Below are 71,547 nucleotides of genomic sequence, written 5' to 3'. Positions count from 1 at the left end.
CAGAAACTTAGGAAATTGTCCGAGGGATAACCTGGGTTGAAGAAAATAATTTCCTTTCGGAGAGCCAAGAAAAAAAATCATGGGCAATCCAGCTTGCCCAAGACAACCAGTGAAAACTTGAGGAGAACTGGGCATTTTAGGACCCAAATTCATAGAGCCCAGAAAGGTTTTCTTTGCAGAGAGAGAGACTTTAAAAAAAAAAATCTGGAGAGAGAAAGAGAGAGAGACACTTGACAAAAAAATCTGGCGTGTCTTAGGACCAGATTGGATTCCAAGATTTTTTTTTGGAAAAGTTTGGAAAGGAAAAATATTTGTAAAATTTCCTAATTTTGTTTTGGGATAATTACATTTACACCCCCTCTAGTTTCTGACATATCCACTTCCACCCCTATAGTTTAAAACGTGACAAATACACCCCTGTAGTTTCAATTTGTTTAAGTGCCCCCTCAGCTGAAGGTTCGTCCATAGATTGAAGGGTTAGGATGATCCGATGGAGCTGATTTTTTGGGCACACCCTGTCTATGTCAGGACCCATCAAATGAACGCTTTGGATCATCCAAATAATGTGGGCCCATACCCGAATCCAAACACTACCAAAAAATCATCCAAATAATGTGGGCCCACATTGTTTGGATGATCCAAAGCGTTCATTTGATGGGTCCGACATAGATAGGGTGTGCCCAAAAAATCAACTCCATCGGATCATCCTAACCCTTCAATCTATGGACGAACCTTCAGCTGAGGGGGCCTACCTTAAACAAATTGAAACTACAGGGGTGTATTTGTCACGTTTTAAACTATAGGGGTCGAAGTGGATGTGTCAGAAACTAGAGGGGGTGCAAATGTAATTTTCCCTTTTGTTTTTAACCCATGAAAAGAAATAACTTGAACTAGTCCTTTTGCAATTTAGACTTGTTGGAGAATGGAGATACATTCAATTTAGACTTGTTGGAGAATGGAGATACATTTAAGGGAAAATTACATTTACACCTCCTCTAGTTTCTGACACATCCACTTCTACCCCTATAGTTTAAAACGTGACAAATAAACCCCTGTAGTTTCAATTTGTATAAGGTAGGCCCCCAAATATTTGATGGGGAGGTTTCCTTCTTCAATATGTAAGATGTTGCAGATGGCTCTTCTCACACTATTATGAACCCCTGCAAAGAACACTTCACTTTTGGTTGGGTTGAATTCCACACCCGAACAGAGTTTGAATGACTCCAGACACTTCAAAATACCTAAGGCAGAGCTAGGATTTGGGTTAGCATATATCATGACATCGTCAGCAAAGAAAGTGTGAGAGATGGTTAACTCTCCCTTAGAGAATGGAGAGGAGATAGAGCCTTGGGCAAGATGGGATTGAATGAGAGAGGAGAGCATATCCATGGCAAAACAGAACAGAAGGGGAGAAAGGGGGTCTCCTTGTCGAAGACCATTAGAGGATCTAAAGAAGCCACGGGGAGAGCCATTTAAGATGACATAAAAAGATGCAGTAGAGATGCACTAATGAACCCATTTACAACATTTACTAGGAAAGCCCATTTTTTCCATGAAGGGGAGAAGAGAGGAATGGTTTACACTATCAAAAGCTTTTTCAGATCCATTTTGATGCACATTGCTTTTAATGGATTCTTCCTATGGAAATTGTGACATGAGTCATGAGCTATGAGAATGTTATCTTGAATGTTCCTACCAGAGATGAAGGCTGATTGGAAAGGGGAAATGAGAGAGTTCATAAGGGGTTTAAGTCTATTAGCGATGATCTTGGTGATGGTTTTATTAAGAAAATTGCAAAGTGCTATGGGCCTGTATTTTTCCGGGGAGCAGGCTTCGGGGCATTTCGGTATTAGAGATATGAAGGTGGTGTTGAGCTCCGGAAGAATTTTACCTTTATGGAAAAAGATTGGATTGCAGAAGTAACATCATTACCAATTAAGTACCAGAAAGCTTTGAAGAAGTCTCCATTAAATCCGTCAGGGCCAGGGGCCTTGTTACCATCAGCTTTATTGATAGTATGCCATATTTCCTCGGGGGAACATTCTCTGGTTAAGGAAGTAGCTTCATCTTGGGAAAGAACTATGAGAGGATCGGGAATCTGGTCAGGATCAGTAATTCTCGAGCAATTCTGATTATTGTGCAGATTATCAAAGAATGCAGTCATGAGACGAGCAACTTCATCCGGATTGGTGGTGGTACTCCCATCAGGATAGGTAGAACATTGGATACTAAGCTTATTGAATCTAGCTTTTACTACAGAATGGAAGTAGGCAGTATTGGAGTCACCCAAATTCAACCAGCTATTTCTGGATTTCTGCCTGTAAAATTGCTCCTCTTTGTTAGCAGTCTTGACATATTCATCTTTCAGGAGATGTTCTTCATTTCTGAGAGATTGATCCATAGGTGAGGCCGCAATAAGGGATTGAATAGAAGCAAGTTTCTGCCTCATCCGAGGGGCTTGAATATCGATTCTCCCAAAGACATTTTGATTCCATATTCTGATACAAGCTTTGACTTCTTTGAGTTTTTGGGTAACTTTGTAGAGGGGTGTACCATCAACCTCCTTTTTCCAGGCATTTTCCACCACTGGATATAAGGATTTATCTTCAAGCCACATTGAAAAGAATTTGAAAGGTTTTTCAGGTTTGGAGATGGTCTAAAGAGTTGGGCAACAATTGGGGTATGATCAGAGAGGCCAGGGAGAAGGTAAGTGACAAAAGAAGCAGGGAAATTGAATAACCATTCTTCATTCACTAAAGCTCTATCCAGCCTCCTAAGTTTTAGATTTCCAGTTAATGATTTATTGTTCCAGGATAGGGAATGGCCAAAGGATCTTAGGTCGGAAAGGAAGTTATCATCAATACAACGGTTGAAGTCTTCAACATCACTTCTGGAGGGCCCAACCCCCCCCCCCCCCCCTTTTTCCTCTTCATATCGAATGATATTGAAATCTCCAAATATGAGTAAGGGATGCGAAATGTTCGAAGCTATTTGGGAGAGATGAGTCCAAAGAGGTCTACGATCAATTCCTTTGTTCAGAGCATATACAGTTGTGACAGAGCAACTAATGTTGGTTTGAAGGCATATGATTTGAGAGTGGACAGATTGCTCGTTTTCCTGAAGAATTGTAACCTGGATCAACTGCGGATTCCAAAGAATCCAAATTCTTCCTCTAATGGAAGAGGCATAGTTGGAGAAATGATTCCAGCCTTCATAGATCTCATTAACATATGACAGCATTTTATTCTCGGGGCATGGGTTTCGATGAGGCCTAAGAAAGGCAAATTTTCTTTTTGCAATTTAGACTTGTTGGAGAATGGAGATACATTCAATTTATGATAATACCGCAAATTAACCATGGTCATATAATTTCCCTCTGGAAAGAAAAAAAATTCTCGGGAAAAAATTCTCCATTAGAAAGGTTTTTCTTGCAATCCAAACATGGATTGGATTGAGTCTTCCTCTTTCAATAAATTTAAAGAGAATCGACAGCAAGATTTTCGGCTGTTTCGGGACTGGTTTTTCTATAAAAGCCCTTTATGAATACGTACGTATCTTTGTATATTATGTTCGGTTTGATGTCCACACACTCTATTTGATAATGACACTCTTTGCTTTATTTCAGATTTTTTATGGGATAAGCCCGTATAATCCAGTATTTTTCAAAAAGGACTGTACAACTTACACCATAGGAGGATCCAAACCATGGGCCACTGCGTAAATAGGTTGTGCCCCAAAAATCATCTCCATAGGATGATCCCAGACCACCCGTCGGCGTCAATAGAGGTTTTTCATAATATGCAATCCCTCTATAGATCTAAGGGCTACGACCATCCTATTGAAATGAATTTTTAGGCACAACCTATTTACCTTGTGGACGGTTTGGATCATCCTGTGATGTAAGCCGAACAATACTTTTTGAAAAATACTGGACTAGATGAGCTTCTGCCATATAAAAAAATCAATTTATTAAGCTCGTTTGTGATTAGAAGTAATGGTTTTTTAGGAAGGGAGATGATATATTCGCTAACCTTTCTTCCCCGAGCAACCCCCTTCTTGTGTAAAAATTGGTCATAAATACACTACAGAGGGCTGGGTGGGGAAGAATAGGGGGCGAATATATCACTTAACCTCCTTAAAATAATATCAGCACAACCATATTTTTATAGTTTTGCTAACCCATCCTGTCTTTTAGTATTTAAAGATCAGTTAAAAGGTTATTACATTTCCCAAACTACAGAAGAATAGGGTTGTGGTGATAACATTTCCCAAAACTACTTATCTATCTTCTATATATAGATTGGGATTTGGTAGGGAGTGTGCCTATGTGGCTGCTCTCTCATTCAACAAACGTTCCGCAAAACGCCTTTCGCATGGAACCCTAGCAAATCCCCTATAGATTTTATACTGCGTGCGACTGAAGTCCAAAGTACAATGGGCCCCACTTCTTAGGATGATCCAAGCTGTTCATTTGATGGGTGCCACATAAATAGGTCGTAGCCCATAAATCATCTTCATAAGATGATCCTAACCCATCGATCCGTATTAAAAATATTCTATATTCTATCTATAGATTTTATATGCTATGTTCGCCCGAAGCCCATTCTTTTCAGAAAGTAAAGTGGGACCCACTTCTTACGATGATCAAACCGTTAATTTGATGGGCTACCACGTAAATAGTTTTCCATCTAGTAAATCATCTCCAAAAGATGATCCTAATGGTCCAATCTGAAAAGGGACTGCACATTATACCCCAATCGAAGGGTTAAAATCACGATATAGCGATGATTTACGGTGTGCTATTGACATGGGGGGGCCATCAAATGAACAGTTCTGATCATCCTAAGAAGTGGGCCTTCAGATCGGAGGGTTACGATCCCCCTAGGGGGGTGATTTAAGGAGTAGTGGAGTGCGCCCTATTTAGGTGCTGGCCCATCAATTGAACTGTTTTGATCATACTAAGTAGTGGGGTGTAAATTCATGGGTCTTTTCCTCTTTATCACATGTAGTGGGGAGCTGAGGATTGATTCCGATTGAACCTTATTCTAACTAACCTGTATCTTTTTCTAAGTCAAAACGTTAAAAATAGGTAAAAAAGAAAAAAAAAAGGGTGATGATATTTTCAGCCCCCGCAGTACTTGCACACCACCCTTTATAACGTGATTTGACATAAAGTTGGTTGCCACACTTTTCACGTCAAATCAGGTTATCAGTGGGGTGTGCACGTAATGCAGGGGGGTGAAAACATCATCTCCCAAAAAAAAAATGATAAACCGTTCTCCGCCGTGAAAGGAAAACCGTCGATATTATGAGTAATTTTAATTAATTAAAGAAACGTTTTTTTTTTAATTTTTTTACTCTCTCTCTTTCCTATTTATAGTCCCCTGCTCGCTTCACTATTTTGTTCAAGGGTTGTGTTTGACCATGGCTAGGGTTAGGGTTTCGATCTTTTTCTTCTTCTTTTTGGTGATTTTGTGCGGAGCTTCTGAATCTGATTCTTCAGATGCCACTACGGGAGTAGAAGGAGAGTTCGTTCTCACTCTAGACGCCTCAAATTTTTCTGATACAGTCACCAAAAATCCCTTCATTGTAGTCGAGTTCTACGCCCCTTGGTATAATTTATTTCTCTCTCTCTCTCTCTCTCTCTCTCTCTCTCTCTCTCTCTATGTTTCTTCCTCATAATTGTTTCTAAATGAATTGATTCTCTCAATTTGTTTTTGTTTTTGTTTTTGTGAATTACTCCCTATTGACAATTGAGAAGTTGTTACTGTCTCCTCCCTGATCTACTTTTGCTTAGTCCAATGATGGGTGCATCTCAAAATATTTGGTTGTTCTGTGAAATGTTTGTTAGATTGTGGGCCACTTTGGGATTTCTCCATACTGTGCTTGTTGTTGGTTTATGGTTCCATTCTTTTTCTGATCCTTGAAATGGTTGGTTACTTAGGGGCTGTTTGGATACGCGGATTTTAGAATCCAGCTTTTTAGTTTGAAAATAGTGTAAAAGAGGGTTCATGATCAAGCTGTTGTATGCTGCCCTGACAGCGTTTTCTGGATTTTTAGTGAGAAATTCATGTTTTAGAAATCTCTCCCGCATCCTGAGATTTCTAAAACCTGGAAATATGAGAGGATCTGCTACTCTCTTGCTGACGGAAAGAAGGGCAAGAAGTCAAAAACGAGTGTTAAGGCTGGTCCGCTTCTTCTCTTGTCTCTTAGCTACAATTTTGAAGAAATCCCGGATTCTAAAATCAGCGTATAGGGGCTGTTTGGATACGAGAAGCTGTTTGGATGCACGGATTTTAGAATCCAGGTTTTAGTTTGAAAATAGTGTAAAAGACGGTCATGATCAAGCTGCCGGGGTATGCTGACAGCGTTTCTAGGATTTTAAGTAAGAAATCCAGGTTTTAGAAATCTCTCCCTCATCCTGAGATTTCTAAAGCCTGGAAACATGGGACAATCGCCTGCTCTCTTGTTGTCGGGAAGAAGGGTGAGAAATCAGAAAACGACGGCTGGTCTCTTTCTTCTCTCGTCTCCCATCTACAATTTTGTGGAAATACAAGATTCTAAAATCTGCGTATCCAAACGGCCCCTTAGTGAATGTATTACTCTTTGAAAAATGAAGTCACTTCCCGTCTTGAAATCTTAGTGTTTTTTTTTTAAACTTGGGAGCTCTCTATTTATTAGTAAGTAATTTTGCTTCCATTTGATGAAGAAAATGGATCCCGGAACTGCAAATTTTGGCCATGAACTATCAGGAAATTCTGACTAATTTGATAAGCAGGTTCAGGTTCATCATTCGAAACTTTGTTAATTGTTTCCATTACGTGAAAAATTTAACATTTGATAATTCTAATGAGTTTAGTGGAGTATCTAGAGGACGCAAAAAAACCTTGCATTTATGCATATATTTACATTGAGGTCTCATTTATAATTTATATGAAATCCTGCATTTGCTAGCTTATACATGTCATGTTCTACTTACATTATCTTTGTGGCTTTTAATTCTAAACTTTATATGGAAGAAACTTCTGCTCGGTCACTTTTGTTGTTGATTGTGTATTTCTTCCCTCTTCCTTGACAGGTGTGGGCATTGTAAGAATCTCGCTCCTGAGGTAGTCCCTTCACACAGAATTAATTCACATTCCTTAAATGGAGATGATTATGTAGTTTATGTAGTCTTTTGTTTCCACATTCAATTTGGTCTTTTACTTGCAGTATGAGAAGGCTGCATCTATACTGAGTAAGCATGAACCTCCGGTCGTGCTTGCTAAGGTTGATGCCAATGATGAAGTGAACAAAGACCTTGCAGCTGAGTTCGAGGTGAAGGGTTTCCCCACACTTAAGATTTTAAGAGATGGAGGAAAAACCATTCAAGAATACAAGGGGCCTCGGAATGCTGACGGTATAGTAGAGTATTTGAAGAAGCAAGTTGGTCCCGCTTCTTTTGAAATTAAATCTGTAGAAGATGCTACTACTCTTATCACTGACAAGATCATCATTGTAAGTGCTTCATTATTATTATTTTTTATTACTATGTTTGGATTTTTTTTTAAATGCCTACAATAATAATTTGGTTGGACCCTTCATATAGGTTGGGGTGTTCTCCAAATTTCATGGGGAGGAGTTTGAAAATTATACGACCTTAGCCGAGAAATTGCGTTCTGACTATAATTTTGGTCATACCTTGGACGCTGGAATTCTTCCACGAGGGGATTCAACAGTAAATCGACCTGTAGTCAGGTTGTTCAAGCCATTTGATGAGCTTGTTGTTGATTTCGAGGTGTGTTGGATACCCAAGTTTATATTTTACCTCTTCCTCTTTTATTTTCTTTTTTAATGAAGATGGGAGTCTTTTCTATTCATTTGTTTACTATAAACTGCTCCACATTTGTGGTTATGATGCCCTCACAGGATTTTCATGTGGATGCTATGGAGAAATTTGTTGAAGAAGCTAGTGTTCCTATTTTGACTGTCTTTGACAAGGATCCCAGCAATCACCCTTTTGTTGTAAAATTCTTCAACAGCCCTAATGCTCAGGTAATGCTTTACTTTTTCTTGTTGGCTGCAATATCTTATGTAGTTTTTTGTTTCTTCTTCCAGTTTGTCTACTTACTGCTAACATTGGAGAGCTCTAGAGACCTATATACTACTTGTGGAGAAAAATTAATAAACATTACCTGGATTTTCTCAACGTAGTATCTAGGTAACATTAGGTGATAAAATGTTGGGGTTATGTTTTGATGGAGTCCTCAAGATCAAAGCCCAGCATAAGGTGGATTTGGAGAGCTCTAGAGACCTATATAAACTACATATAGAGATAAATTAATAAACATTACTTGGATTTTCTCAAAGTAGTATTTGAAACAGTAGGCAACTTAAGGTGATAAAGGTTGGGGTTACGTTTTGATGGAGTCCTCAAGATCAAAGCCCAACATAAGGTGGGTTTTTGGTCAAGAAGAAAGGAAAGAAAAAGGGTCAGGATTGACCTCTTCCTTCTGTGTTGGTATTTCAAATCCCAGCATATAAGGTGTTTTCTGTTTTGGTATTTTATTGCACTTGACACAAAGTTAAACCTGTAGTTCCAGTTTTTTGTTTCCACTATTTGTCTTGCTGTCTTTTCATCAAGGTTACATTCGGATTTATTTGACACTCCATCTTGCTCATAGGACTTCTCTTGTGATATTTAGTTACTGTTCTAGTGGTGAGCATTCATGGTGTGCTCAGTGGCATGATATTGTGCTACACTCCATAGCATATAATGGCTGCATGAGATGGTTGTGAATTTATAATGGCTGCAAGTCAAAGTGTATTAAATGCATAACTGTCCCATGCAGCCATGGGGGCGCCCCTCAGTTTAGCATTCCTCTCTCTCTCTCTCTCTCTCTCTCTCTCTCTCTCTCTCTCTCTCTCTCTCTCTGTATATATATATATATATATATATATAGCAGAAGAGAAAAGAAGAGAATTTTTTGAATTTTTTGAAAATTCTATGAGAATTACACATCACTTTTTTTGACTTTTTTTAACAAATGCAACCCATTCAACCCACATATTTTCAATCCTACCCCCTCCTTTATGCTTTTTAACAAAGGCACCCATTAAAGCCACATAATTTCAATCTTACCCCCCTCCTTTATGCTTTTTTAATAAACAATCTATAGGGTGATCTTAACCATCCGATTTAAGAGGAATTATGGAAACCTCTATAGATTGGAGGGCTAGATCAGCCCACGGAAATGATTTTTGGGGACAACCTATTTATGTTGTGTTCCATCACATGGACGGTTTGGATCAACCTATGACGTGGTCCGTACAGTTCTTTGTCGGCCCGTGCATCACACGGGGTTTTTTACTAGTATATATATACACACGCACACACACTAGACATACAACTCAACTCAACTCAACAAAGCCTTTGTCCCAAACCAGTTGGGGTCGGCTAAAATGAATCCTTTAGATTATATATATATATATATATATATATATATATATAGGATAATGCAGCCACATGTAATGCTGCATTATTATATCTGGTACTTACATGTTTCTGTGTGCATTTCCGAATTGGTAGGCCATGTTCTTCTTGAATTTCAGCGGTGAGCATTTTGAGGCTTTAAAATCGGAATACCATGATGTTGCCAAGCATTACAAAGGAAAGGGCATAAGCTTTTTGTTGGGTGATCTTGAAGCTAGTGAAAATGCCTTCCAGGTTATTTTCTTTGTACTTAGATCAATAATATTTTTTTGTTGGTACCCAGTCTCTTACATGGTTTTTTGATGTCCTATTTTCTACTTTGTTTGTATGAACAGTACTTTGGCCTTAAAGATGACCAGGCGCCCCTCATCATCATACAAAATAAAGATGGCAAGAAATACCTCAAACAAAATTTGGAACCAGATCATATTGCACCTTGGTTGAAAGAATACATGGTAATAGTTCTGCTCCTTTCTTTTCAGACTTTTTGGGGTCATTCTGAATGCATTACAGCATTACTGTGTTGAAGTTCAAATTGCTCATAGGCCCCGGCTCATCCAGTGTCAAATTTAATCTTTCTGCCTGTTTCTTATGGTTGAGGCAGTAACCTGTCACAAATATCTCCGATATAATCAGAATATCGTGTTTTTATCGCCACATTTTGATAAAACGATAAAATCCCGAAATAATAACGAGATTTTAAAAATATAGCAATATTTTCATTTTTATCAGAAATATCGTGATAATATCACAATATTATTATGATATTTTTACGATATTTTTATTTTTAGTGTTCCTGTTATCTACTCCGTCGGCATAAAATACAGTGGGGGGGCCACATTCTTTGGGTGATGCAAACCATTCATTTGGTGGGCCCTCACATAGATAGGGTGTGACAAAAAGTCAGCTCCATAGGATCATCCCAAACTTCCGATTTGTGGAGGTTAAAATGGACGGGTATAAACCTTCACAAATCTGTCCATTTTTTACCTCCACAATTCGAAGAGTTAGGATTATCCTATGGAGCTAATTTTTTGGGCACACCATATCTATGTGAGGACCCATCCAATAAATGGTTTGGATCACCCAAACAATGTGGGCCCACTGTGTTTTAAGGCGACGTAGTAGATAACTTATCTACACGATCGTGTAGGAACACTTCTCTCTCTCTCTCTCTCTCTCACACACACACACACACACACACACATATACGAGTAACTAGGAAGCATTGGTACTCTCCCGGGGCTCCCGCACCCGACACGTCCTGCTCTTTCCTCTCCTGTACTTCTCTCTAAATGTCTTTACTATTTTATTGTCCATTTACTTAAGATTTACATGTAAATAACGGAATACCCCCCTTTTGGATTTATTAAAAATAGTTTCAACACCCAAATCTAAAAGGAAAAAAAGTCAACTCTCCAGTTCTAGTACAAAATTCAAAGAAAAAGGGTCGGGTCAAAATTTTAACTTTCTTAACTTCCAAACGGTGGGGTATTTTTCAAATTTTAAAAATTAATAAAATCTATTTTGTCCAAACATTATTAAATCCCAAAAGTCCGGTAAAAAAAATCTCATAATTTGGTCTCTAAAAATTATTCATCTTGTCAGGCACTGGTCAACACACTGGTGACAGACTTTTTTTTCTAATGAATGATGTATTGATGCCTCATGTTATGAAATATGGAACTTAATCACTTATGAAATGAAGAGTAATATTAGAAATTTCCATTTTGGTGATGTTATTGTTATTTGATTGCTCTACAAATTTTTTTTTTAAAATTTTTATAAATATATAATAAAATATATTATTATATTCGGCGTACCCGAACGTACCCGCACCCGGTTTTTTTGGCAAATCACGTACCCGTGTCGTGTCGTACCCGCACCCCGTACCCATACCCGTGCTTCGTAGACGAGTAAACAGTTCCTGCACTCGAGCCGCTTGAGTGCAGGAAACAAGGGTGGGCCCACATTTTTTTGGGTGATCCTGCATTCATTTGAACCCCCATCATGGATGGGTTGTGTACCAAAACTCAGCTCCATTGGATCATCTTAGGGTGTCCATTTGTGGGAAAGAAAATGAACGGAGATTGTTTGTCCCTAAATCTGCACATTTTTTTCACCCCACAAATGGAATGGTTAGGTTGATCCAATGGAGCTGATTTTTGGTACACACCTCATACATGATGGGGCCTTTCAAATGAATGCTTAGGATCACCCAAAAAAATGTGGGCCCACCATGTTTCCTGCACTCGAGCATTCTCTCTCTCTCTCTCTCTCTCTCTCTCTCTCTCTCTTATATATATATATATTAAATAATTTATTTTTATCATTTTTCCTGGTATAAACCCGAAAAAATAAGAAAATTAATATATCTCGAGATTTCCCTTGCCGAGAAATTCCGGAGAACGATATCTGTGGCATAGGCAGTAAACCATCACAGCTATGGGATTTCTGTCTTCATTTAGCCATCATGGATTTTCTTACTTGACTACGTGTATGCAGGATGGAAGCTTAATGCCTTTCACAAAGTCAGAGCCTATTCCTGAAGTTAACATTGAACCTGTCAAGATTGTTGTTGCTGACAACCTTCATGATGTAGTTTTTAACTCTGGAAAAAATGGTACATACCTATCGCATTTCTTGTAAGATATTGTTCCATGTTATTTTCCATTCTCATGGTTTATTGAATTTCACCGAATAACGTTAAGTGAATCTACCTCCACCACCACTTTATCCAGGATGTCCTTTTCCAAAAATTTGATACCTTGATGCACTACTCGTACCTCCGCCTCACATGTGAAATGCATATTCCATTAACAATTGTCTTATGTACACTTGTAGCATATGAACTCTCTATTTCTCCCGCTTTTCAATATTTTCACTCTTATTGCTGCTTTTTGTAAATTTTTGCCTATCAAAATAGTATGACAGGAATTTTTTCCTGCAGTTCTGCTTGAGTTTTATGCACCTTGGTGTGGACATTGCAAGAAACTAGCTCCCATTTTAGATGAAGTGGCTGTCTCATTTGAAAGTGATGCAGACGTGGTCATTGCAAAGATAGTAATCTTTCTCCTTTGCCCATTTAGGCATTATTATATATATTGTGTCCTCATTATTTCATTGATAAAAATTTTTATTCCAATAGTGGCAAGCATCAATCGGTTTTAGTTGCTTTATTACTTTTGAATTCTCCAATGCAACAATAATTTAATCTATCTCCTGCTAGCTGATTTTCTGATAAATATTAAAGTTTAGGCTGTGACACCTAGAAAATTATGCTTTCACCCATAAGGCTGCTGTTATTATTATTGTTATTATTAATATTATTTTGGTGTGTGTGTGTGTGTGTGTTGCTGCAATTCCTTTATGTTATTCTCATTATTCATTGGTTTGACTCAGTTGTGTTGATTTTTAATTATATAAGATGGGGTTGAGTTGGCAATTCACAAAGCCTTTAAATTTGTACTGCGCCTTTTGTCATTCATTATTTATGTTTGTAAACTCACATGTTCAGCACAAGTGGTCCTGGTTTGTTGGCCCAATTGACTCCAAAAAAAAAACCTAGTTTACTCACCTGGTTAATTTGAACTCAGTAGTCAAGCATTGAGTAGCCTTTTTTGGCTTCATTTTGCCTCAGGGGAGTTTTTGAGTAGTACAAGTTTTATAAAATTGTTCATTATTATTGAGCTGTCTAAATAATTGATACCTGATGTTCAATGCATCTTTGTTCTTCCTTTTTGCTGCTGGTCATATTCAGTCTTGATTCAAGTTGATAATGATCTTGTTTTTATTTTTCCCTACCAAAAACTAATAGTTGTATAGGATTGATGGAAAGTTCATGGCCAAAAGCTTCCATTTTAAACTTGTTATTAACCTAAAACATACTCTCAACCGACAAAGAAGAAATAAGGGGCAAAGAAGGAAGATGAAATGTGGAGAAAGAGGAAACCCAATTCATGTACCTCGTTTTTCACTAACAAAGCCCCAAAAAGAAAGAAGGGGCCCCACTTTCGAAGTCATTTGATGGACTTAACACTTGACATTTGGCAGACAAGAACCCATTCTCTCTCCCTTAGTACAACATAAAAAACCATAACTCTCTTTATATATGATGACCCCATATATTCTTATTCACTCTTCCTCAAGTTGATGCGTAAATATCAAGCCTGACCAGCTTGCCCACAATATCATTGAAACCGGCTTCTTTGGTGAAGATGTTGGCAAAATGAGAAGTAAAACGTACAAATGGTGTAGTAGTGGCCTTGGAAGTCTCCACCATTGATTGTTTCTTGCTCCTCCAAGTCACTAGGTTACTACGAACAAACATACAATAGCCACTAGTTGATTTTCTGTCCTTCGGGGATCTCGCTTAGTCTGCATCACAATATCCTGTTACCTCCAAGTGTCCATGATTTCGATTCAACAATCCTTTTCCTGCAGGTCCTTTGAGATAGCAAACTATGCAAAGAGCAGCTTCCCAGCGATGAAGACATGATTAATGCATGAACTGACTAGCCGCACGACATATGTGATGGTCAACTATATGAGCTTCCCAACCATCCCGCTTGTATTTTGGTAGATCATGCATTGAAGGTATAGTCTTAGTCAAGTATGTGAAACGACCAATTACTCCAAAAGTTTAAGCGGTTGGAGATGGCGTTATTTAATCTTTTAAAGGTTAACACTCCCACTCCCGCGTGGCCCCTCTTTTGGGCTGGCCATTATATGTGGATTTTTAATAGCAAGGAGTTTTGAACCCGAGACATTTGCTCTGATACCAGGTGAAACGACCAAATCCTCCAAAAGCTTAAGCTGTTGGAGATGGCGTTATTTTCTTTTAAATGTTGACAACGTATATATGCTTACCAACCAACTGTTGGAAGCATCACCTTCACTTTAGCTGCTAGGACCTGAACCTTCCCCTTGCATCTTGCAAATGGTTCATTGGGGAACTACATGCCAAAGTCATAAATATTCCTAAAAAATGGAAAATCCTCTACAATGCTTGAATTAATTTTCAGTTCCTTTCGTTATTATTCTTCAATCCATCATGTTTTAGGAGTTTACAAGAATAATAGGTCGATTTCAATTGCTCCTTTTTAAATTTATATCATCTATGGAATATTTCTTCCCTTTTCAATTCCTACTGTTGTGGTTATTTTTCTTTTAACTTATTTTGCCTCATCGGTGGCACTTTATGAAATAGGTCCTTGAATGAAGATTCTTCCACCATCTACATATTTTGAACTTCTAGAAATATTTATGCATTATTTCTGTCTTGTTTCTTCAGTTTATTTGTAATTGAATAATTTCTTTCTGACATGGCTCTTTGTTATCGGATAATAATTTCCTAGGATGCAACTGCAAATGATATCCCAAATGATGTTTTTGAGGTTCAAGGCTTCCCAACTTTATATTTTTCGTCTGCAAGCGGCAACCTTGTGCAATATGACGGTAATAGGTCTAAGGAAGACATCATTGATTTTGTCCAAAAGAATCGGGATGCAGCTGTACAATCCGACTCGGTGAAAGATGAGCTGTGATGAAGGTAGTTATCCAACTTTATATCCTTCATTTTTCTGTTCTTTATGGTATTGTGCATTATTTAATTGCTTTTGCTTAATCCTCTTTTCAGGCGTGTGACTTAGTAGTTCAACTTTAAAATTTGACATCCACATAAATTTTTGTTAGAATTTTTGGTCCCTTCACAATGATTTAACATTTTCTGAGTTTGAAATTGTATGCTCAAGATATATATAGGGTGTGGCCTAAAAGTCAGCTCCATAGGATCATCCCAACCATTCGATTTGTGGAGGTTAAAATGGACGGGTATAGACCTCCACAAATCTGTCCATTTTTAGCCTCCACAAATTGAAGGGTTAGGATGATCCAAAATCAGCTATGGAGCTGATTGTTTGGGCACACCCTATCAATGTCAGGGTCTATCAAATGAACGGTTTGGGTCATCCAAAAAATGTGCCCCCCCCTGTATTTTGGGCCGACAGAGTAGATATGTTATCTACTCTCTCTCTCTCTCTCTCTCTCTCTCTCTCTATATATATATATATATATATATATATAGAGAAAAGAGAGTGTACACCCTGGTGTAAATAGGGCCTGTGCACCCTACTTAAAATTCCAGCGCCTTTTTGTTTCAGCCGTCGGATGGAATTGATCTCCACCGTACATGCTTTTAAAAACGAAAACCCAACGAAGTTAGGTCTCTTCTTACGATTTCTTCTCGAGAGAGAAATCCCCCATCTCTACGTTTTCTTCTCTGTAAACCCCTAATCCTTAGGGGTCTCTCTCTCTCTCTCTCTCTCTCTCTCTCTCTCTATTTTTCGTTTTTAGGGGTTCTTTGGTTTCTTTGTTTTTTTAGGGATCTTTTCTTCCGTCTCTCCCATCTCCACCTCCGGCGCGAAGAAACCTCCGACGGGCTAAAGTTCTCGGCATCTCCACCTCCGTTACACAGGTACTCTCTCTCTCTCTCTCTCTCTCTCTCTCTCTCTCTCTTTATTTTTCGTTTTTTAGGGTTTCTTTGGTTTCTTTGTTTTTTTAGGGATCTTTGTTCGACAACAGGGGTTTAGGTTGTTAGGGACCTCTGTAATGACTGACTCCCTATTTTCTGATGGGGTGTAAGTTCTTCTTTTTTTTCTTTTTCTTTTTTGACATTTGGGGTTTTTTTTTAATACAAATCCCTAACTGTGGATGTTGGTGGAAGTGGAAGATCCTTTGAAAATCCCACCTAGCACATTTCATTGGTTTCTTTTATTTTTATAAATGTTGAAAATTTTTGAGGGGGCTGAAATTGTTGAGTTTTGTAGTGGTCATATTGCAATGGATTTGGAAAGTAGAGATGCACAATGTTTTGAAATTTTTAGATGCTCATGACCTTGTAGTAAGGTCATGACAATGATCGTCTATAAAGGTTCTCACCTCCCACTTCTCATCTTTTGTTAACTTGATTTCCATCTTCGCCTTACAACCCTCCCTTACAGTGCGACGCCGCTTCACTTCCCTATCCGTCGATATCTTGTCATTAATTTTTTTCCATCCTTCTCTATCACAAACATATCTTCTCCGTATAATATCTCCTGTTGCCATCGACCTATTAGTCTTGCATTTCCTTACTCCAAAGCCAGTCGCCAAGCCATAAAAATTATAAAATGCGTATGCCTCTTCAGAATTGTCAAAGAGTTGCCCTACAAAAGGTTTGTTAACTGTAATGCTCCCACCCTTATACTTATTAGGTGTCTCGACGGTACCACTACATCCCCCCTCATTATCAACAGTAACTAAAGCCTCCTCAGCTTCCTCCTCATCAACAAACATTCCTCTATTCCCAATAGCTTCATATAATCCATCAACTTGCAACAGTGTATCATCAAAGGTAATTAACATATTCGCGTCGACCTCCTCAATTGATAGCCCCAACGGATCCATTAACTCTAGACAAGTTGCATACCCTTCGATGAAAGAAAAAAAAAATCACAGAGAGATAAAAAGGACAAGATATAACCCATATTATAGAAAAAAATTGATACACTGCCCTAAATAGACATTGAGCTATTTGACAGAAATGGAGAGTTTCATGAAAATGATGATAAATCAATCAATTTCAACAGCTTCTTATAAAAATATAACAATTAAACTTTAAGGAATAACATGTTTATATATCAAAGAAATTATATGATTTGCGTTTTAGAAATTTTATGAAACTTAATCTGTTTTGAAATGGGGCCTTAATACTGTACAGGTAGGTAGGGCTGTTGTCATAATCTTAAACAAACAGGGCCTTAATACTGTACATTTAGGTAGGGCTAAAGATGACTGTAAAATTTAAATTAAAAAAAAAATGACAAGATTACAGGTAGGTTAGGCAATGTTTCTCAAGTGCTCTTCCATTTGAGCTAAAGAACCAGAAGAAGATTGTTGCAAGCAAAAGCCTCTCAAAGTGAATCAATGAACAAGAGCTCGGTGCAACCATAAATAACATGTGCTTAGAGAAAAAAATCTCTTCAATGGACAACACTTAGCAAACGCTACAAGGCAATACTTTAGAGAACCAAACCTCATTAACTCCAAATCACTGAGGCATTTCATCAAACACTACAAGGCATTTAATCAAACACTGAGGCATTTCATCAAACAGTAGAAGGGATTGAGGCATTTCATCAAACACTACAAGGCATTTAATCAAACACTGAGGCATTTCATCAAACAGTAGAAGGGATTGAGGCATTTCATCAAACACTACAAGGTCATGAGCATCTAAAAATTTCAAAACATTGTGCATCTCTACTTTCCAAATCCATTGCAATATGACCACTACAAAACTCAACAATTTCAGCCCCCTCAAAAATTTTCAACATTTATAAAAATAAAAGAAACCAATGAAATGTGCTAGGTGGGATTTTCAAAGGATCTTCCACTTCCACCAACATCCACAGTTAGGGATTTGTATTAAAAAAAACCCCCAAATGTCAAAAAAGAAAAAGAAAAAAAAGAAGAACTTACACCCCATCAGAAAATAGGGAGTCAGTCATTACAGAGGTCCCTAACAACCTAAACCCCTGTTCTCGAACAAAGATCCCTAAAAAAACAAAGAAACCAAAGAAACCCTAAAAAACGAAAAATAAAGAGAGAGAGAGAGAGAGAGAGAGAGAGAGAGAGTACCTGTGTAACGGAGGTGGAGATGCCGAGAACTTTAGCCCGTCGGAGGTTTCTTCGCGCCGGAGGTGGAGATGGGAGAGACGGAAGAAAAGATCCCTAAAAAAACAAAGAAACCAAAGAACCCCTAAAAACGAAAAATAGAGAGAGAGAGAGAGAGAGAGAGAGAGAGAGAGACCCCTAAGGATTAGGGGTTTACAGAGAAGAAAACGTAGAGATGGGGGATTTCTCTCTCGAGAAGAAATCGTAAGAAGAGACCTAACTTCGTTGGGTTTTCGTTTTTAAAAGCATGTACGGTGGAGATCAATTCCATCCGACGGCTGAAACAAAAAGGCGCTGGAATTTTAAGTAGGGTGCACACGCCCTATTTACACCAGGGTGTACACTCTCTTTTCTCATATATATATATATATATATATCAGATAAAGGTTTCTGAGTATATACTAGAGAACCTTCTCTAGTCCGCCGACCAAAAACACCCACATTGTTTGTATGATCCAAAGCATTCATTTGATGGGCCCTGACATAGATAGGGTGTGCCCAAAAAATCGAAGGGTAAGAATGATCCTATGGAGATGATTTTTTGGGTACACCCTATCTATGTCAGGGTCCATCAAATAAATGACTTGGATCATCCAAACAACGTGGAGCCACTGTGTTTTTGGGCACACCATATCTATAGGGTTTATACGCGTCCATTTTAACCTCCACAAATCTAAGGGTTAGGATGATCCTACGGAGATAATTTTTTGGGCACACCCTATCTATGTCAGGGCCCATCAAATGAATGATTTGGATCAACCAAACAACATGGGCCCTCTGTGTTTTTTGGTCGGCGGACTAGAGACACTTTCCTCATATCTCTCTCTCTCTCTCTCTCTCTCTCTCTCTCTCTCTCTCTATATATATATATATATATATATATATATATATATATATATATATATATGAGAAAATTGTTGGTGCGCTTAAGTTGTTATAACGCCTCCCATTCGTTTAAATGTTTGGGTCCCGCTCGGTCCCGCTTAAGCGCACCAATGGAAGGCGTTATAACAACTTAAGCGCATCAAAAAATGGGGCGCTTAAGCTCACCAACAGTTCTCTCTCTCTCTCTCTCTCTCTCTCTCTCTCTCAATATACACACACACACACACACACACACATATATTTATATATATATATATATATATATATATATATATATATATATATATATATAAAGGAAGGTGATCTAGAATCTTGTGGAAGTTGGGGTTTATGGAGTTTTGTATCTTTCTCCTCGAATGGTAATTCATGAGGGAAATTCTGCTGCCGGGTTATATGTAGTTATAAAACGGGTAGTTCCAAGATAAAAAAAAAACACTAAAGCCACACAAAATTAAGTTAATAAAAAATAATTACAAAACGTATAATTCTCAACTCAACTCAACTAAGCCTTTGTCCCAAACTAGTTGGGTCGGCTAATGAATCCTTTAGAAAATTTTCATGAAGAAGGAGAAAGGATCTAGGCCGGCTCAAATTGATAAAGTCTAATCCTGACACTAGTTGGGTTCAGATTTCATCAATTTTATTGCAGCACAACTAGGAATAATTGGTTTGGATTTACTTGATCAACTTTGATTTGATTTGATTTTTTGTTTGCAGGGAAACTTACTTTTATTCCCTGAGATGGATGATGATCTTCACCATATAGATGGTGATGCTCATCTATCAATGCACTCTGGCTCTACTTAAATAGTGTCAAAAAACTCTCAGAGCAATATGTTTACAACAAATAAGGAGAAAAGAGTATGTTTCTTTTTCTTCTCTAGTTGTATGTTTCCTTTTCTTCTCAGAGCAATATGTTCACAACAAATAAGGAGAAAAGAGTATGTTTCTTTTTCTTCTCTAGTTGTATGTTTCTTTTTCTTCTCTAGTTTTTATAGTTTAGGCTGGGTAGCTTTTCTGGTCTTGTACAAACTTTGGAACAATGAGTTTACAAATATCTATTAGCAGATTTTGCTTTTGAGTTTTACACCAAATGGTTTACAGCAAATTCCAGGAAATTAAAAAGAAAAAGACCATGGAGAAAGAAATTGGTTTTGGGAAACTTATATATACAAACAGTTTTCTGAGAAGAAGCTTTCAAATAAAAAATAAAACTTTTATTTGCTTATTTATCAAATCTCCCAAGTGTTTGCAGAATTGCTGTTAATAACTTTCTTTGTAAAAAGAGTAATAAACATTGGGCCCCACATGTGCCATGTGTACGCGATTGGGACCACTGCTTTCATTGGTGATAGTGGGTCCCGCCGATTGCCACATGTCCATTGTGATCTGATACAGGCAGAAAAATTTGTCTCCGGAAATTCTCTAGAAGGGTGCATCTTGGGATATTTTAATTTTTTGTTATTTTTGGTATTTATATTTATATTAGAAGAAATTGGGAAATAAATATTTGTAATATATAAAAATATAAAATTTAAGAACAAAATTCGAACAAATAATATCATGAATTTAAGGGGATATTTTTTATGAGAGATACATATGAAGATATCTCGGTAATTTTTCAATGTCTTCACAAAATTTTGGGATTTTTTTTGTTTTATCAAAAAAATCATAGAATATCGTGACTTTTTCAATTTACCGGATAATCTAGCTATCCTTGGATTCTCCTATACCGGTGCCAAACAGGACAAATAGGACCATATTATATGTGTTCTTCGAAAGCTTTAGGAAAGAATCACTATGGATCTGGTCACTTGTTTTCCCGGGAAAGGAAAAGAAAATGTTTTCCGGGGATCTGACGTGGCATTAGGAAAAGAAATTCAGGGAATCTGTGCAAGAAAAGGTTTCCCCAGACTGTTTCTGGACTGTTCACTTGCCCAGGAAAAGGTTTCCAGGGAAACTGCTTGCACTTCGTTTTGCTCTAGTTTTCCAGGGAAACGAAATCCGTGTGTTTTTTGTCAGAAATGAAATCCCTAAAAGGGGGGAACGCAAGTGAACAGAGCCATATGTAGAGAAATGTTTATCGACACTTGCTGTTTTGATAATGGCACTGCACTTCGATCCATTTTCTTATTGGCTATTGAGACCATATTGGAATCGTTAGTCTTTGAAAGCAATAGAAATGCTACTGTAGGGTGCGACTCACTTAAACTACAGTGACACATCTTGACCGTCTATTCTATTGAGATGATTTAGATTAAAGTGCTTTTAATGATGATCGAGCTTAGCTGATTGTTTGGTTGTACAAAAGCCAGGATAGCTTAGGGGTCTTGATTGGCATTTGGGTGTTACGCTAGTAAAACTCTGTGTTTGGTTGTACAAAAGCCAGGATAGCTTAGAGATCTTGCTTGGCATTTGGGTGTTACTTTAGTAAAACTCTTAGTCTGGTTAGCATTGAAATAACTGGATCACAAAAAAGTTGAATTTTGCTTGGATTGCTTGGGAATGATGCCCCCCCGCCCTCCCTCTCTCTCTCTATAGTGGTAACGACACCCCCTGACAACCAAACATTACTTAAGGCCATGTTTGGATTGCAGAAATTTTCTGGAAAAGTTTGAAAAAGAAATTTTTTTCCAAAATATCTTGATTTTCCATTTTTTAATTACACATGAAAAAAAAAAAAAAAAAAACCTTTAACCACAGCTGTTCAATTTTTAATTAGATAGGCATAAGAATTTCCTTCTACAACACTGCAAATATACTATTTTCCTCTAAAATATGGAAGCAAAAACTATTTTCCTAAAGACCTGTTTGGATTGCAAAAAAAACATTTCTGACGGAAATTTTCTCTAGGAAAAAATTTTCTTTTTAGGGGGCGTTGATATAATTATGGTTAATTTAGCGAGATAACATGATAAATTGAAGGTCCCTCTAAACAAAAATTCTATAGGGTTGGTTTAAGAATGGAGGTCATTTAAGAAATATTTTCCTTTCATTGCAATCCTAACAGGGCCTAAGGAAAAATAAATTTCATCAAGACATGTTTTTCTTGCCATTCAGACATGGCCTAATATAATCACATTCACAAGTCTGCCTCTAACCTCTTCTTATCCGGTGATTCTACCTCCTTTATCCATAAAGCCTCTTGTAAAACTAAAGAATTGATCTGTGTAGATAGATGGTATGGAAAGCTAGTTAAGGGTGGTAATATCATTTCTCAAAGGAAAATAAGGGAAATAATACCTGCACTCCTATATTTTGATAATGGCACTGAATACAATACATTGATTAGCTTTTGATAGCTCTTCAGAATCATAACAAATCTCTAACAACTAACTAGAGAAGTGTAAATCAAAGAGGGGAGGAGGGCCATTGTTACAGCAAGATGGTGTGGATATTATTTCCCTACCTTGTTTGCATTGCAAGAAAAACATTTTTGATGGAAATTTTTTTCTTGGGAAAATCTTCCTGCACATGATTAAGGGAAATAATGTGATTATGATTAATTTAGAGGGATATTATCACAAATTGAATAGGGAATTAGGGAAGTTTAGAAAGATTTTTCCTTTCCGAACTTTTCAAAAAAATTCATGCAATCCAAACAGGGCCGATCAACCAGAAAAAAGAAAGCCCTTTATGCAGGGTTAAATTTTCAAATGAAATGACATCTTAACATAAGCTACCATTGGCATCTGCCTGCAACATAGAGACAATAGCAGAAGGCATTTCGCGAAATGGCTGTTGCATGAGAGTGCAGCAACATAGGCCAGATTTTGTCTTATTAATTTAATTCATCTGATGTGGCTATACTCATGCAAAGCTGTTCCGCGAAATGCCTTCTGTGATGGTCCCTAGCAAATCCTATGGCGACCAGTGGACCATCTGGTACTTGGATGAATTACCCCCAAAATATGGGTATTTTGGTCATTTTGGTGTACATGAATTTTGCCAAGGCTCTAATCTCTTGTCTTTCTGTGCACTTGTAGTGAAGCTAGGAACTTGTCTTTTTTAACAAGATGGGTTTCCATATTTGATAACAGCTCTGAGCTCTCTTAGGAAAAAAAAAATCTATGCCAAATGATGTGCCATTTGATCTTGTCCCACTGGCCCAAACCCAGTCAAATTTTTTGAGGGCTTACTAAATCGGGCCTCAAATCAGGCGACAAATCGGACTCGAACCTTGGCCCAACTTGGGATGAGACTTACAAGCTCATTTGGAAAAGTTCATAGTTTAATATATCAAAATTATTCATCTACAAAAGAATTAAGGCGAAATGCAATCTAATAAAAGCTAAGTCCTAGATGGTAGAATCATTTATAAAGCTGCAGATATTCATGAATGCCTGATGTAAATAACAAGGAGCTGTGAGTTGGGAGCATCAAAAGCAAAGCATACCAAGAAATAAGAATCATGGAGAGTGTGCACCATGCGTTCGCGAAGCCCATATCCCAAAAACAAGAAGCCAGAAGACAAACAGGATTGCCCAATAGCGTGCCGGCCCGTACTTTATTCTAGATAGCACAATCTGCAAGTGTAAAGGAAAAAAAAAGAATTATCATCCATTTGGGGGGTAAAGCTGTAGATCCCAAACTATCAAACTGGGAAGGGAAAAAGCGAGGAAGGCAACATGAGTTGCAGTACAACTTAAAAGTCTATATGACATGCTGAATGAATTGAGAAGACCGCGGTAATTCCTGGCGTTTGCAGTCCGTGAAAATTATTTCTTAGCCTAGGTTATTAATAGAGGGTGTTTGGGAAAATCCAACACCAGGTATAAAGAAAATTCAAAAGTAATGCGCCTTCGTAGTGTACTAGGCCATAAAAGAGAAGCATATTCTACCACGGATCTGTTTCCCTAGCAATTAAAAGATAGGCACAGTTTAGCGTCCCAAGGGACCATGATGCAGAAAGTGTACCTAGAACATCCAGCTTTCATTCAATCTCTTGTGCTAACCAAACTGTAGGGTTTTCTCCCTCCATTGTGTACAGAAAACCCATGGGGTTCTCCGTGTTTTTGTGCCCTGGTGTGTACCATTGAAGCTAATCCTCTTTTGGTGATATATCAATAAGTTCTATGACAAGGAGGTGCTGATTCTATACATAGGACTGTGCTGCCCTCACAGCAAATATTGAGATTACTGCCCTAATTTGTGCCAAAACTATTTTAGTGCGGGTGGGCTGTTTGCTGCATTGTGCACGGAGTGGATATACTTTATTGGACTAACTTGGGTTATTATGCAGTCTCTATGTGGTATGGGTAACGCGAAACTCTAAGACTCAGGCTGTACTGCCATCGTGTGGAGCAGCAAGTGTGCTCCACCAATTCTGCACACAAGGCAGATCCATCTTAGCATCTACACGTCTACCCACTCATCGAATAATCCTACTTCAATTAATGAAGGGAGAGAGGTTGAAAGGGGCAGAAGAGAGGATGGAAAGAAAACTCCCGAGGTGGAAGAACTCAAATTATATTTTAGTGCCCAAAGGCGAGCTCATTGCTTTGTCGAAAGTGAAAGTTACTCTACATGTTAAACCGAATGGAGTACTACTTTTGTGAAGGCCAGAACACCATGCATCCAATTTTGTAGGAACAAATCTTCTCTGTGGTTACCTGTATGCCACATGATGGGGGGCGCAGATAGCAGCCGTGCGGCATCATATTGTTGTTTCTTTTTTCTTTTTGTTTGAATGGTTCATATTGTTGTTTCTACAAAAACAATTCTTGACATTCCCTTTTTATGCAAGTTCGAATTTCCAACTTTACCTTGATGCCACCAAAGGAATATCAAATCCACGAGGAACTAAAAAACATCCAAACTCTCTTACAATAAATTCGCACTGAAAAAATAATCTGGTCTCTTCATTCATAAACCCAATTACCATAAACTCGATATTGAAGAAGCATGGTTCACGTTTTGACAAATGTAATTAAGAATGTAAGCTTAATGACAAATAAACAAGTGTATGATCCTCAGAATACCACGAAAACAAAAAAGTAAAATGACATCTTTTTTTTAATGGTTAAAATGACAAATCTTTTATCGAGTAATTGAGTGAAAATTAGACACGAAATACACACATTAAAAAAAAAGTTATAGGCATAGTACCCAATTAATGCATAACCTTAGAAGCAAATTGAGAGATAAGATTGTCTTTACTTACAATGCGAAGGAAGACCACAACTGCCAAAGCACATATACCCCCAAGAAGAATATGAAGCCCACTTTTAGCAGTCCTCTGCCCATCAATGTGAAACTGATCAGATATGCAACAGATCGGTATAATGATGAACATTGGGTGCAGTATTGGCAACAGAGATTTAAACAATATGCATTAGATATTTTTAAGAAGGTTAGTTTATGAAAAGCAATAGATATATTTTCTCAAAGGAATGCTTCTACGTTAAATATGATTTAGATTTAAACAATATGCATTAGATCCTTTTAAGATGGTTAGTTTATGAAAACTGAAAAGCAATATATTATTTCTCAAAGTAATGGACGTTAGAGATGTTTTTTTCCATATTGAAGTATACTGTGCTTGACGGATGTGGTGAAGTTATCTTACGCACTAGTAAAAGACTAAAAGACCATTAGCTGAAGCGGTGGAACTTTTGTACAACAAAAAATCACCAAAGCCAGATATTTGAGAATAAACAACTAAATAACATAATTAATGTTGACCAAGAAGCTCTGAAGAAATTCAATTATCTGATGGAAGTGTTGGCAATTTCAATGCCAAGTCTTGTCATCATTTATTGTCAACAAGCAAACATCATTCTTCCAGTCGTAAAATATAAATAACCATAAAAGATAAAAATAAAATCAGATGTTGCATGCGTGAAAATCAACTATGAATTCCCTATGCCTACACCGATTGCCATTAGGATTATGTACAAAGTGAAGGGATAATTCATAATTTAATAGTGTGCTCTAAAATGTAGAAATGGCAAATGAGAAGAAAACAAGGACCTCAGCATATTTCGTATGAGATGTTAAGGATTTTCTGGCCGCCCTCTCCTCATCATGGCTCACAGCAGTCTAGTGGATCTTGATGTACTACAATCTCTCATGGCCGTAGTCATGGTCCAAATCAGACCCATGAATGAAAGAAGAGATAAGTAAGGACTGTTTCTGAGACAGGTTTTGCATCTTTTGGAATAAAGGAGTTTTAGTTTAATATTTGTGCAGAAATTTCTGCTGTTTGTTTTTTGGTTCTTGAAATTTCTGCAAGTTTTTTCCTTTCTACTCGTGGGTTTCTTTCTTGATGAAAGCTTCCCTTTTGGAGAGCTGCAAATCTATGCAGAGTTGTCTAGAGCATTGGTATACGGTTGTAATCAACCTAGATCTGATCTATTGTGCTTCAATCATAATTGTCTGGATGAGTATTCAAGTAAATGTGAGTTGCTATGATTCTTGCAGTAATTTATTTTAGAATAATTCCAAATTTGATTAAATTGATAGAAATTTGGATCCAAACGATACGCATCAACTTTTGGTGATTATTCTTGGTAAAAGTTGCATCATAATTTGATATCAGAGCAGCAATTGTTCATTTGTACTACATTTTTTTATATCAAAATGTCAATCATAGATTTGTTTTCCTTTTACATCATTTGGTATCAAAGCTAAGATGACACAAGGGGATTCACTCTCCTTATCTCTTTATCATTGCAGAAGAGGTAATGAGCATCCGGTTGAGGGAGTTATTTCAAGACACACTGGCCGAATATTATTTTTGCTCCAGAGGGAATACTCGTATCACCTATTGGCTTTTGCAGACGATGCCATAATCTTCTTCAATTGCCATAAGAGATTGGTTGACAACATTATGAAATTTTTGGCTCGTTATGAAGCTGCAGTATGAAGCTGCATCTGGTCAACTTTTTTTTTTTTTTTGATGACGTAGGGTGTCCCCACCCCATCTGGTCAACATATTAATAAAGGAAAAAGTTACTTTTCCTGCTCTGAAAAATTGTCCTCAAACAGGAGGATAATAAGTGGGGCTATTGGTTTTCTATTCAAAAAGAGCTCCACTATACAAAGGTAGACTCAAGATTATATACTTTCTTGTTATTGTTGTTTTATTTTCTTGTAATTTTGGTTGAGGCCCACCTCGGTCCCCTTCCTTTTTAATGAATTCATCTTGCCATTTCAAAAAAAAAAAGATTATATACTTTGAGAAGCTGATTGAGAAAGTGTGAAGGCAGGTAGAGGGATGGAAAGCGAAGTTTCTAACGGAAGGATGTAAGCCCATATTACCCAGTCATGTGATGTTGTCTGTCCCCATTCATATTATTCCTGCTATTAAGCCCCGTAAGGCCATTTTAAAACAAATTGGAAGTATTTCTGCATACTTTTGGTGGGGCCCTATGGAGTTTGGCAACAGACATCATTGGGCGGCTTGGGACAAGTTGTATAAGCCAAAGGATGGAGTAGGTTTACATAAAAAGCCATTAATGGACTTTTACAGTGCTTTCAGAATCAAAAGTATCCACAACTTGCACCAAAAATCAAACTTATGGAGTGCATTCCGAATGTCAAGATACTTGAAATGTGAGAACTTTTATTTCACGGATCCAAAAGCAGGTGACTCAAAACAATAGAGAGATATGCTCCAGTTGAAAGAGGAAGATTAGATAACAGTAGATGGGTTATTGGGAAAGGGAATACCTATTTCTCGAGTGATAAGTGGTTCAGCAAGTGTCTTCTTATAGACCTTGTCTCCAACCTCTTTGGCTTAGATCTGAAACTCAAGATGAAAGACATCTTGAAAGAGGATGGTACTTCAGATCTTTCGGACTTGGAAAATATTCTTCCTCAGGAGGTTATTGATACTATGAAAGCCACAATATTGAAGATATATTCCAAGAGTGACAAGCTGGCTTGGATTCCTAATACTTATGGGCATTTCTCAACTAGATCTGCTTAGAATGTGGTTCATAGTAAGCTGACGCTAAAAACCTGGCCAAAGTTAATATGGCCGACTTGCCAATGAAGGTAAGATGCTTTCTCTAAAGAACCTTTGTAAAAGCAATTTATATGGACAGTACGATGAAGGATATGTTTATTCTTATTACGTCCAAATGTAATTGTAGTGAGGAGCTGAAGGAAAAATGCTTTGATCATTTGTTTGTTGAGAGTGATTTAGCAAGAGATCTTTGGAGTCATTTTGCAAATATTTTAAATGTTCCTCTTATTCAAAATCAACTAAACACTGCAAGACTCATTCAATGGTTTGAGCTATCAAAAAGGAGAAAAATTAGAATTTTGGTTTCTTACTGAATGTTATTCCATGCTTTATCAGCTGAAATTTTTTGGAAGGATAGATGTAACAGGCATAAGAAAGGTACTTCTAAAACTTCCAATATTACTGCTAGAGCAATTATAGCTTGGGGCATTACACTTGCAATGTTCGTTTTTCCCTATTCAAAGTGCTCCTACCGGGGTCGTTGGCTCTTGGGGCCTTCGGGATTACCAAAAGAAGGTTACGACTCCTACAATTTTAAAATTTTCATGGCTAAAACCTAATAGATTCAAAATGAAATTAGACACAGATGGTGGGTCAAGAGGCAGATCGTGGGTCAAGAGGCAATCCGGGCATTTCTAGTGGTGGAGGTATATATAGAGATTGTATGGATAAGCTTATCTTAGCTTTTAGTCATTTTTATAAAGCTAATACTAATATACATGGTAAATTGAAAGGCATTTTAGATGGCCTTAGATATCCTAAGACCTAGGGTTTCTGGTTTTCTCTACTGTCCAGATAACATAATTGATGACCCATGACACCTACAAGTATAATTAATGATTGGCGGCTTTTTACTTCGGGAGGTCTATTTGAAAGCATTGATGAGACAAGACTTTGAAATTGCCCAATGACTCAGATATTGCCCTAGTGGTCTATCCATAGTACGGGCCACTGGTTGTATGTTTCCAATCACCAGACACTGCCCATGCGTGTATGGTGGACATTGGCATTGGCCACAATTCGGGAAAATCGAGCAGACATAATCATTATTTCATTTCTATAGACAGCTTGAGTGACATGAACTCTATGTCACAAATATCTCCGATATTTTCAAAATATAGCAAATTTATCACGATATTTTGATAAAACGACAAAATCCCGATATAATCCTGAGAATTTAAAAAATATAGCGATATTTTCATTTATCGCGATAATATCACGATATTATCCCATTTTTACATTGTTTTACGATTTTCTTTCTTAATTAATTAATTTATTATATATTTCCAAATAAATTTAGGGGAGTGATAAATCGACTCCCAAATATCTTAAATCGACTCCCCATGTGTCTCTCTTTCTACTTTCTTCTCTAACCCAGAGGAGAGAGAAAGACACATGGGGAGTCGATTTAAGATATTTGGGAGTCGATTTATCACTCTCCTAAATTTATTTATCATTTTTTTACCGACATAAAACCAATATATATATATATATATATATATATATATATATATATATATATATATATCCCCGAGATTTTCCCTTGCCAAGAAATTCCTGAGAATGATATTTGTGACATGGCATGAACTGACAATAACTCAAGGATTGAATTCAAAGTTCAATCTTAGGACTGAGACTTGAAACTCTGCCAAAGAATTGGGAAAACAAAAGGTCACAATTTATACCAAGTTTTTTAGAAACCAGCACCAAACCAAGGCATACCTTCCCAACATGAGGAGCAATCAGCCATGCTAGAGTAACAGTAAGCAACCCTGTTGCAACTAGTATCCCAGTACTTTCCACAGCCCATTTTGCGGTAGGATTTTCAGTTGGGACAGCATCTCCAGTGCCGATAACAGATGATTGATCCGTCACAGCTTGTGAAACTGCCGTGGAATTATTCCGTAGATTAAACCACAATGAGATCTCACTAAGCCTTTGTCTTCGAATTGCTGCAATCGCATCAGGGTCCACATCCGAATTTGTCTCAACATGTAATGGTGTAAGTTCCCCTGTGGCAGTCCTTTCCCTTAGTGCTTCGTAGTCCTTGAGAGACGCCATGACCTTTTTGAAGTCCGCGGGTTGGACAGTTTTTGCTTCACTCCCACAAATTTCACAAACAGTGGATCCATGGCTAACAAACCACTTTAATGCACACGCATAATGTGCAAGAGAAAGATCATTTTTGCATGAGCAACCAAGATTAATAAGTGTGTCTTGATGATGGTAGGAGCCTGTTTCTACGTCAGTACTACAAATGAATGTCTCTCCTTCGGGGCTTATGAACTCCACAAATCCGGACCCACTTCTGCGATTCTTAGTATGAACGATATTATTTTCAACAGTTTCTAGGTCACCTTTTTCAGTTGAATTCTCGTCCATGTCAGGTGTTGGAGTTTCCTGAGATGGAGGGGCAATATCTAAGAAACCTAAGGCAATGTCCCCCCTTATGTCGGACTCTGCACATTGACAGACACGGCAAACTTCCATGCTTCCCTCCTTAACAGTACCATCATATGAAGTGGGGCAGGTCTCAAGTTTTTCACCAGAAGTGATAGAGCATAAACCCTCGGCATTAATTGCGTTATCATTGACTTGCGGCTGATCTTCATTATGGCCCATTGATTCAAGATATCTTCAACTTCACAAAGTAAACCCGGTCTCCTAAATTTAGAAACAAGAAACCAAGTGTGTGCCACACCTGTACGGGAGCAACAGGAATTGCATAGCAGAGATGTCACAATTTTGAAAGAAGAATTAATTTGGTGAAATAGACGGAATATGAAATTCCTAACTTTTAGCCCCACTGAAAATCATCTTATATCTCCCTCAAAGAGAGAAAAAAATGGGGGGAAGGCATTAAGCATTTCAGGATATCTTTAATCTGCATTCACCTAGAAAACTCAGCTGTGCATTCTTGACTCCATAAAATCTGAAATTATTAGTAAGAGCAGTGGTTTCTTGAACTGCCAATGAAACCAAACACTGCACCAAAAATGAAAACCTCGTTAGAGAATACAAACTATAAAATAGCAAAACGTCACAAAACTCCCATAAACCATAAGAAAGTAAATATTTCTTGGAAACAAGGAACTGATTAAACAATAAAGGTAATTTGCATGAAGATGCTTAATGACTTCAATTATGTGTAAATATACAGTGCATGTTCATTCAACCTCTTGTTATCCCCTTGGATATATTTTTTTTCTAGCAAAGGGTTTAAAGTTGATCACAAGAGGGGTCCAAATGAAACTGTCTAGCTCAATGGGTATGCAATCAACTTTGTTGTTCCAGCTCAATTAAAATTATTATGAGTGAATTTCATGATTATATTCCAGATGAATTTCTGAATGGATTACAACCTGTAAAGGACATCCAACATCACAACAATTTCATAGCTGATTCTAGCTCGCGTTGCCCCAATGCCGAATAAACCCAGTAAAAGGGAGGACTCACAGGGACAAATGAACAAATCGATGAAGGGTATGGCAAGGCGTAAAGAAATCTTCTTTTAATAGATGATACATCAAGAAACCAAAAAGAGATACTAATAGGGATCAATTCAAGGATTACAAGCATAGGGAAAAGGAAGGGCAAAATGGTCATTCCCGAGGCACCCCAGTCGAACCAGTCAACCCCAAGGCTTGGTTTGGAGCTCGAGTGAAGATTTAGAAGGCACGGCCCTCACCTGGGAGTTAATTGGATAGTTATTGAAGCTTTTATTTATGTTTTAAGTAATGAAGGCAATTTGATTATTTTCATGCCGCTTAAATCACGTAAAGTGACAAGTTATATACATGCCCACGATAAGATGACTAATAGTGATTGAATTTTTTGTGTGACACCATCTCATCTCAAGCAGAATGCACCTACATTCAGTTAATCCAGCTTCAGAGTGAAGACTGTCCGAGGTGGAATAAATAAAATCACAAAACATCTACTAGACTTGGTTCCATTCCCTATCAATGAGAGATCTTGCGAAGATACTAAAGCATATGTTGGGAACATATGTCAAATGCACAACAGAAATCAAGCAGTCCATTGAAGCAACCAACGAAGAGTACAAGAATACAAGCTTTGAGCTGATTCTTGTTGAAGGTGACACCCGTTATACATTTATTAGGTATGGACCAATTTCACATGGCAAAGATCAAAAGCTAAAAGTGAAGAAATTGAAAATTGCAAATATATTCATAAAGTAGGACCAATGCATATCTTATAGTGCTCCCACCACTTATCAATCCCAATCCAGTCTTCCGCTTTAGCTGGTCACTATAACTATCTGTACCATGATCAGGAATATCAAAATAGTGAAAACTAATTGAAAAATTCGACGAGATTAGGTAGAGAATCAACACTAAGGAGGTAGCATAGAGAGCGATCATTGACCATGACAGGTCATCGGAGGGATCACCCCTGCGAAATCACATTTGCAGGTTTAGATTTCATCCAGCTATTTGCTATGTCATTTCTTTTTTTGGTGGGTCTATCTCTAGAAAAAACATTGAAAAATCTAAAGTCTTCCATAAGAACCCAGATAAATAAGAAGTAGCATAATGGGGGAACAATCTATATATTTCTAGACACGCCCAAATCGAGTTCTTAATTTCTTTATTTTCTTACCCACCAATAAACGAGGGAAATTGAGTAAACTGTCCTATTTCTAAACACACCCAAATCAAATTCTTAATTTCTTGATTTTATTACCCACCAATAAACAAGGGAAATTGAGTACATGATTCTATTTCTAGACGCGCCCAGATCAAATTCCTAATTTCTTTATTTTTCTCACCCACCAATAAACAAGAAAAAATGAGTAAATGGTTCCAGCCAAGAACATCATGATAGAAACAGTGCATTACTTTCTACAATTGAATCAAACCCACTAATTCTTTTTCATAGAATATACCCAAAAAAAAAAAGGAAAACCAATATCAGTGGCAGTTGAAAAATTAAAATTAGAAAGTGGGTTTTTTTTTTAAATGGTTTCACAAGCATTAGAAACAATCAGATCATAGGATAGGGCAAAAAAACAAGAAATTAAGAAGAAGATAAGAAAAACAATGGCCTACCTTGTAAAATCAGTTGTTGGAATACTCCTTTTTTTTTTTTCCTCTACTGTTACAAAGGGTTTTCCAAAGATCTTTGGAGAGAAAAATGCCTTGCGTATAGAGCGTGGTTGATAAGTTGTACGCGTCCTTTTCGTCCTGCTTGCCTCTTTTTTTTTTTTTTTTTAAGGAAATGAGATAGCCCTTCTTTTGATAATGACACTCCTCACTTTGTTAAGATATTCACCGATCCTGACTAATGGTGCGCCTCGTCGACCGCCATGAATAAAGGTTCTGGAAGGATAATATTAAGCGTTGATCAATATCTATAATCTTAAAAGATACTTTTGGGATTTGATATCTTTGCACGACCATATTTTGATATTCCCACTAGATTTACAATTTTTTTTATTAGGGAAACGATACTAGCTCAACCATGCTTTAATAATTGTACTAAACCATCTTGTCTTTTATTATTGGTAAAAATACAGTTACACCCCTCAGCTTTCTGACATTTTCAACTCTAACCCTGACTTTTAAAAGTCACGAACAATACTCTGAGGTTTCAATTTGTACAAGGTAGACCCGCTCTTTTGAAACACTTACAATGCAGATGAAGACCTCATACCCCCCTCCAAACCCCAAACCTGAATCCAAACACTCTAAAAAAACACAGTGGGCCCACATTGTTTGGATGATCCAGAGTATTCATTTGATGGACCCTAACATAAAAAACAGTATGTGGACGAACCGTCAACCGAGGGGTCTACCCAACCCATATTGAAACCTCAGGGGGTGTTAGCTGGTGACTTTTAAAAGTCAGGATTATAGTTGAAAATATTAGAAAGTTGAGGTGTGGTATCTGTATTTTTCCTTATATTATTCAACCCATCTTATCTTTTATTGTTTTAAGAGCCGTCAAAAGTTATTACAATTCCTAAAGAGCTCTTAGAAAGCCAATTAGAAAAGAAAAGACGAGCTGAGTTTGTACAATTATTAAAACATTGTTGTCCTGATATCATTTCCCTTTTCTTTATTGTATGTTGATAGCTAGAATTTATATGGTGTAAGGCCTTATAGTCCCGTATTTTTTCAAAAAGTACTGTATGGACCACAATATAGGATGATCCAAACCGTCCATGCGATGAGCCACTAGGTTGTACCCAAAAAATCATTTCTATAGGATGACCCTAACCATTCGATATCAAAATATGTCAGTACCAATAAAAATCTCCCTTTTTTTTTTACAAAGTTTTGTTCAAATAAATAGAAATAGAAAATAAAATGTGACGTGTATAATGGGCAAGACAAATGTTCTTAATGAGAAATTATATGGTGCCCCGAGCGGGCGTGCTCGTGTAAGCTGTACGAAAATAATGTCTGCATGGACCACAAATTAGGGTGACTTATCACACAAACATAATCACAATTATTATTAGAGTAGATGAAGTATGTGCAGCTGCACAGATAAGCTATATGTGTATGGCTGCACAAATCACAGTGGGGGTCACATTCTTTTGGGGATCCCAAGCATTCATTTGGAAGGCCCTACTATGGATAGGGTGTATACCAAAAATCAGCCCTTTAAAATCATCCTAACCCTGCCATTTGTGGAGGGAAAAATGGGTAGAAATAATGTCTGTCCATTTTCCCCTCAAGCTTATGACAATTTGTTAAAACATCTAGAAAGTGAAAATAGGGGGAAAATAAGGCCTCTGTCTTCCCAAACAGATAACAAAGATGCCTTGATTTATGGGATGCTGGTGAAACGTCACGGATTGTGGAATAGTAGGTTAAATATAAAAAAAGGAATTGCCACATAGGAAATTGGCTGCCACATAGATTTGAGGGAGGAAGGAGGGTTGTGCCACGTCACCGTGAATAGTGAAACAGCCCTTCGTCCTTTAATATATAGATTAGGGATTTGCTAGGGACCATCGCATAAGGCCTTTTGCGGCTAGGCTGGTGCATGCGAGAGCAGCCACACAAGCTCAGATTTTGCCATATTCATTAATTCACCTGAGGCGACTGCTCTCACATGCAACATCCTAGCCGCAAAATGCCTTCTGTGAAGAGATTTAGAAGCCTTGCATAATAAAGGCAACAAATGGATAAACTAACTCTCAATATGGAAATATTTCAGTACATCATCCTTATGGGTTACCTTTACACAGAGTCATAAGTATGGTATGGAGGTATGTTAAATTACATGAATGATAACATATTTAATAAAAGAGATGCAACCGTAATATCATTGCCCTATGATTCTTCTTATTAAAATTCATGATTTTAGGTTAATTCTAAAAAAAATCAATAATTTTAAAAATTAATCATCACAGTAATTTATTAGTCCACGGAAAATATCTTTGACCAAATTGTGAGCAATAGAGTATTGAAGAAGAAATCAAAGCAAGAGGAAAATAAATCATTACACACTGTGAAATGGGATTATATCAATAACAATGAATTCAATTCACAAAACACCGGCTTTTAGGTCATGCACTCCAGCATAGGATTCCTTGTTTGGCATCACTATTGATCTCATGGGTTTACCTGATGACCTAAAACTACCTGCTGGTAATCCTGGACCAGGGACTATTGTTGGATAGACCAAAACCATTAGGCGCGCCCACATACCGAAACGACCCCTCGGGTATAAGGACATATCCAAGGTTCCCATGTGATAGAATATCCTTATCCAAATCCTCGTCCACAGGGTATTCTGTAAAGTGATCTATTCAGTGTGATCCAATTAGCATACCCATTCCACCTGCCCTAGTGACCGATAAATGCCACCCCAATTCGTGTATGGAGGTGGCCTCCGGGAGTAAGTTCATCCATCACAAGGTCGAGATCAATAGTTGTTTGGTTGCCTTTTGACATGGGCTTGAGTGGTAGAAGCCATGGTGACGTTAGGAAAGACCGTAAGTAAAGGAGGTGAAATGAGTCGTTGAAGGGTTTTTCTAGCCCCAGCGTGCTAAACTTCGAGATTGCCATGCATTCCTCTTTTAGTGTAGAGGCTCTGTCGAGGCCCCACGGTGGGCACCAATCTGATGTTGTACAAATCTGCGTGTCCTGCCTTATGTATGGTTCTGACGGCGGGGAAGAGATCACTTAGACCTGCTACATGCGTTCACAGACAAAAGGTCAAGAACCACCCGGAGTTGGAACTCCAGAGGAACATTCGACACCCAAGTCAGACGGAGGCACGAGAATGATAGATGAACACCAATGAGATAGAAAAGAGATAGCGACGACCACTAGGAGAACCGAGTCGATACGTGCACCCAGGGCAATGTTTGGTGTGTGTTGTGCCCTATTTTGGGAAGGAGGCCTGGGGGCAGGGAAGAAGTCCCAGACGTGGAGTGGATGGTTCCGCTTTATAGGTGAAGTTCTGTGTTCTTGGGCGTAACGCGACAATGACTGACACTATGATAATCATTGGAGACACGGATCATTCGTGTAAGGGGTTGAGGAGTGATGTGACAAGATATGCACTCTATGCAGCTTCATGCGGCGGGCTAATACAAGATCTTGAACGATGGAGGCTGAATCTTCATACAACTGCTGGCAATGACATCACTGGAGAGTGAGAAAATGCTGCGAAGTCTCCTAGGATGGGAAGAACGATCTTGGAGGTGGTGAATCTGGTGATCTCACAAAGGGCAAGCCTACAAAGAGGGTAGACCTTATGGGGCACCGCTTGGGTGAACGCCTTTAGTTCCAAGGGGCCTTACCTAGACAATGGGGGCCATCAAAATACGAGAATTGCCAACGGGGGACAGACTTCTGAAAAATTGTTAGAGAGGGATGAAATGGGGGTTATCAAACTCTCAAAAGGGGGATATCAACCCTCTTTAACATTTTTTCAGAAGTGTCCCCCCCCCCCCCCCCCGGCAATTGTTCCGTTCCCAAATGTGATTAATAATGAGACGTAGTGCCATAATAAAAACAATGGAGTGCCAATATCAACAACATTTCCCTTCTTATAAACAGAAGATGTGCCCATAGATCCAGGTTGAGAACATGCCACAATCTTTCTCAAATTTCCCCTCAAAAAAAGAGCGGTGATGGAAAGGAGCGGCGGCGGCGGCGCTCGGCCGCGGAAGATGAGCTCGAGAGGCGGAGCTTCTTACATACAGTCTCTGGATTCTAACATTATCTGCTCCATTTTCGCATATCTCGATCATTTCGATCTCGTTCGTTGCTCTTCCGTCTGTAAATCATGGTGGGTCTTTCTCCCTTTTTCGCCCCTTTACCTGTAAAAGAAACAATTGAATTACAATCAAAACAGATACAAAAATGGTCTCCCTAATATAATTTCTAGAGTTTATATATTGGTTCTCCTCTCTTGCACATTTTTCTCTTGTGTATACCAACAACCAGTAGGGAGGTTTAATATATAGAGAGGAGTGGCAATATTAAAAAAAGGGAGTGCGGAAACTACCCAAAATAAACAATAACAAATAGCCCCCAATAACCCGCGCAATTAGCCCAAACGAGTGTGTGCAACAATTCAAGTGTGTAGTGAAATAAAGACAATAAGAAATCAAGAGACATACAAGATTTGCGTGGTTGATGATACGTACCTCTCATGGTGTATGTGCTATAGTTGCAAGGTAGTCATCTGATAGTTATTTATGCTAGGGTTGTGGGTGTTGGTTTTTATTATGTGTCGTGTTTGTGGGTAAATGGGTTGATTGATGTGGCATTCTCTTTTTGCTTGTATTTAAGTTCTTGTATTTCAATGAAATGGAGAGGAAGAGAATTTTATAGCAAAGGAGACTTTGTTTCTAGGAGAGTCATGGTTCCTCTTGAATTGAACTGATAAGAGGTCCGGTCGCCTTGAATCAACCCCCCTCTCCTCTCTCCCCCCTTTTTTTCTGCTTTTTTCCTTGTTTATTTGTGTCATGGCCAATTAGGCACGTAACAGTTCAGAACTTGGCCTACATCTATGAGCAATCCCGCATGTAAAAATCACTAACAAAGATGGGAAATTACAAACAAGGGTGAAAACCCTTACCTCTCCAACAATGGTGAAAAACCCGCCAACACCCCCTTGCAACCCAAGCAAAAACCCAACTGCCTCTTTACAATGTCTTCACAACCCAGAAAACACAATAAAAGAAACCCAATTACCTTGCATCAAGGCTCTTGTAATAGAAGAAGAAGACGAAAAACCCTTGGAGAAAGAAAAACCCTTTTCTTGTAGAGAAAAAAGCCCTAACTACTTATTTTGAAATCATGTTCCCAACTAAATATAAAACCCTCTTTAGTAGACGTATAAAAAACACATTCCAAGAATGCCCTTCATAAAGAAGTTAATCCCAAGTGATTTTATCTAACTAATCCAACAGGTCTTTTGTTTTCGACAGATATAAATTCCTGGGGAAGCCATTGATGGATTTCTGGATGTAGAAATATCAAAAGTACATAAAATGGAAGTGATATCCGAAACACTATGTTTTTTAATATTTGCTGTTCTCTTTCTATTTTGCAGTTTTTTCATAGCTGTTACAATTCCCAACAAGCTTTGAATTGCCAAACAGAGAAAAGTGAAGTAAAGTGAAGGCTGCCAATATTAGGACAAGGGAGTGTGGCATTTATGGAATTCTTGATGTAGAACAGAGGAAAGGAAGTTGATGTACGAACACTCCACTTGTTTTGATATTGGCAGCCCTCTTTTTGTTTTCTAGTTTGCTCATTAGCTGTTGGAATTCCCAACTAGTTTCAAATGGTTCGACATAGAATGAAAGAGAAGCCTACCAATATCGAGACAAGGGAGTGCAGATATTTCTCCTCAATAATATGGATGGAATACTACTATTAAAAAAAAAGAGGATGGAATGCTGAAAACTCGAAAGCACAATGCACGTTCTTAATCAAAGAACAATGAAAATTCTTTCATTGGAAACTAATTGTCGAAACTCGAAACTACAGTCGGTTACAAGTATGTATTGTAGGATTAAGAGAAATGTCTTTCAAAATAGAAATGAAGAACACATTTCTACTGTTTGTTTTATGCATACATAATTCTACTGTTTGTTGGGGGCAAAATCGGATCCGCCAATGGCATGCTAACACTTGGGGGGAAGCCCACAAACGTCTGAATTTGTTGAGCTGTCTCATTGTCCTTGGGCGAGTAACTTTAGCCACTTCTCCTCATGGAGTCCGGAACCACAATAGCCCGGCCAAGAGGGACCCTCGGGGCTAAGGTCCACAGCCGAGCACTGCCACACGGACTCGCCGCTATCTTGGCCGAGAGGAGAGCTCTCGGCCGGCTGGTGGCTGACCACTTACAGTCGACTGTCGCTACGCGACAGGTCCCAAGGCTAAGGGTCTAAGGCCCTTTGAGGCCCTCGTGACCTTCGGTCAGGCGGGAGTACTCAAAGATCGTATGGCACCATGGAGCCTGCCAACCCGTCAGTTCACTACTTCCAAGATCGTATAACATTTCAACTGTCACCTGATCTTACCAGAGCCGTACAATTGATCTTACTAGAGCCGTACAAGGCCCTGCCATTCATAAGTCCCATCTCCGTTAGAAATCGTACGATCCCACCATCAGCAATTCCTAATTATCACCATCTCCTGACTAGTCACTATTAGCAGCATATTGCTCCATGATATACCACATCATGGACCTACCATCCTCGATAGCCGTCCTCGTCTAGTGTCAGCACCCATACTAGCGATCACATAGCATCACGTCGTTGCCACATCCCACCCGGAACCTCCGCCTATAAAAGGGAACCAGCCACTCCATATCCAAGGTTGGTTCATTACCACTAGGTAACCCTCAAACCGTTGGTGTTTCGCTCTCATTTTGTTGCCTTGATTTGACTTGAGTGTCGAAGGGTTCCCTCGAAGTTTCCACTTTGGGTGTCCCTAACCTTTGTGAGTGTAGGTCACCGGGCGAGATCGTCACTCTTCCACCAGTGCTAGGCAGAAGGCGGGACCTGGTTCATGCTATAACCCTTTGTATGTTCGGCCAGATTTGAGTAGCAACAGATTAATGCCCACCACGGGGCCCGACAGTGTCCTTGTGGTGAAAGAGAGCTGAATACCAGCTCCAGAGGGTAACATGCTGGGCTGGAGGTAGAGACCAGACCTCCTAACAACTCCTCCCCCCTTTTATCGTTCAAGACTTCCTCACCAACCTCCCCCCTCCCCTCCCCAAGCGCCGTGGCATCTACCAGGCGAACACGCAACAAAGGGAACCAAACCAGTCCGGATTTTGATCATGTGTCGGGTGCACAAGCATCTGAAGATCATTCCATGGCAACTACCAGCCGACATCTGGACATAGAAGCACTATCCCGACAAGTGCACCACACGAATCTGTGTGTGGAGAAATTGATCCGTCTTATCCAACGGATGGCGAAAACAATAGACCGAGCACACTATGAGCAGGACGCTTAGGCTCGGCATGGGTACTACCACGCCCCATCCACTTAGGAAGGTGACTTCCTTGGCTTAGCATCCACCCTTTCCAAGACGAAACTGACGACCATCCCTTCACCTCCAAGATCATGGAGACTCCGATCCCCGGAGACCTTCGGTTGCCGCTGTTTGGACCATATGACGGCCCCACCGACCCGAGGGAGCACCTGGACGCTTTCAAAACTATGGTGTCCCTTGACGGGGAAGAAGACGCTGCTGTGCTGAGCCTTCCCCGTCACCCTGGAGGAAGCGACATACGCCTGGTTTGCATCTCTTCAACCTGGCTCTATCGACTCCTTCAAACAGCAGGGCAAGCTATTCGTCTACTATTTCGTGACATTTTTGAACCTATGACAACAGGTTTGGATATTAATGAGATAAGCAGAAAAATTTTGCATGGACCAGTCAATGAATGTTGCCTACTTTATGATTTGGTTGATTTATCAGCTCCATTACAGAAGGTGTGTTAACTGCTACTCTCACTTTCGTTTATGTAAGTTGTGCTATTCATGCAAGGAAGCCTTTGAGAGTATTTAGTTGAAATGGGTGGCAACATGACTGATAAGTTGATGCGTATTGTAGGCCCAATAAGTGGCATATTTGCCCATTATAACTTTTAGGATTTTTATTTCCATGTTTTAGTCTTTAGGGATTTTATTTTTCATGTTATTTTATTTCTCTGTTATTTTAATTGCCTATAATTGCCTATATATAGGCCTCTTGTATTAGGGTTTTTAGAGATTTTTGATGATGAATGAATGAATTGAGAACCGAGATTCTCCCCTATCCCTCTTCTTCTGCCCTTCCTCTTCTTCTCTTATTCTTCTTCTCCTATTTCTCGCTTCTAATTTCTTGTCTTCCCTTCTTTTACTCTTATTCTCTTCCCCTTCCTCTTCTCTTTTCTCCTCTATCTTATATTTCTTTTCTCTAGATCACACCATAAGTGGATGGTGGGAGGAGATTTTAATGCAATCCTTCATCCCACTGAAAAGGCAGGAGGAAGCGGGCCTTCTTGGATTGATCCATGATTTTCAGGATGCAGTGGAAGGGGTTGTCCCTATGAATTCCGGCTATGAAGATAACAAATTTACTAGAAGTAACAACAAGGAAGAAGGGGAAGGGTAAAGGCTAGATTGGGTAGAGTTTTATTCAACAATAGTTGGAATAAGCTACAGTTCCAGATAAAGGTCACTCATCTTGCCAGGACATGTTACTAACCTTACGCCATTACTACTTTCTGTCTCTTAACTCGAATAATATGGTTAGAAGGCCATTTGGCTTTCAAAAGAGTAGACCATAGACAAAATGTTCATCGCGGTTGTTAGGGAGGATTGACAAGTCCCTATCTGTGGAAGTAGCATCTACATATTGGCGGCAAAGCTCAAAAGGTTGAAGGCAAATCATACAGCTTGGAATAAAGAGGTTTTTGGAGATGCCTCCCAAAATATTAGAGAAGAGTTGTTGTCACAGTGGAAAAATAAGGCATGATGAGAACCCTTCTGTCCAATCGGGAGAGATGGTCGAGGGAAGGTGACAAGAATGCAATAAATTTTCTCTGTGTCTGTGAATCAAAGAAAAAGGCAAAACAACAAAAAATTTCCATACTTCTGTAATCGAGGAAAACAGTTTTGCTCCCTTTTATTTATCATTTTTGTTGTCTTTCAAATATCATTTTTTGTTATCGACAACAGTTTAAAATAATGCATGCTGCAAATATTCATTCTAATACTTGATAGTTTATTAATACCAATACATTTTGGTAGTATTTTATTTTGGCTACTGATATTGGCACTTCCATGTTTTGATAAGCTCACCTTGTTCTTTTTATTTTAATTGGCTTCTCAGATCTTTATCCTGTGACAGCCAGTTAAATAATAAAAGACAAGGTGAGTTAGTGCTTACCAGTCAAAAAAAAAGAAGGTGAGTTAGTGCAATTTCCAAAACATGGCAGTGCGAATATCGGTAGTCTTTATTTTCCACTGGAGGAAATATAGATTTTCACTTTTTATGGGGCTATTCTTGTATCTTTTTGAGGGCTTTTTCCATTTCATCACCCAACACAGTTTACATGCTTTTTTTTACCAGGCACAATATTGTCCGTAACTCTACTTTGTTGAAAGATCTATTTTGCAAACAGCACCCGGCTTGTGTCGATCTTTCTAATGTTTCGTTTCCCCCGGAGAAATCATTGAAGTTGTATTTTGAGGAGCTTGCTATGGAGCAGCATCGTTTGTCCTTTGTGAATGGCTCTGTTGATGTATACCAGTGGAATGCACACTCTTTTGGGTATTTTTGATGACCTTTAAATTTTTTTTAATAATATCATTTTGTATTACTGCTTGTTTAGTGAATGTTAAAGGCGGAATATACAATATGTTTTTTTATTACTTTTTTGCATACAATATGTTATCCAACCTCACTTTCTCATATGACTGCTTCAATTAATTTACATGATAAATATTTTGCCTTTTCATGCTTTCTTGTTCTTGCTTGAATAGTTGTACTGTGAAAGAACAATAATTACGATTGACTTCACATATGAAATAGAACCTGATAGGCATGGCTGTTTCTGGGAGGTCCCAAGCAACCCTCCATTTTGCAGCTCATGGACTATAGCACATTAACCATTTATTCACGTCAGAATACCTCTATTTTAGATAAAATGACTACATAACAACCCTACTTTGATACTCATGACAACATTAAGGTGGCTGATTGGGACAATCCTTAAATAGACTTGTCCTCATATCATTTTCCCATGAAACATGGGGAGGGGACAAAGGGTGAAGGATGGGAAGAGTAAGGGGGAAATCGTGAGGGAGGGAGGATAGTTGATTCTTACCCTCTTGAATTTTATTTATCTCTTTTTAAAGAAAGGAAAATTGCAAGAGGACCACTAATACATGGTAAATAATAGTCATAAACTCATAATACCAATTACCAAGTAGACCTTATGTTGTAGATCCACCATAAATACGACAATAGTGCAAATTATTATCGATGTTGCTCCTTTTAGGCAGTTTTGCTATTTTTCTGAATTTCGATTCATTAGAATTGTCCTTAATCTGTCTTTATTATTTTTTCTATTGAATTCGTTTCGCTTAGTTTGAATAGAGGCAGTAGTTAGTTTTAGATGTATATATTCTGGGCTATGTGCATATAATTACACATTAGCACAACCTAGTCGGATGCATTTTTACACAAAAGATCCAATGGAAATGGTCATCAAGTATTTTAATATTCTTGTACATGCGTTGAGATCAGTCCATCATTAAATCAAAACCAAACATGCCTGGTAAATGGAATTAAATCATTTTTTAGTTTTTTTTCCAATAATTTTTTGTTTCTTTTTAGGGTTAACCAATGCCGTATGAAGATGGGCATGATCCTTACTGGTGTTGGGGATAAGGTATGGGTTCTTTAACACAACTCTCATTCATGAATTGTATAACTAATTTCAAAGACATTATTACTTCTTGCGGCAAAATTTTCATGTAAGTTCCCATACGGCACTTGTTTTAATAATGACCGTCCACTCTTTGGTTGACAATTTTCTAATTAGCTTTTAAAGGCAGCTATAGTTCCCTGTAGTATGCCATGGGGACATAGTGGCTATTCGTATTCACTATAGTGGCACAATTGTCCCTTTCAAGTTAATTTAATAAAATATGTACACGAGGGAAGGTTATTCAACAGTTTAACTCATCTCCTACATTCTTTTATCTCTCTCTGTCTCTCCCTACATCCATATCTACATGGTATTAGAGCATGTTCCATAGAATGCATATAGAGAGTTCTATGGAATGTGCTCCCTTTTTCTGCATCGGGATTCATATGTTGTTTTGATTGCAATGATATTAGGTACTACGTATGTGGTCTTCAGAAAGCTTCCGATGTTTGGGAGAATATTCCGTCTCAAACATGGCTCCTTTAGTTGATTTTGATTTTGATGAGAGCAAGGTAAATCTGACATGAGGAAATGGTTGTGTTGCTTGGTTTGGATATTTCAATTGCTACTTGGTTAGTCTTGTGTATGCTCTCAAGAAATTATGTGTTGTTTATTCAATCATTCACAAATATATTCAGCACACATACAAATATGCTCTCTCTCTCTCTCTCTCTCTCTCTCTCTCTCTCTCTCTCTCTCTCTCTCTCTCTCTCTCTCTCTCTCTCTCTCTCGCGTGCGCAAACACACTCACACACACTCACATAATAACACGCGTGCACTGAGACAAGGGCCTACGTTATGTATATTTGCAGGCATAATTGCTTGTTATATATTCTTGCAAGGTTTCGTGCACTCAAGACATGTTGGAAATCAATTTTCTAAATTGTCTTGATCATATTTTATCAAGTCTGTATAGTTAGTCGTAGGTTTCTGAAAACTTTTTCTTTTATTTGTTGCTGTGAACACATTGGTATATTTGTCTGATTGCATATTTTATCTAAGGCTCTGTTCACTTGCGTTCCCTGGAAAGCAAATCCTTGGAAAACAGCCTCTTTTTTCCTTGACAAGACCTTGACAAGATAGAATTCTGGTGTTCACTTGCTTTCCAGGGAAAATAGAATTACACATGTGGAATTTCTGCAATAAGTCAAAAAATGACATGGAAAAGCCCATTTTCCTCCCTTTTAGGGATTTCATTTCCGACCAAAAACACACGGATTTCGTTTCCCTGGAAAACTAGTGCAAAAAGAGGGCAAGCAGTTTCCCTGGAAACCTTTTCCTGCGCAAGTGAACAGTCCAGAAACAGTCCAGGGAAACCTTTTCCTGCACAGATTCCCTGGATTTCTTTTCCTATCGCCACGTCAGATCCCGGGAAACATTTTCTTTTCCTTTCCCGGGAAAACAAGTGAACAGAGCCTAAGAGTGTTAGTTTTGATGCTTGGTGCTATTTCTTGTTGTACCATTTACTGTGGATCGTTATTATTCTTCATATTTTCCTGTCATTCAATACACTTCTGTTGTTTCTATCCCTTCTCCCTCTCCTTCGATCCTTTTCCCCTTATTTTCATCTCAATTTCCAGCATCGTTTGTTTTTCATTTTTCGCCATTATCTGTTCTTTTCCCTTACTCATACTTCTATTCCTTTTTTCTAATATTTCTTGTTATATTTTTTTGAACAGATGGAATTTCATCAAAAGAAATAAAAATACAAACATTAAGAAGAGAAACAAGGCTCCAAAAAATAGTAAGGGCTACCAAACAAACTAAGAAAAAGATAACAAAGGAAAAAAAAAATCTTAATGTCAAAAGATGCAATGCCAAGATCCCTTTGCTCTGCTATTTGTTCTTAATTGACTGTCTCTTCTTCAACAATCCTTTCTTCTTTAGGTAGTATTTGTGCTTATATGATGATTTTTTATGTGTATTTGTGATTATTCTGATGCTTACTGAAGTTTCGTTTAAATTCCATCATTTGCATATGTTTATATACGTTTCCGTAATTTACAAGATTTCTATCGAAATTTCCATCCTAAATCAAAATGATTTTATTTCTATGCCGACCAAAAATGAAACCGAAACCGAAATTTAAAATCTTGAGAAGGACCAATCCAAGAAGCTCAAATGGATTCCCCCCCCCCCCCCCCCCCCCCTCTCATCTCTCTAACCAAAAATGCGAATCTCTTTTGAGCCAAGTGATGGTGGTAAGGAAGTCATCTCCATCCAATACTTCTCTCCATCGTGATCCTTAGCCACATCATTCTAAACCAGGACACTTTCATTTTTCAAACTTAGCACTCTTATTGTACTAAAGAGCTAGGGTGCTAAGCTTTAACGATTTAAAATCAATGAACATATGATTTCAATGTTGGCTATCATTTGCGAGCTCATTCTTCTATAGAACATTTCTATTGCATGATCTTGCTTGTACTAATTTGTAATGACTATGACCTCTCTTTCTCAAAAAAATTCATGGGATTATGGTATATGCAGCTTACGTGCCTGGATTGTTAAAAATTGTATTATTATATTACCATTGTAACTTTTTCTTCTTGCATAAACTTTTGAAAGTTCTATACTTTCAAAAGTTTGGCTTAAATTTGATACTAAAAATTAGAAACTGATATAGTTTCACAAGTTCCTGGTGGTAATATTATGTACAAGCTTTCGTGTTTTAGTTTTGGGTTGGCATGGCTTTTAATAAGGTTGATTTTGTTTGAGATAAATTTGTCATTTTTAGTTTTTGAAACTACATTTTGCTCTATAGATTGTTGGTTTGGTTGGAACTCGTATATGCATCTGGCGGCGTCATGGAAAAAGAAGTATATTTCCTTCCAAGGAAGGTACATTCAGACGGGGCTTATGTATGCGGTGCGTGTTTGGCTGTCCATGTTCATGAAAATAATATTGATGATTTATTGAGAAGTACAATGTATTTGTCTTTATAATCTGGCTATATGAAATAATAAACTTGTAGATATGAATTAATGAGCTGAATGGTAATATCATTGACCAGGTCAAACAACAGATATAAATAGGAAATCATGTTATCTTGGACAGATAGTGCTAAAGGACACACTACTGGGATGTATTGGGATAGAGGAATTACAAAGACAAGGGGTTCATTATGCTCGTAGTATCATATTGAACGCTCTTCTAACCACACTTCTTGAAACTAATCACATTTCTTCTCAATGAGTACCCTTTATTTAGTTAATATCTTAGTGATGGTAGTGTAATTGACTCACCATGCATGTTCTTGTTTCCCTAATGCATTAGTATTAGGTATGGCAATGTGGGATACTGTCATATATCCCAAAAGAAAACCATAACTTAAAATTTTGAAACCGTCACTTAGAAAGCGAGCAGGATTTATTTAACTTGAAGACTCCATCCATTCTAGGTCGAAACTTATTATATGTTTTAAAATACTAGAAGGTATAACATAAATAAATCAATTAAAAATGAGGAATTCATTGGAATAAGAAAATTAGAAAAATTATTGTAATCTCTGCATTTTAACATGAACACAATTCAATATGGGCATAGAAATTTAGGTGCATTGGAAAAAAAATTTAACATCTAAACTTTTTGTTAAGTTCCACATAAATTTCATCTTGTTTATACATTTATATTTCGTCCATCAAAGTAGTAGTTATGTTACATTGATCCTAAATAGGACAAAAGTTGCTTCTTTAAGTCTCATACCATAAGATATCACCATGGTTTTAAATTTTCACTGAAGCTTGCAGAAAACGATTGGAATATTTTTGTTTCTATTTCCACTAAAACGCATACTGAAACTGAAATGCATACCGAAACCAAAATCATAAGTGTATTAGTGGTATAATATACCAGTATGTGTTACATAATTATATTTATATGAATTGCAAGTCAAATGTGGTTTATGTATTATGTATAAATATTTATATGAATTACATGTGAATTATGGGAGTTTTTATATGATGAAAAGCCTCATAGTCCATTATTTTTCAAAAAGTACCGTACGGCCCACACTATAGGATGATCCAAACCGTCCATAAAATAGGTTGTGCCTCAAAAATCATTTCCATAGGTCGATCCTAACCATCCGATCTATAGAGGGTTAGGATCAACCCTCTAATGTGCGGTCCCTCTATAGATCGGAGGGTTAGGATCAACCTATGGAAATGATTTTTGTGGCACAACCTATTTAGGTTGTGTCCCACCTTATGGACGGTTTGAATCATCCTATGGTGTGGGCCCATACAGTACTTTTTGAAAAATAATGGACTACAAGGCCTTTCATCATATAAAAACTCGAATTCTGGTATGTACTAAATTATCGTACATATGTGACCGTGCTTGTCACTGTGTGTTCAATTTTGTTAAACCATTGTGTGGTTTTTTGCTTATGTGACGGTTTGTAGTATGTATATGGGTTTATTCTAGCACTTCTTAAGTTTTATCCTAAATGTCCATCATTTGCATATGTTTTCATATGTTTCCATGATTTTGTAGTATTTCTACTGAAATTTCTATCCGAGACCGCCTTGTTTCCATTTCCTTCACTACGAATAAACATCGAAATCGAGGATATCACATAAATTAATAGGATGAAAATCTGCATTCATAATTTCATATTCCTTTATCCATACATTTACTAAATTATAATTTACCAAAAGAAATGAACTCACTCTTGAGGGCTTCAAACCATATAGATTCAAAAAGGCCTTAAATTAATTAAGTCTATTCTCTAAATGACATCCGTCCAATCCATTTCAATCTGTCTTCTTGTAATAACCATGTTGCATGATGCGATATATGATAGGAGTTTATACTTAAATAATTAAGGACTTGAGAAGGTGTACACCACATAATGTTTTTTTTTTTGAAATCGTTATACCACATAATGGTCTAAATTAATAAGAAAGAAAATTACCCCAATTCAATATTCCTTAATCATATAGCTACCAAACAACAATTTTGAAAAGAATGTGCCACAAAGATAAAATCTAGAGCTCTTTTATAGTTTTCGAAAGGGTTGTTGGTCTTCTGTTGTGTCCTTTCTGACTACCTGTTCATCGAGTTCTATTTTGAACAGATGCTATCGAGATTAATGGGTCATATTTTTAGACTTGTATTTTTTTCTCAATGCTCCTAAAGTTGCCATGTCCGCATTGAATTGTGTTTATCTTCAAATTTTCCCAATTTGCCTTTTTTTTTATCTTCAAAATTTAGCCTTCTACAAATATGACGTCATATCGTCCTTTGCTCTGCTTTTCATATGTGACTTGCTTCTTGTTGCAGCTATGTAGATCCTGAGGCTGTGATTGGATGTGGAGATGGGACCGTTCGTGTATTTGATATGTATAGCCAGAGTTGTTCTCGAATTATTAGGTACTTACAATGGAAACTATATATAGATTCTTGTATTTTGGGATTTTTTCCTTTCTCATGAACCAAATATAGGTATTTAGACTAGATATGTGATCGTGATTTCCTTGTCGATAGATGTCCAACCATAATATCAGCAGTCCAACAACCAAATACAAGTGCACGACAATAGCAACCAGTTGCCAGACAACCGAAAATAAATCCCAGACAAGAATTAAATGATGTCTGGTAACTATAAACAGTGTCCGGTGGTTGTAATCAAATCCCTGAAAACAATCAACAAATTATAATAGCATTGATCGAACAGATCTCAAATAAAATGACATCTAGGAATTAATTACAGGCATCAACCACCACACTTACACATCAATCACATTGTTCCACAACTATAAATATAGCAAAACCAGATTGAAAGTGGTTCCTGCAAGTGTTATATCCATAAATAAAATAAGATAATATGAAACTCTTGAAACTAAGAGTAGGACTTGCCGAAGTCCAGATATGATGAAGTTGGTCGCTCGAGTGTTGAAAGATCGAAGATCAATCTGAAAGTGGCAGAAAATATGGCAGTAACTTGCTTGGCCAAAACAAGATAAAAGTGGTTGACAATTTGATATCCTTGACAGTAACTTGCTTGGCCAAAACAAGTTTAAAGTGGTTGACAATTTGTTATCCTTGACAGTAACTTGCTTGGCCAAAACAAGTTTAAAGTGGTTGACAATTTGTTATCTGTGGCATTTGTTAATTTACAGGATGCATACTGGGCCAGTAACTTGCTTGGCTTTAAATGACGATCAACTGATTATTAGTGGTTCTTCCCTTGGAAGTATAACTGTGTCAGGTCTTTCATCCGATCAACGGGTAGCTTCCTTGAAATCATCCAGTGCTCCTACAGGTGATCATTATATGCTTGCACTTCATGGAATATTGGAAGGCATCTTGATGACCGTAATAATTTTTCCATCTTTAAGATATACTGTGCTTCTTACATCCTAAAGATGTTTTGTTCTATACCTATCAATGTCGGCCATGACATACTGAGCGTGCACACCATCGATGTTGTGGGGAATGTATGGCATTGACACTTGATCTACAAATTGGCTATGGAGATGCATACAATAATGCATTCAAGCAAATAGCACATGTACTGATTGCTGTATATTTGTCCCATCATTAGTTATATTTAGGGGCCGTTTGGATACGCGGATTTTAGAATCCAGGTTTTAGTTTGAAAAACAGTGTAAAAGAGGGTTCATGATCAAGCTGCTGTATGCTGTCCTGACAACATTTCTTGGATTTTAAGTAAGAAATCCAGGTTTTAGAAATCTCTCCCGCATCCTGAGATTTCTAAAACCTGGAAACATGGGATGATCTTCTACTCTCTCACTGATGGGAAGAAGGGCGAGAAATCAGAAAACGACTGCTGGTCCGCTTCTTCTCTTGTTTCCCATCAACAATTTTGAAGAAATCCTGGATTCTAAAATCCGCATATCCAAACGGCCCCTAGTTTGCAAGCAATGTGTTGGTTTTACTATCTGTACTAAATTCTTCCATAATGGCAACTTGTAGAGAAGCTGTAAAAAACTCACTGATTGATTCTGAACGAAGTAGACATGGGTTTTTATGGAACCCAAGTATTGACTCAGGGACTCAACCAACTTCGATAAAACAGTTAAGTTCTTCATTCACTGACTGCCCCTAATCGAACTTGGAACTCTGAGTTCTTCATTCACTGACTGCCCCTAGTCGAACTTGGAACTCTGAGTTCTTCATTCACTGACTGCCCCTAGTCGAACTTGGAACTCTGAAGATTTCCCAGTTTGTTTCAACGTTGGATGTAGCAAATGATGGACAAACCTTAAGTAAGATTATGAGAATAAGAATGCATATTTTTGGTAACTCTGGTCTCAACTAGCAGCTAATTGCTGACATTGGTTACATATTATGCTGTATGGACAGTTCAAATTCCATGGGAATTTAAACATAAATCCCGTTACTTGTAGAGTCTACAAATCTATCAGATATTATGTCCTTATATCTTTTCTGTAAATTGCTGATTTTCAATTCTTGTACCAAATTGTAATTGTACTGTTTTCAATATCTAAAATCTGTATGAACTCTGATAAGTTAAGAACCACATCTCAAATGAAAGTCTTATAATGCATGTTATTCTTGCACATGGAACTTAAATCTCTACAGGATTAGTGCCTATTCAACTCTGACACTGACATGTGTGACGGTATCAGACATGAATAAAGTGTTGAACCCTTCATTTCTTCTTGAGAAAGGTAATTTTATTAGAAGAATGAAAATAACAAAAGGGGCTGACGGACGGGATGGTCCCACACCAAACAAGATAAAGAAAATAAGGAGAGTGCTTAATTGGTAGCTAAATATATTTGAGACACTGTTACCGTGTCCAAGCTGCTTCTGTCAAGCTCATCGGCATAGTTGATGACGTGAGGTCAGTGACTGACATCTTTGATGCAGGGCTAAAAGGAAAGAAAACTAGATCTTGTAGCTGATGTAGGACTTGTTAGGGGAAGTTGAATCACAACAATAAGGGGAAGGGTTAAAGTTTATGGTTTGGGACTTAGTTGGAGGGATGCAGGTTGGAGCGACATAGGGTAAGGGATAGTGGAATAAGTCATGTTAGGGGTTTTGGGGCAAACTAGGTAAACTGTACAATGGAAAGGGAATAAATGGGACAAGGAGAAGGAACAGGTTGGATGAGAAATAGCCAAATAGGGCAGATTAGAGGTCTGGTATGAGTCTTACGACAGATTTGGACTTTTTGGACAGCTCAGAGCTATTTGCACAGATCTGGATAACTCTAGACTGTTGGGACTGGATAGGGTATTAAGGACAGATTTAAGACTGGTCTGGAATTTCAGCTGTTAGGTAAATTATGCAGTTTAAGGTTACAGGTTTTCTTGGAGTCATGGATTAGGGCTGAAAGTGTAGTAGTAATTTAACCGAGAATTTTCAGTGTTTGTGCAACTGGTTTGGTGGTTGATGGGGAGCAGGTATGGAGGGTAATAATGTAGGGATAAAGGACTGTAAGTACAGGTTTTCCTTCGGGCCGCGCTTACGTGTAGCCGTCGTCTCGTCAAGTCGAGCGTTCAGAGCAGAATCTCTTCCACGACCATCTGTGTGTCAAAATTTCAAAAAATTACGGCGATGAGCTTTGGTGATCAATACGATTAGATTCATTTGAAAATGGAGTTCGCTCAACCCTGGATGATGCCATACAAAATGGAGACTAATCGTAGGACCAAGAAAAGAAGAAAGGGAGCAAGAAGGAAAAAGGAAAAAGACAAGAGAGAAGACTTTTGAAAAGTCCTACACAACAAGATTTCATTATTCTCCAACTGGCCGGTGCTTCATCTCCAACCTTGAGGACAAGGTTGATTCCAGCTGAGAATTTTCAGGGTTTGGTATGGAGGATAATAATGTAGATTATGTAGGGATAAAAGACTGTAAGCACAGGTTTTAGAACTGTTCTTGGTGAAAACAGACCAAGAATATAGGACTGGATGTTAGGATTCTTTGACTGCTAGGGCAGCAGCGTGTTTGTTGGACGGGAAATAGAGTTTGGGTTTTGGGCTGAGGATAGGGTTTATGAACAGGTGTTTGGGGACTGTTTTCTTGAATCTGTGAATAGATCCATGATAATTCAAGAAAGGAGTCTAGGGCTAGGGCTATCGATTGATAAGGGTAGTGAGTACATTTTATGATTGGTAGGGGAAAGAGAGAAGCTGATCGATTGGTTGTATGGCTGGTTCTTGAACAATAAACACCAATTAAAGTGATGGAAATAAATATCAAGCAAAGTAGAATTACGCTAGGCTTCCTAGGCCGTCAAGGCATCGCACCGAGACGAGAGTCTTGAAGCATCTCACTCCAACAATTGCAAGGGCCGCAGGTCCTGAAAATATTCAATAATCTATATTCCGTAGAGGAGGAGGAGGAGGGGGAGGAGGAGAGGGGGGGCCGGGCGGAGGGGGGTTGCAAAGGCCTTATATTTATAGGCAAAGACATACTCATCGACCAAGTACTTGGGGGCTATTAGAACTCTACCACGACCAAAACAAATAAAACCTCATAACTTCTACTAAAATACCCTTGACTTAATACTCTGTGAATAGTAGCGTCAATAGTATCCTAAACAGTAAATTAGGCCGTCTTTTATAACTGAAGTCACTTAAGTGGTTGAAGTGAAAAAATCAGAATCCCTGATTCTGTCTATTAATTTACCCTATTAAAGACTGATTCTAAACCCTATAAAAAAAATAAAAGAAACACCTGATCTTCAACAGAGATCCACTTGCAAGTTGAGAGTGGTTGTCCTTTCTACCTGACAAGATACTTCCATGGAACAAGACGCTTCTGACGGTCGCTTCTTCTAGAAGATGTAATCCTATCGTTGAACTCACCTTTGATGTATTCCATAAGATTTGCTAATGGTGGCAAATAAAAAGTTTGCTCTTCTGTCTCAATAAGAGTATGAGATTCATTTATCTTGATAGCATCATCGGCTTCCTTTGCTGCCTCTGAACTTTTCGCAGCCTCCTCCTTGTAGCTTCTCCTTTCCAGACACATTGAATAGTTATTGTCGCCTTCATTATCCGTAAATAATGTATCCGAGCCAAGTATTAGCGGTTTGGAATAATTATTGCCGAAGAAAACAAGTTTTTGTATGCTTTATTTGTAAGATACATCCGCCAACCTTTCTGTATCCTCAAACAAGCAACTTCTCTTCACATGTTATCATGTGGCTCTCGTTTAAGTTTTTCTGTGCATTCTGTTGGTTCCATCGGAGTCCTAACATTGGCAACCCTGGTAGTGCTACAAGAGGGTAATTTATGATGTTGTTCTCTTCTTCCATCATTGTAAACTATCCTTCATCTTCGCAAGTTTCTTGCTGGGGTTCTTAATCTTTGTTGAAGCCCCAAATATAATCCATACCTTTGAAGCTCAGTTAACCCATTTTTAGATTTCATCATCCTACTTAGTGTCAACATTCGCTCTTCAGTTGGTATTCTCGACTAATGTTTGGTCTTGAATTAGCCCATCATATCTTCCCATTAGGTGATTGGTGTTGTTCCGACTCTTTGCATGCATTCGTCCACCAAATCTTTGCATGATCAATCGATTTCCATTTTGTGACTTTTTTTTGTCATCGTTCATATAATATCCATCAGAGTATTCTTGTAAGACTTATCAAGACATTCTTGTGCACTATTATTTCCCATAAAATCTGACGCTCCCATGTTGATACTTGTGGTATATCTCATACAATCATAGGCTCAAATCTGTTCCGTTCATATAGCTTATGGTTCGATCAACATCGGAGTATTCTTTGTATTATTTATACATACTTTGTGTTGTTTTGGTCAACATGACTGACATGACACTGAAACTTACCGATGTGGATCGACATGTCAACTGAAATTTTGTCACAACCGATGTCGACATATATAATCCAAAACTGAATTTATTAAGCCGACATCTGAAGCCATGCTCCTTACTCCCAGATTCATACTCTCTTGTTCACAATGAATGCACTGGGAAAGTGTATAATCAGTTGTAATATCCTTTTCTTTTCTTTTCTTTTTTTAAATTCTGATTTGGGTCTGCCTACACCAACTTGTCCACCGAGAGGGAGATGACTTACTATTCTACACTTCATTAAAAAAGGTTTACAAATATTTACAAGATTTCTGCCCACAAAGGCAAATTACAAATTTCAAGTGTATCCTGCACCAAGACAATAAAAAATTAAGAGAGATACATGTATTAATTCGAACGTACTCAGATGACTTACTATTCTAAAGTTCATTAAAAAAGGTTTACAAATATTTACAAGATTTCTGCCCACAAAGGCAAATTACAAATTTCAAGTGTATCCTGCACCAAGACAATAAAAAATTAAGACAAAGATACATATATTACTTCGAACATAAGTTACAAACTAGATACATACCTACCAATCACAAGTATGTAGCTAGCACTAAGCTAGCATGGTAGGCTTATGCCAAAAATTAAATTTCATATAAAATGATTTAGGCTTATGCCAAAAATCAAATTTGATACAAAACGATCTATCATCATTATCATTTAACACTAGGTTAGGAACATGAACGGGAAAAAGATTGAGTGAGCAATTGATCAGTCCCTACAAATAACATACGAGGCTACTTGCTCTCATTCAAGAAAATGTTAGGAACAATGTATGAATGTTGTCAATAATTCTCTTTCTTGAGTGAATAGTTGTATTTAATTTTGCTAAATTGTTATCATTTATAAGTCTTCTCAGTGTTGTAAGATAAAATTTTCTTTTGTTTATTTTTAGTTTTTTTCTTAGTTATCTTCTTCTGTATATCACTTTGATGGATTTACATGCCACTATTTTTAGCAATGTTCTATTACTATTTTCATGGAAAAAAAGAATGATTAGTAGACAATTCTTCTGTATTCATCGCTTTCAGAGAATTTGGTGTTTCATGCATAAAATCACTCCAGCAGGTTCATTGAATTTCTGATCTGATTGCTTTCATAAATTGAAGGCTTGTTTTCTTTGCTAAAAATTGATTGAACCTCTCTTAACCAGGCATAAGGAGCTTGTGTTTTAATCCAAGTTCTTATTTAGTTTTTGCTGGATCAACTGCTGGATATTCTCATTGCTGGGACCTTCGGTAAGAAAGTGTATCTCATCTATATATTGCTGTGCAAGAGACGTAATTTTTTAGGAAACAAATCTAAGTATTGTGAACCCTCAGTGAACCCTCAAGGCTACCTATGCTAGGTGATATCTATTATGCAAGTGAGTTGTGTCATTATTCAGTTTATTTATTTTTTCATGTTAGCTTGTATGCGTCTAGTTTGGGTTAATTTTAAGCTTAAAATTTATGCTCTTCATAGTCATATACTAGTCCAGGTGGGAATAATAACGGAAAAATATGCCTTAAAAGTTTAGAATTTCTTATCCAGATTCTCACAGCAGGTGCAAATTTTAAGGCTTGCATTCAGGAATCGTGTTCATGGTAACTAAGAAATCTGCTTTCAATTCTTTAGGGGATAAGACCTTTATTTTAAAAATGTTTTCTTCCATAAAATATGTGACTTAACTACTTCAGAGTTCACAAACATTATCAAGTCAATGCAAAATGTGTTTTTGTCTTGTATCTCATCGAGTTGGGGGCTTAGATCTATGTGACTGCATGCAGCATTGTTTTAGATGTCAAATGAGTTTCTCAGCATCTGAATATTCAACAGGCTTAGGTCTATTTGATACAAATTCTATTTCTTCTTATATTTTTCTTGGGCAAAAACCAATCTATCGTATTCTCATGGAATGTCTTACCTCTGAGATGTATTTCCTATAAAAGGATTGGAATTCACAATCCGAAGAATACTGGAAAGACTGATTGGTAACCATTTCATCCTTGTATTGAAAATCCTATCTATTGCAAAGGACTTCACTTGGGGTTGTCTGATTATCTGTTATTGGGGGCTATGAATCTGCTGAGAGCAAATGAATTTGATTTTTCCCTTCCTTTTTCCTCTTCCTTTTTTCTTCTTTTCAGGACTATGAGACCTCTATGGGAGAAGAGAGTCAGTCCAAATGTCGTGTACTCTATGGGTCATATGTGGAATGACACGTCCACATTAGTTGTCGGTGGGATTGATGGTGTTCTACGTATTCTGAATCAGAACACGGGCGAATTTCTTGCAAGTTATGTGACAGACAGAGGTACCACAACAGCAGCCTCCTCATCTAACAAACTTGGAGTTGTTGAAAAGAAAAAAGCTAGAGCACTCTCAGAAGATGCCTGTATTGATGACATACCTAGACAACTACGACCCCCGATCACATGTTTAGCTGTCGGAATGAAGAAGGTCCTCACCTCACACAATGGCAAATACATTAAGTTGTGGAAATTCAACAACTAACAGGTAAAAAAAGTTCCCCTTATCATTCCCCATTTCAAAAGTACAAGTCTTGTAATATCATTATTGGGTTGTTTGTTGGTTTTGGAATGTTTCAAACAAAACTGGTCCAGTTGGAGCAATGCCATGGATCAGCTTTGATTTCAGCAGAAATCAATACTGCCCACCAAATTCTTAACATTCCATTTGGAATGCAGAGACAACATAACAAGCTGCAGATAAAGAGTGGTTATATCCAAACATCCAAAAAGAAACAAGTAAAAGGAAAGAGTTGTGGCAGGTAGGTTTTCCATGTCATGGTTGAAAGCCCATGTATGATTAATAAGAAATATTCAGGTTCTTGTAGCATCATTCATTTAGCAGATCGATTAGTCTGTTATATAAAAAAATTCAACTAATGTCAATGTTTTTCATGACATTTGAACAACATGCGGTTTACAGCGCTATGGTGGTCGAGATTTGGTCAATCAATAGATTGAGTAAGAAGAATTCACATATGTGATTTGGTTTTTATCTGAAAATGTGCATTTTTTTAAAAGTTTGTTAAGAAAAATGAAAATTAATGCACTAATTCATGTGCAAATGCATCAATTTAACAATTAGTTGTGCATCATAATTGAAGAACAAACAAAAAACATAAGATAAAACACTTTTATTATTAGAGTGGTAGTGTTTTGATCAACATAATTAAGACCTTACGGAAATCTGCATATAGGATCATCCATTCATAGGCGCGCCCATCAAAAAAAAAATAAAAAAATTCATAGCCGCCATAGGCTAGAGTTTGGACTAGTGCTGGCCCACCAGATCACTCAGTTTGGTCCACCTAGAGTGTCAACATTCTGTGGGCAGCCTGACTGTAACACTGGGGTGTGTATTTTTAAGAGATACAGTGGGGCCCACACGAGTTGATCCAAACCATTCATTTGTAGGGCCTTGACTTAGATAGGTCTGCCCTGAAAAGTATCAAATGATCCTAACCCTACATTTTGTAGAGAGATAATCCAATGGAGATGTTTTCTCCATCAAAACATGGCAGCTGGAATAACAATTGTGTGAGCTTTTCAAGCTCTCCTCGCTCACACATTCCTAGAAACTAGCGAAGAAATAAACGTACTTAGGAGTTAGTTTTTTGTTTTCTTGGTTTTTAGGAGCTTTTGATGCGCCCCTCGCTCCTACCCTCTTCAAGTCTCTCCCTCTGGCACATTTCGCAGAGTTGGCGCCACAAATATTCGAAGGAATGTTTTCTCATGGTGACCAAACATGCATCAATTTGAAAAACATTTGGTTCACCTGATGATGACAACCAAACAAAGAAACAGGAAGAAAAATGGAAAATTGCTCTTCAACATTGAGCTTCAAGTATTTATTGTAGTTTCTTATACTATGGTTGCCAACATCTTTGCAATGAAAAATCTGAGCGGCTAGAAGTATATTTGGGTTTTAATTGAAATGATGCAGACCATTTATCTGTTACTCCTTGCTAGTGATAGGCCATTGGATCAAATCCATTCTCATGGGCTATTTTAACCCTCCAATTAATACTGTTTTCCCTTGGAAAGAAGCCATCTGAGAGATATAAAAAGACAATTCCTGTGAGAGAACCCAGACTTATCTAAATACCAACTGGCATGAGCGCAAATATTTTCAAATATCAGAGATGGGTGTCCCTGGTTTGCAATTCCTAGAGAACAAATAAATCAACAATGAGAAAAACCAACCCCATAGCTTATGTTTTTAAACTAAAATCTAATTGAGAAATGATAGGTCCATCGCCTTTTGTTCGACTTTCCTGAAAATACTATTTCTGTGAAAAAACAAACGGTGGAAAAGCTGAAAAAGAAAATGGAAATAGCATTTCAGACTTCAATTATGCAATTATTAACATTAGCATTTGGAATTTTATTTTAGTTCTACAAAATACTCCAATTTTCCACCAATATTTTGCAAGTTTCTCATCATAAATTTTCCTTCTTCACCGAATCTTTTTTTCTGTTTATTATCTTTCAAATAGACCTGGTACAAAGCTAGTTACCATCTATTTCTCTCCTGACAAAGTAAAAAACCAAGATGGCTGTTCTCCATGGCATGGCATTTCACTTCTCTCTATTATTATTTTTTTGCTGAAAGATGAGTTTTTCCACAGTAGCATTCAGTTCAGCTACAGGCTCAACCCCAAGAGAGAACAAAAACCTCAATGTAGCTGTTAAGTCTTTCTCACTGAACCATTTTGCTGAAGGCAGCTTTGGATAACCCTTGAAGATAAATTAAAAATAGAAAAATTGAGACTATTTGGGGGTCTTTTAAAGAATTCTTGCAACAAAATTTTCGCTTCAATTAGGAATCACCTTGCGTGTGATGCGCCTTAGTTTGATCAGCATGAACATGGGATTGTGTTGAGAGAGTGATCGGAGTGCGAGTTGCACAAACCCACTGCCTCGTTGTTTCAGTATCACCGCAGTTCACAGTAGGTATATGCCAACTACCCGTTTCGGATTCCTGCAAATTCAGTTGAACAATATCAAAGATAGCTTACGCAGGCGAGTATGTAAATTATTTGCCCCTAAGATCATGTTTGGCAACCATGTTAAAATAGTCCATGGATTATTTGTGGGGCTATTTGTGATAGAAGATAGGAAGAGGGAGTCGTGAGAGCGTGGGAGTGAGTGGAGCACGAAAAGCTCATAAAAATCAGGTTAAAAAACAATTTTAAATAGGTAATTTTTTTCACTAGTTTTAAGCATTTTTAAATTTTCACCACAACAACCTCCACACACACACACAAAAATTAAAATAATAAAAATAATCAATTCTCTCACTCTCCCTCACACAATTGGGCCCACGAGTATTCCATGGAATAACATGACCCAAGAGATTGAAGAAATCAGACATGAATTAGTCACCTGTATAACAATTGAATATGGCGGCGGCATTTGAAAAATGGGGCTGTCTCTTGTGAGTCTCATGCGCACCTGCAAATGTTTTACATGCAAATTAGCTTAAACCCAAGGAGTGAAAAGCAACCACCATCATAAATACACGCAAGAATATAATATATGGACATCTGTAAGTGGTGATAAAAATAAGCATTTGCTTGATGCTTGAGTAATGAATATGGGGGAGTTCAACGAAACTGCACATTTTCTTTGGTTTTCTTAGAATTCCACCGGAGTCAATAACCAAATTCGTGCACATAAATACAGGCAAATCGTTGCCCCAAGAAAGGGTGCTTTAAAATATTAAAAATTAATGCCATTATATAGGTTTAAAGATATCAGATATGATTTTTTTTTTATATTTTCAAAAATTAGAAGACAACATATTATAACTTTCACCCCTTTGGATATGAGAACAAAGATGTAAAGGCTAGCTCTTTGTAAATTTGAAAAAAAAGGACACCTGAGAAAGGGCACCCTCTGTTCTTTATTAAAGCATTAAATATAACAGCAAGCTGCTCTAATAACACTCCTCAAACTCCATAAAAACAAATCCCCCCTCTAAACCTATAAAGTGCTGACCCGATGTGTAAAATAAGATAGTAAGAAACTCAATTAAAATCAATGCCTAAATCTAATAACCCTCCTCAAACTCTACAAAAACCACCCCTACATAGTCCGAACATAGTAAAGTACAAACTCCATGCATAAAATAAGGTGGTAGGAAACCCAAACAAAATCAATGTCTCATAACCTACCCCTATTTAAAAGCAAACTTTGAAAAACTCCGAACGGGAGCTGATGAGGGCACCCTCTATTTTTTTTAAGTACCAAAGAAAAGCAAATTGTTCTAATAACCCTCCTCAAATCCAGTAAAAACTAACTCTACCTTGGTAAAGTCTAATAATAAAGTAATAACCTCAGAAATAAAATAACATAGTAAGAAACCAAAATAAAATCAGTGTGTGTGTGTGTGTGTGTGTGTGTGTGTCAGTGTTTTCCCATTCCTAAAATGCCTACGCATGTTTGCCGACAGCATGGTTCAGCTTGGATTTTATAAGGCATCAAAAGCCTAGTCCACATTAACCATGTTGTCGATACAATATTGGCATGTTAAAATAACTAAGAGATCGCCTCATTATGTGTGTGATTCATTAACACATTATGGGTGTGTTTGGATGGCTGGAATCAAGAATCGGATTCAGCATACCATTCCATTCCTATTCTGATTCTCCCATAATCGGAATGGCAATTCTGATTCTAGTGTTCGCGTAAGCGATTTCTCCTTCCACATCAGGCCCGAATAGACAATCTCACCTTTGTCCAGATCTTTCTTTGCCTCATGCATATTAATTGAGAATCAAATAATCAAGCAACGCAGGCATATACTAGATGCTAGACGAAAGAAAGTCTAACAATCATGGTCAATGATCAAGTCTAACAATCATCAACAATGATCATTGACCATTATCAAACAACAAAAATTCAATGATCGTAAGAAATCAACAAAAGACAGCAGTCTGCAACTATCTCCAAAAAAAACAAAGTTATACATGAGCAGAGGGGATGGAGGAAAAGAGATTATAAAAAATGAGAGAAATGGAGAGGGCTACAGAAGAAGAAAAAAGTTCATTGAGATACCTACAAGCATCAACGTCTTTCTTCGACAAAAACCTCTACCTTGAAAATGCAAATCCTAATAAAAAAGACGAGCGGAGCAACAACAGCAACAACAGCAGAAATGCTCGACTAGGGATTGGGGGTAGAGAAAATGCTTTCTGGTTCTCACCGTGTGAGTAGAGAGAGGAGCTTGTTTAGCCTGGCTAGGGCTTTGTCCCCGAAGACTGGGTCTTTAGCTGAGCTAGGGTTGGTGAACTACAAGCCTACAAACCCCTTGCTTGTCCTCCTCGTGAGCCACTTTAAGACCACTTCTCATGATTTGCATGCATCACGAGCCAACTGAATGTAAGACCCACTAGCTACACCCTGCTCGGCCAAGTCCTCTGACTCGGGCGCTCAAGGTACCAGGACACACCAAGAGCCAATGCACAAGACCGCAGCACATGTCCAAACATCCCACAAAGGCACGAGGAATAACTTGTACCATGTCCCAATCTGATAAGCCCAAAAGCTGTGTCATCCAAGGTTCAAGGTTGCACCATGGATCTCTCCACAAGAACTCTGTCTCACGAGGGTGACCGAAGCCACTCTGGCGTGTTCATGGCTAGTTGTCCATCCTAGTCCAAAAGAAGTATTGTGGTGCTAAGGCTTTCCACAATATAAACTCAACACTGGTCTGTATGCGCAGTGAAGGTTGGAACCCAACCAAGCCAACACTGTCCTTGGCGCTCATCCTCGACCAAGGAAGCTAGAGCATCCTCCTGGATAACTTGTAGCCCACACCCCAAACCTACCTTTGGGTACCTCCGAGCTACATCACGGTCCCTGTGCCTCACGCACGTGCTATGTCCCTGCATGTATCTGCACCCAACCCCAGGATTCCGTCCCACAATCTGTTGTGGCCTAGGGAGATGAAGCAATTAATAGTGCCCAACTGGGTCTTGACCAAGTGCCTCCAATGACGCTCCAACTAGCCAGTAAGCTCGCTCAATGCTCCTATCCTTGGGCCTAGCACGGCTCTCCATGGCACGCTCGTGCACATATCACGGGGCCTATCGGTTTCTCTATGAGACTCCCCTCACCTGATAATGTCGGCGACCTCATCGACACTTAGGAATCTCCATTTCTTAATTCCACAATAGCAAATGACTTGGCCTTGTAAAGAACCAATCCCTCTGGATTTTGCACATTGACAACATGATTCCTTCCGACCAACGTTGCCCTTCCAACACCCCACTGTCCCCAAGCTTCGTAAATCGCTACCTTCTCTTCAACTCCCCTATAGTTATCATCAAAATCATTAGTTCAACATTCAATCATCTGACTTCGCGTAGATACCAGCTCCACCAATGGGCTCACTTCTGTGCAACCAAATGTAGCAATGGCTTTCTCTGAACACCACCAAAATAAGAGGGTAGAGCGACCCGACTTGAACTCTTCCAAGCAATCCTCTGATTTCTCTTCAACTTCCCTAAGCTTAGAGCTGTCTTCCAAAACACCATCCTTGCTTGACTTCAGCTCTAAACTACACAATCTCTGTACATTCTACATTGGCGTTGATCGCCAAAAACTCCATTATGCACTACTTGCCCCTAGGACAAGCCAAAGGAATCATCTCAATCGCCCCAATGAGTCTCCCCATAGGAATCCGTGTCACTCATGCTTAGCCTTGCACACTTCTTCACCAAAGTGTCGACCTACTTGCTTGGACACACCAACAATCACTAATGGTCTTCCTGGGTACTGTTGGTCGCTCTGAGTCTTCAAGAGCCTTCACCACATGACACACTCACCTGTATCTATTAGAGTTCTTACACTAATAGCTACCCAAGTCGTCCCTCACTCGGATTGAAAAGTCCCTTCAGTTTCTCCCATGGTAGTAACTCAAATTAGCAAGAAGCACGTGAGCTCACCACTGTTCCATACCAGCACAACTAGTTCACATATCGAAGAAAGTGCCACTGGTGTATACAACAAGGTCCTCCAAGACAACTAGGGAAACTAAAAACCCAAACTCTGAGGCTTCGTTAGGGACACTGTAATGTTTGAAACTTTGAATGGTCAGTCATAGCTCTTCCTAGACACAAAACATAATATGCTAAGGAGAATTTTGGCAAGAAAACAACAGCTCCCTTGCTCTTCAAGGGGCCAAAAATAAAAATAGATTTTATATTCCTCAAATTGCATTTATTCCAAAACCCTATAACTATGCATGGCTCAGGTAAGCAAAGTAACAAACCTATACTATATACATGGCTCAGTGATGCATTTTGGGACTTCCAAAAAATAAAGAAAAGGTAGCATTTCTTAAACTCTGATGCATCACAACAAATTAAAATTATTGGTGTAATTTAGATCATCTCCAGAGGAAAGTAAGGTACTTGCATATTTGTATCATATCAAGCAGAGGAAGAGAAATAAACAGACCTGATGCTTTTCTTTCCATTGAGGGAAAAAGCTAGTCCCGAGCAGTTCAAACAGGTGGTCTCTCATCTCATCATTTGTAACTACCAAACATCTAGAACTAACAGCGGCATATAACCAGTACCTGTAAATATTAAATGAAAGTTTATTAAGAAAGATTTCAGATGGCACATTTAGTTGGTAAAATCATCCAGGCCTGTTAATGATGGAAATGAAAGGATACCAATATTGAACGCGGACCTATATGAGATAATATAGAACAGTTAGTATGTATTAAATCCAATTGCTAACAGACAATGGAAGTCTAAGTGAAACTCAGTACAGGTTGGCTTCATTAAGTTGCTGACATATCTAGGTGTATCTTACAAGTGATCTATAAAAGCATTACCAAATAGTGAAAGCATGAACATCTTAGCATACAGGGCAAGATAAAGAAAGGACAGTAAATGGATATACCTATGCATCTCAGAAAATGGAAACCTACCAGTCATCATTTGATCCAACAGGAGTAGAATAGAGAACACCAGACTTTTGCCAGCTTTCTAATAGCTTTTTGTTCTTGGGATTATCAGCAGGACCACCCTTCACGCGCCGACTATGCAAGACAATAAGAGGCAACTTTTTTGATGGGCTCAATCTCCGTACCCCTTGTACAACAAAATTTAGCTGCCATGAAGTGAATATACCTTATCTTGAACTGAACAAAATCTCAAAGTTTAGTATTCCCTACATTAAGCTCTGAAGAAATAGCACAGACTGAAGTTGTTGTGTTTATCACCAGAACCCTTCATACCTGGGAAAAGCTAAAATGCTTTTGGTCAAAAATGCCCACATTTGCACCGTCTACAACAGCTTCGAATGGTCCATGGCGCGCAAGCCACTCCTGAATTAAGTCATCCAAAATTAGTCAGTATTTAGTTGTTTTATGCAATACTTGTCTGAATCTTAAACAAGGAGCAGGCATCATCCCATCTATCTAGAGAATAGAATGCATGCCCAATGACAACATTATAAAACATGAACAAATTCCCATCCATCTTAATATTGAGTACGGACCGATCAATTTTATGTTTCTTCGCAAGTTCAAAAGCTTCCTTGATGCCATAACCTTGATGCCGTGGATTTTTCCATGCTTATTACCAAGAAAGTTCAAGTGCTTGCTTCATAGTTTCCACTAAAATAAAATAAAATTGCTCTCTTCATAGTACAACATCAGGCATGATACAAATACCATCTGAAAGCAATAATCCATATTATCTCACAGTTAATTGTAGAAATTGGTGAAGCTAGAATACCGTTAAAAAAACACCTGATGAAGCTAGAAGAACCAATTTAAGAAAGCTCAATTCTGCTCATACTTGTCAAAATGCCCATGAGATCCTAGGATTGAAGCCATCTTGTGCCCTAGGCAATCACCCAAGGAAAAAATATAAGGAAATGAACAAGAAAAAAAACAGTTCGCAAAAGTGCAAATACATGATAGTGTGGTCGGAGGGAGGAGAGGGACGTTATCATTAATGAGATTGTGAGTTGATATTCTAGACTATACTCCTCTGAGAGTGTGGTCTGTCCTATTCAAGAAGGGGTTCTGTTTGGTAGGTTGGCGAAGGGTGATAGAGCTTTCCTTGAGAAGCCCTTCATGGAAGAAGAAATAAGGCTTGGTCTCTTTGCCCCAGGCAGAGACCGAACATAGCCCCAGGACTAAATGGTTTTTGCTTGGTTTTTTTCCAAACCTGTTGGGGGTATGTTAGTGAAGATCTCCTCAAATTCTTTAAAGAAGTTTACGTAGGGTAGAGCTTGATTACGGTACTGGGGCGACATTCATCGCTTTAATTCCCAAAGTGAAGGGAGCTGTAAATATTTCCGATTTTAAACCAATCAGTGGTGGGTTGTCGAAACAAGGTCCTGGCAAAAGTTTTGGCGGAGCGGCTTAAGAAGGGGTTTCCGAAGTTAATCTCAAATAACCAATCAAAGTTTGTCATGGGGAAGCAAGTCATTGAGAGTGCTTTGAATTTATCTCAAATAACCAATAAGAGTTTGTCATGGAGAGGCAGACAGTGCTTTGATCGCCAACGAGGTAGTGGATTATTATTTTAAAAAGGAGGAGAAGGGCGTATTATGCAAACTTGACATGGAGAAAGCAATATTGACAAAAGGCGAAGAGCTGGACTTAATTGAAGGCTTCAAAATGGGGGAGCGCCATCTGAAGATTTCCCACCTGCAATTTGCATATGATACCCATAAAGCCTCATGTCCTTGGCATTTCATGAAGTTTGTTTAGAGAGAGTGCTTTAAAAGTTTGTGGAAAGTTGATGTAGATAATAGGCCAATAAGTGGCATATTTGCCCATTAGGATTTCTAGGCATTTATTTTCCATGTTATTTAGTTTTTAGGCTTTTATTTTCCTTGTTGTTTAGAATTAGGAAGTTAGTCTTTTAAGAATTCTTATTTTAGTAGGTTTCTATCTTTTAGGTTGTTATTTGTCTATTTATAGGCCTATTTACAGATTATTTTGTAACTTTGAATGAGTATTGAATAAAGATTGATTCTCCCCTCTACTGTTTTCTTCTTCTTCTCATCTTCTCATATTCTTCTCTTCTCCCCTAATTTCGTCTCTTCTTATTCTTCTCCTTCTATTCTCTTCTTCTTCTTCTTCTATCTCCTTTCGTCTATTTCTCTCCCCTTTCTTCTATTTCCCTTCACGGTGCTGCATCATTCTCCTTCTATTCTCTTCTTCTATCTCCTTTCGTCTATTTCTCTCCCCTTTTTTCTATTTCCCTTCACGGTGCTGCATCAAAAGTATTATATCCATATTCATTGTGAAGGATGCGCAGCCAGATTAAGTGGAAAATTTGATGTAATGTATCTAGTAGTGATTTTGTTACTTGGCATTATATGCACCATTATTGTTTGTTCTTGTCGTTGGCTCCTCTATTTGGGCTCTATATATTTTAAAGAAATGAATGAAAAGAAAAAGGAATCTTGCTCGTATGAATGAGTTTGGTTATGGTGTCAATATGATAAAATAAAAGGGCGTGCACTTTTTCTTTTTATACACACAGAAAAGAGGAATTTCAAGAGCAGCTAAAATGCACCTATTTTATTAAGCTATGCTAACGTGAACCTAAAGAAATATATAGTCCTAAATTAATTGTAGAATCCTAACTTTAGCCTAATTTAGTGAATCGGATACTAACACGCACCTATGTGAATACAGGGGAAAATAAAGGAACATAGATTTGTGAGAGGAAGTAAGATTTAGGGTTTTGACAAAGAAAAGAACAATGAGTTTTAATAATGAAGTGAATAGAAGATAAGAATGATATTGAAAGAAAAGAGATAGAAGATGTTTTATTGATCGCAACGGAATCCAATTTCTAGTAGTGGTTCCGATACCATCATAGAGTTATGAGAAGTATTATGGGAGTTGGTCTTCGTGTATGAGAGAGAACGAGAGGAAGAAAGAGGAATTACTTTATCCATTACTCACGATAGAGGTAGAGCAAACTCTTTAAAAATAGCTACAAGTGAAAAGACAAAGAATTCATGTAAAGGCTTACAAACACATTTACTAATACCCATATACCCATACATAGAGATATTAAATTCTCCATCAAACTCATCTTTTCTAACAAGCCTTCAAGAAATTCAAACAAGACATTCTCTTCATGAGCAGGAGAAGATACCCTTGGTGCCTAAAACCCTCCTAGCTCATTTCAGCCTTTTGGATGACCACATAGGATGTAAAAAACAAAGAGATAATCTTACTGACAAAAAAAATTTCTGAGAATGTTCTCCAAATTAATGACAAAACTTGCACACACAAATTTCTTTCTTTACCAACAATTTCGTGAAAGTTTAGCATAATTCAATGTAGAATTGCAATTGTTCTCAACAAATAAGAACAGGGAAGAAGGCTTGCTGATTACAGGGTTATTTCGGGATGAGGATTGGTACATGGAAATTTCATTTTGATAGCCGACGATGGAAGCATTAGAGGTTGAAAATGTCGTAGCACTCTCATTCAGTTCTAGAATTGATGGAGAAAGTCTGAGCACAAGAAATGCACATGCTCAATTGTTTTGATGTTCCCAGTTCTACATAGGATTGACTTTTTATTTCTGAATAAGTAAAACTAGAAATCCTATCTTTGTTTCTATCTATAAATTATTTGATTGGCATGCTATTGGGCATGCTTCCATGATTGAACTTTAGTTTTCTTGTAATCAGTTTTAAGACTTAAAAGTACAATGTGCTTTGACCTTACATTATTTCCAATACGATTTCAAACAAATTCGTGATACAGAGGAAGTGTGTGAGTGAAAAGGCTGATCTAGTTACTCTTTAAATATAAAAACAGGCGTAGCTATGTCTTGAAAACCCAAATGAATTAGGAAACAAAAACATATAACATAATTTTTTTTACATATATCTACTACCACAATTGTATCTCATGTGGTATTGAACAACAGGAAGAATTTCACATTATCCAACTAGACAATTTCACATTATCCAACTAGAACAAGAAACTACCACGATAACAACTCACAAACCCAAGCGGCAATTTTTTGGTTAGTTCCATGATGGATATCCGTTGCCTAAATTGCTATATTTTACCAATTACCCAATTTTATCACATCCTCAAAAAGTGACAACACAAACAAAAACTTCCTCTAAAAAAGAAAATTGAAGCAAACCTGAAAGCGAGTGAAATCGGCCTTGACCTCTTTCTTGCAAGCCAAGCCAGCCAATTTGCTCATGAAATTATCGGTCTCCAACGGATCGATATCAATACAAACAAGCCTCTCCCCGCATGAACTACACACTCCTCTCTCATCCATCTCACTCCTCATCACCCTCCATGTCCCCTTACCCAACCACCCCTTCCCATGCCAACCTCCCCCTCTCTTAACAACCCCTTCCCTCACCTTCCCAACATCCCACTCCTCCTCCCCAATCTCGGCCGCTAAATCAGAACTAAACCACCCCTCCACAATCTCAGCCGTCGATTCCGAAACCCTTCTCACTGCCCCCCTTAACCTATGAAGATAATCATAAACCCTAACCCCATTCCCAAAATCTGAACTAATCCTTAGCAATGCTGCAATCTCCGGCTCCTCGGCCAATACTCCGGCCGCCACCATGTGGGCGTCTACCTCATAAGCCCTCTCCACCTCCCCCTTATTACAGAACCCAAACAAAGCAGGACCATAAGACCTCAATTTAGGGTTTATACTAAACCCTAACATTTTCTTCACCAAATCAAAAGCCAATTCTGGGTCTTCCATGGCAGCAGCCAATCTGGCCACACTGGTAAATGTAGCCTCATTTGGGGGTATTTGGTCATTACCCATTTGTTGAAATATCTCAAAACCCCTTTTCAGACCCAAATCAGAACCCATTTCATTTGAAGAAGAACAGAGGTAGAGTAGGACGTTGTAATGGTGTTGGGACAGAGGGATTTCTTTGGCACGTGCGTCATCGTATAGACGCAAAGCTTCTAGAAGGTCGCTACGCTTCGAGCACATGTCGAGGCTATGGCGGAGCTGGTTTTCAGGAGAATGGCGGTGGGTTTTTCTTCTTAATCTTGCAGATTGAGTGGGTGAGGGTTTTGAAGAGGTTTCATGGGACATTATGGTGGAGAGAGAAGAAGAAGAGAGATGGGTTGCTTTGTTAATGAGAGGGAAGAATTTGTTAGGGGTTTTGAGGGAGTGGAGGAGATTGTTAAGAGGGTGGAAAGAGTGAGTATGGTGGAAAAATGGTGATAGGGTTTTGGAGAAGAAGTAGAGACGGGAGGAGGGTTTGAAGAGGGAGGAGGAGGGATAGCGCCATCCCATACACAACATTGTGACACTGTTTCTCAGAGTCTAGGTTTTCTCTTATCCCGAATGCCTCAGTTCTACTCTTTTTTTTCAATTACAGTACTGACGCTTGGGAGCCTGTTTGGATTGGGAGAAAAACATTTCTGATTGGAAATTTTTCTTTGAAATTTTTTTTTCTTGTTAGTGAGGAAAATGACATGATTATGACTATTTTAGATTCTGTTTGGGTTGCAAGAAAAACATTTCTCATGGGGAACATTTTTTCTTTTTAGGATTTAGAAGAAAATGATATGTTTATGATTAATTCAGAGGGATATTATAGTAAATTGAAGTCTCACTAAGTAAATATTGAAATGGGTTGGTTCAACTTATCTTTTTTGGTGTGTAAAAAAAAGCAATAAATTTTAGAAATATTTTTCCTTTCCAAACTTTTCTAGAAAATTTCTTCAATCCAAACAGGGCTCGGGAAATTATAAATACTAGGACTGTCAATCGGGATGGGAAAGCTCGAAGCCCGCCCATAATTAAAATGAGAACAAGCCAAACCAAGCTTGGTCAATAGTTGAAGCCCAAACTCTAATTTGGGCTGAGCTTGATCAAGGGTCGTCCAGCCCGTTATAGGCCCGGGCCCGATAATATATTTACTATATAATTTTTCAAGATTTTTTATGCCCTTAAAAATAAGTAGATATTAATTAAATATGTTACTTAAGCTTTAATATCCTATAGGCTATAGTTCGACATTAAATATGTTTTTTTTTCTTTCTTTATTTTTCCCCTCTTCAACCCACTCCATATGAACGGTTTGGACCATCATATCCTATAGGCTATAGTTCGACCTCAGATTTATTAAATGAATAAGACATAATCTGGCAAAAAATCAATCGGTGTGGCTTTTCTCACATGCCAAAGCCAATAAGTTTAATGGTTTTTTATGAAATTGGCTTTTCTGTGCTTGACTTAGTCTTTTCTCGTGCAGAAAATATGAGGTGATGGGCAAGCCTAAACTCGGCCCGAAGCCTGTTGTGGAGTTTGGGCTGGGTTTGGGCAAGCAAATTTTCTAATTTAGTCAGGCCCGAACTCGGCCAGAAGCCCGTTGTATAGACATAGGCCGAGCTTGAGCACTTCAGGCCCGCCGAAGCTCGGCCTGATTGACGGTCCTAATAAACACGCCCCTTTTCTTTTTCTTTACATGGGACACCCAGCTCCAGTATAGGTGGCAATCACGCACGTTGAATTCTTCCCACAGGAAGTACATCAGCCCCTCTACAGTCAGACACATTAGAACTGAATATCCCAAGTGAAAAAAGGGGTGGATATATCACTTCCCTTAATTTAAAGGGATGTTATCATAAATTGAAGGTCAAACAGTGTAAAAAAAACAGTGTAAAAAACTAAAAATTGAATAGGGTTGTTCAAGTTATTTTTATCATGTGT

The 71,547-nt window shown here is 38.0% G+C and overlaps 5 protein-coding genes across 8 annotated transcripts in view; 2 read left to right on the top strand and 3 right to left on the bottom strand.

The window, feature by feature from the left end:
- The window catches only part of LOC143857711 (aldehyde dehydrogenase family 3 member H1-like), a 13,483-nt gene extending 13,267 nt beyond the window's left edge, over positions 1–216 (bottom strand). For both annotated transcript variants that reach the window (XM_077368158.1, XM_077368159.1), the window contains exon 1: positions 1–216. This exon is cut by the window's left edge and continues 33 nt beyond it. In XM_077368158.1, the coding sequence (XP_077224273.1) occupies positions 1–153 (153 nt within the window). In that variant the 5' untranslated portion in view covers positions 154–216.
- Positions 217–5,392: 5,176 nt separating this feature from the next.
- LOC143857712 (protein disulfide-isomerase-like) lies at positions 5,393–20,166 on the top strand. The gene is made up of 11 exons (XM_077368160.1): positions 5,393–5,612; positions 7,079–7,109; positions 7,213–7,497; positions 7,589–7,777; positions 7,909–8,034; positions 9,569–9,706; positions 9,808–9,927; positions 11,978–12,095; positions 12,423–12,535; positions 14,830–15,023; positions 19,790–20,166. Exons 1-10 carry the CDS (start codon positions 5,425–5,427, stop codon positions 15,016–15,018), a joined length of 1,497 nt encoding a protein of 498 aa, XP_077224275.1. The 5' UTR covers positions 5,393–5,424; the 3' UTR covers positions 15,019–15,023; positions 19,790–20,166.
- Positions 20,167–23,141: 2,975 nt separating this feature from the next.
- LOC143858175 (uncharacterized) lies at positions 23,142–33,266 on the bottom strand. Its single transcript, XM_077368814.1, has 5 exons — positions 33,116–33,266; positions 30,938–31,028; positions 29,766–30,744; positions 25,236–25,310; positions 23,142–23,598 (listed from the first exon to the last, which is right to left on the bottom strand). The coding sequence occupies exons 3-5, from the start codon at positions 30,663–30,665 to the stop codon at positions 23,482–23,484; spliced, it is 1,092 nt and encodes a 363-aa protein (XP_077224929.1). The 5' UTR covers positions 30,666–30,744; positions 30,938–31,028; positions 33,116–33,266; the 3' UTR covers positions 23,142–23,481.
- A 3,833-nt stretch (positions 33,267–37,099) lies between these two features.
- On the top strand, positions 37,100–57,819 carry LOC143857716 (F-box family protein with WD40/YVTN repeat doamin). 3 transcript variants are annotated; one of them, XM_077368169.1, is made up of 10 exons: positions 37,100–37,319; positions 42,620–42,820; positions 43,889–43,943; positions 44,396–44,494; positions 46,747–46,850; positions 49,269–49,358; positions 50,108–50,250; positions 55,969–56,053; positions 56,945–57,314; positions 57,506–57,819. In XM_077368169.1, the coding sequence occupies exons 1-9, from the start codon at positions 37,162–37,164 to the stop codon at positions 57,309–57,311; spliced, it is 1,302 nt and encodes a 433-aa protein (XP_077224284.1). In that variant the 5' UTR covers positions 37,100–37,161; the 3' UTR covers positions 57,312–57,314; positions 57,506–57,819. The 3 variants fall into 3 exon arrangements, with proteins under 3 accessions (XP_077224284.1, XP_077224283.1, XP_077224282.1); XM_077368168.1 differs by having other exon boundaries at positions 57,422–57,819; XM_077368167.1 differs by having other exon boundaries at positions 56,945–57,819.
- Positions 57,820–59,208: 1,389 nt separating this feature from the next.
- PRORP1 (proteinaceous RNase P 1) lies at positions 59,209–70,233 on the bottom strand. The gene is made up of 7 exons (XM_077368609.1): positions 68,986–70,233; positions 65,082–65,171; positions 64,773–64,954; positions 64,292–64,412; positions 60,212–60,280; positions 59,657–59,807; positions 59,209–59,563 (listed from the first exon to the last, which is right to left on the bottom strand). The coding sequence occupies exons 1-7, from the start codon at positions 70,132–70,134 to the stop codon at positions 59,526–59,528; spliced, it is 1,800 nt and encodes a 599-aa protein (XP_077224724.1). The 5' UTR covers positions 70,135–70,233; the 3' UTR covers positions 59,209–59,525.
- Between the last annotated feature and the right edge of the window lie 1,314 nt (positions 70,234–71,547).

This window comes from Tasmannia lanceolata, unplaced genomic scaffold, assembly GCF_043159265.1.
Source record: "Tasmannia lanceolata isolate RefF3 unplaced genomic scaffold, GAP_Taslan_0.1 ptg000025l, whole genome shotgun sequence".
In the NCBI taxonomy this organism is placed as follows: Eukaryota; Viridiplantae; Streptophyta; class Magnoliopsida; order Canellales; family Winteraceae; genus Tasmannia; species Tasmannia lanceolata.
This window is presented reverse-complemented; position numbering and strand designations above follow the sequence as displayed.

Coding starts and splice junctions, on each gene's coding strand:
- LOC143857716 (XM_077368169.1), top strand. CDS start 37,162: ATGGAAAGGAGCGGCGGCGGCGGCGCTCGGCCGCGGAAGATGAGCTCG. Junction 43,944..44,395: donor TTACTGGTGTTGGGGATAAG/GTATGGGTTCTT, acceptor CAATGATATTAG/GTACTACGTATGTGGTCTTC. Junction 46,851..49,268: donor AGACGGGGCTTATGTATGCG/GTGCGTGTTTGG, acceptor TTCTTGTTGCAG/CTATGTAGATCCTGAGGCTG.
- LOC143858175 (XM_077368814.1), bottom strand. CDS start 30,665: ATGGGCCATAATGAAGATCAGCCGCAAGTCAATGATAACGCAATTAAT. Junction 25,311..29,765: donor TTGCTCCTCATGTTGGGAAG/GTATGCCTTGGT, acceptor ATTGATGGGCAG/AGGACTGCTAAAAGTGGGCT. Junction 23,599..25,235: donor TTGTGGTCTTCCTTCGCATT/GTAAGTAAAGAC, acceptor TTACACTTGCAG/ATTGTGCTATCTAGAATAAA.
- PRORP1 (XM_077368609.1), bottom strand. CDS start 70,134: ATGTTGTGTATGGGATGGCGCTATCCCTCCTCCTCCCTCTTCAAACCC. Junction 65,172..68,985: donor CCGATTTCACTCGCTTTCAG/GTTTGCTTCAAT, acceptor GACTTAATTCAG/GAGTGGCTTGCGCGCCATGG. Junction 60,281..64,291: donor AATGGAAAGAAAAGCATCAG/GTCTGTTTATTT, acceptor AAACATTTGCAG/GTGCGCATGAGACTCACAAG.
- LOC143857712 (XM_077368160.1), top strand. CDS start 5,425: ATGGCTAGGGTTAGGGTTTCGATCTTTTTCTTCTTCTTTTTGGTGATT. Junction 7,110..7,212: donor GTAAGAATCTCGCTCCTGAG/GTAGTCCCTTCA, acceptor TTTTACTTGCAG/TATGAGAAGGCTGCATCTAT. Junction 12,096..12,422: donor TTTTAACTCTGGAAAAAATG/GTACATACCTAT, acceptor TTTTTCCTGCAG/TTCTGCTTGAGTTTTATGCA.